This window comes from Pinus tabuliformis, chromosome Q, assembly GCF_031772625.1.
Source record: "Pinus tabuliformis cultivar Carrire ecotype Pingquan chromosome Q, CPIR1, whole genome shotgun sequence".
In the NCBI taxonomy this organism is placed as follows: Eukaryota; Viridiplantae; Streptophyta; class Pinopsida; order Pinales; family Pinaceae; genus Pinus; species Pinus tabuliformis.
The window spans coordinates 69,733,207-69,805,295 of NC_142296.1; the positions used below are offsets into that span (position 1 = coordinate 69,733,207).

The 72,089-nt window shown below is 38.8% G+C and overlaps 1 long non-coding RNA gene across 1 annotated transcript; it reads right to left on the bottom strand.

The window, feature by feature from the left end:
* Nucleotides 1-28,205: 28,205 nt before the first annotated feature.
* Nucleotides 28,206-31,657, bottom strand: LOC149218320 (uncharacterized). Its single transcript, XR_016248620.1, has 2 exons — nucleotides 31,110-31,657; nucleotides 28,206-28,856 (listed from the first exon to the last, which is right to left on the bottom strand). It is a non-coding gene; the product is annotated as an uncharacterized LOC149218320 (long non-coding RNA).
* Nucleotides 31,658-72,089: the final 40,432 nt, after the last annotated feature.

Sequence of the window (72,089 nt, forward strand, 5' to 3'; positions counted from 1 at the left end):
TCCAAAGGAATGTTTTCTTCTTCTTCTTCCCTATGGGTTCTTCAAATATGTCTTGTTGTTCACCTAAGGGTTCTTCTTGATCATAGTTGCCAAAGAAGAGAGAAGGCTGGCTGTGTGAAGCAGTGGGGGTGTTGGGGAAAAATTTTCCTGAGTTATCTCTATTCCTACGAGGCATGAAAAGAAATATTTTTGGTTGGTTTTTGTTTATTTTTCCCCACACTGATAGTACCTGCAAAACTGAAATTGATAGAACAAAACAAATTGCAGCTAACTGAAATGAACTTCTTGAAATGAAATTTTCAAAACTTGAAATGAAAGGAAATGACTAGTCTACGCTTGCTGAAATGAAATCTACAGAATTGAAAAGGAAAGCAAGGAAATGCGGAACTTGAAAGGAAAGGAAATGACTAGTCTACTCTTACTGAAATAAACTATTAGTATAATGTTGCAATAGAAACTAGAAGAAAGCAGTTATAATACTTTGAAGCTTCCCCAGAAACAACACCAAAAAGATGGTGAGAACCAGTATGCACCATTATTGTAGTAATAATGTTGCAACTCCCGGGCTGCCTTCTTTACTCTTATCAACCTGGTAGTTTGTAAAAAACTTGGGAACGACAATGTTGTATGCACAACTACTAGTTCTTACTGTACGTTGTCACTTGGTCAGCCAGGGAAAGATCACTAGGAGCTCAAGCCAAATTATATGGATTCCAGAAGAAGATCTATATGTGATGAAAGGAGAGAAAGATTACTCTACAGATGCTACTCTAACTGCAGAAAGGGGAAAGACTGAAATGTAAAGCAAACCTAGTAAATCCTAATTACCCAACTAATTCTACTTTTGTAGAAAGCACTATGAAAATCATGAAAAGAATTCCATTACCTACCCAAGGAAGTAAACAACATCTAACTAAGCTATTTCTGGAAATAAATGAGCAAAAAACATCTTTTTGGATTTTTATGTATTTATATGTGAATTTGGCATGCATGTAATTTATTGTTTGTGAATGCGACAGCGAATAGGTGGTGTTGGAGGGTGGTTTTGAGACTTGAGAGGATGTGGGATGGTGTGGATGGGTCCTAGGAGGTCTCAAGTGGCCTTCTGGAGGCTTTTCCCACACTTGGCCTTTGAATGAAAGACTACAAGAAAATCTATAGGAGGACACAGGAAATCTACAGGAGGCCTACAAGAGGAGGCCGAGAGGAGTTTTCACTGTTTTGAGGGTGTGAGAGTGGGTGAAAGAGGTCAATGAAGGTTGGAATGAGGTGTTAGGGCACCTAGGGCCTACCAAGAATCATCAGGAGAGAGAAATATGATTGGATTTTCTCGAGGAGAGAGGAAGAAATTCTATGGAAAGTGCAGGAAACTAAGGCAGAATTGATGGGAGACTTGGGCGACCTATAGGACATGGATCAGATGGGCGATGGGATGGATGATAAGCTGGTCTACTACAAGAAGGGATCTATTGCAAAGGAATTGACTGTCAACCAATAAGATCAAGCAAGCAATGAAATAAGTGTATCTAGGAAAATAGAGTTTTGCATCAAAATAGTCTAAACTATGATCTATGGAAGGAAACGTTGATAAATGCTACAAGAAAGGAAACATGAAAGAAGACTATTGTAAATAAATAAGTGAGCATGATGAAGAAGATCTGAAGCAAGGCAAAACTAGACTATTAACCTACCAAAAAACTGCAAACACTAGAAGTCCTATGAATGAGGAAAATTTGTGTTTTTGGGGCAGCAAGAGGGTCTTTGCCTCAAATCGTGGTCCCAAAGGGAGGAAGAGAGGTGAAGGAACTATTGCTAGCCTTTTGAATTTTCTTTATCACTACTTAACCTGCTATAGAAAGCGCAAATGGAAGCAAACTACTAAATCATCAAAAGAAGCCTATTCTTAACCATAAAAGAAATACATTTAACAACAACCTAATCTACAAACTGAAATGAAACATAAAAATACAAGTAAAGAGGAGCTTGGCTGCTTGGATTGGGCCCTAGCCTAAGATCTTGAGCCCTATGAGGTAACTTACTGCTAGCTCAAAAGGGATTCGATCTTTATTATCAAAAAAATAACAAGATTACATGAAACTATATCAAAAATAATGAGCTTGAAGTTGGAGAAGAGTTTACATAAGAAAAAATACAACAAAAATCTGAAAAAACTCTGACCCTAGTGAGGTCATAGGCCTCTCTACTTATAAAAATGAAGCTACCAACAACTTCCTCAAAATCAGGGAGGCTTGGCTCCCAAAATTTGAGATAATCATCAATCATCCTTCACTTGCTCGGCTGCCTTCTAGTGCATGACTTGGCTGCTTGTACTCCGAGCTGAATGAATGGGAATTCAAAGTGAGGAGTACTAAATGAGGCGGATTCCCTCCTATAATTCCTCTCCTTTGTCCACTTTGAGTTATTGTTGCCATTTGTCCAGTGGATCCTTGACTTTGACCTCAAAATTCATCGATAATTTGCATTAAACACATGTTAGACCACATGGCATCATAACTAACTCAACTCACTGCATAAGCATAAATATAATTAGAAAATCATACAATAAGCTAAGAGAATGGTTGATTTGACTAGGTTAGGAGGTAAAATGAGCCCATATAATTACCCATTTATGAGGCTCATCAAATATTCCCTTGGAATAGACTCACCTCAAAATATGTGCCCAATTGGGCACAGTTCCTTTTGCACCTAGTTACACTCTCTCTCTGCGTGGCACTCCATTTTCCCCCTAGTCGAATGAGAAAAGAAGGTTTAAATACATTTGTATGGGCAAATTTTATAACACCACCGCTCTGGCAGAATGGTATGTTCAATAGTTTGTTGATCAGAGGTCCCAAGGTCAAACCTGTGGGCCTCCCCTCTCACTGTAACAATTGGCATTTTATTATTTCAAATGTTCGATGGTTATGTGAATTGTGTTTGGTAGTTTATGTTTGGCCTTAATGTTTGTTGTTATGGTATGGGCCACCATAGCGGGCCGGCCGACCTCCTGGCTGGCGTGGGTTCAAACCCCACCGACCCATTATAATACAGTAATGGTCCAACAATTATTTATTTATGGTATGTATGTATATATATATATATATATATATATATATATATATATATATATATATATATATATATATATATATATATATATATATATATATATATATATATATATATATATATATATATATATATATATATATATATATATATATATATATATATATATATATATATTGGAAAAAAACCACCAACCAAAAATTAGGGGTCATCAGAAAAATTAAGGAGGCAACAAATTCACCCTTTCTGACCACCATTTTCCATGGGTCATCCCTTTGCCAAATTGTTTCCTCATTAATGATTGCCACTTGGCCTAGTTTGACCAGAACTTTGACCAGCTATACCTTGAGCATTCGAACTTGGATTTGAGTGTCATTCATATTATTGGAATCAGGGTGATGAGAACTACGATCTCGTCCTTGTTTCAATTCAATACAAGGACCTTTATTTTTGAGCTATTCTGAGCCACTTCTGAATTCTAATCATTACTGGAGCCACCTGGATCACTAAGTCTGGGTCAGAGCTTCTCATTGAGCAGAGAGATAGGTTATTCACTTGCAAGTTGAGCTGAAAGTGAGAAAGCAATTGTAATACATTCTTTATTAATCTGATTAATGAAAAGAGGCTTGAGGGTTTTTTCCTAGTTGGGCTCCCCTAGAAAAATATTGTGCATGTGTGGTTTTTCTTATTGGATGTTTGTGACTATTTTTCTAAATTGTGAATTAAATTTTTTAGAGCAGTAGATTATAATTGTGTCTCTTGATTTTAGATTAAATTTCTTGAGTAGTTCCAATTCTATCACCATATTTCTACATGGTATCATAGCTAGGTTTAGATTAGAACAAGAATTTCAAAGTTGTTCCTTGGGAGGTTCAAATTTGGAACTTCAGTGTAGCAGGATTTCCTCATGATCGGGAAAATTACCTTCAATGGACTAAGATTAGAGTATGCCTTGCAAGGAATCTTGAATTTCATTGCATGGAAGGATGACATGGATGTAGTGGTTGATGACAATGGATTGTTGGATCGTGTGAAGACATATATTCCAAAACTAGGATCAACTGATGCCCAACACCTAGCCTAATGCAATAAATATGTAGCCAAGGAGAGGAGAATAATATTGGAGGGAGTACGAGATCAACTTTTCTCCAATCTCCATGAGAAAGAAACTCCTTACGCAATGTGGTAGGCACTGACAAAGATATTCCATAATAGCAGTGATCATAGAAAACTGACCCTCAAAGACAAACTTCTAAATAGTAAGATGCAGAAGAATGATACATTTCCATAGTATCTCACCATATTTAACCAATTTGGGGATGATCTTGGAAGGGTTGGTGCGAACGTTGTAGAAGATGACCTACTTAGCATATCTCTTCTAGTCCTTTCCAAAAGCTAGCATAACTACTAGGACTCGATGAATAGAAGGGTTCTACCATTGGCCAAACTTGAAGGAAGAGGTGGTTTATTGCAGCCGATTCTAATTCCAGAGTGGAAATGGGAGGTCATTTCCATGGGTTTCATGACAGGTTTACTGAGGACATCTAGATAACATGATTCTATTATGGTTGTGGTTGAAAAATTGACTAAGGTGGCTCACTTAATTCCAGTGAAGTCTAAAAATTTAGCTAGTGAGGTAGCTCAAGTCTTCATCATGGAGATAGTGAAGTTACATGGTATTGCTAGGAAAATTGTGTCAAACAAATATTCCAAGTTCAGTTCTAGGTTTTGGAAGAAGTTGTTTGGAGGTTTGGGGACAAAGTTAGCCTTCAGTACAACTTATCATTTGCATACATATGGACATACAGAGAGGTTCAATAGGATTCTTGAGTACATGTTGAGGATGCATGTCATGCATCAAAATCAAAAGTGGGAATAGTATCATCCACTAGTAGAGTTTGCATTAAATAATGGGTATCAAGAGTCCTTGAAGATGAGTCCATTTATGACAATTTATGGGTGGAGTTTTAATACTCATGTCAGTTGGAGTCATCGAGTGATTCTCTGATGAATCTCATACTTATAGTATCATATATGAATTCATGACCTATAGCTTACATGTTTACCATGTCTTTGACAAAATGTTTGTTATGTTCTAGGTAGTCTAGGTCAAGTTATGCCTCAAAGTTTGTATTTTTAACCTTGTTGTCATGCCATTAATTATTCTTAGAAGTCTCAAGAAGTTTTGGATAGTTGTCTAGAGGTTGACCTAGAATTAAGGCTCATATATTGGGATCACACCCTATGAATTGGACAATTTGGGTCACAACCGAACCCAAGCAATGTTGTGCATGTGGTTGGAGGCATATATCCACATGGATACCTTGTCATGCATGTGGCTGGGGGTTAAATTGTGACAAATGAAAATCTAACTTAGGGCTTGGTCACTTGGGGTGGTGCTTTGGCCCTTGAGTGTCTTGTAGCCCTAAGGGATGAGGTGAGTTGTCATTTTGTCGTTACCTGTCATCCCCACTTTCATAGTCGAAGCTTGGAGGTTGGGTCATGTCATAGTAACTCTTCGTTTCATGTTTACCTAATAGGCCAGCAAAGCTAGGTAAATATGTGAGGGGTGGTTACACACCATGAAAGATCAAAACATATTGAGGCACATTATTATTTTGTCAGGGAAAACATGTAGTTTAAGAAAATTGATTTAGTTTATTGTAACACCAATGAAAATTGGGTAGACATCATTATAAAGCATCACAAAAAGGTCAAATTTGAAGAATATAGGAGTAAATTGGGCTGGTGGAAAATACATTTATCCATTAAGGGGGAGTGTTATAATAATAATGGAGAAATCTAGAGGATTCTCCTAACAATAGTGTTTGTTATATGTTGTTAGAAATTTGTTTAGACTGATTCTCTCATTAGTTTTTGTTAATTGTCAAGTCTTATATCTTAGGAATCTATTCAACCATATTGCAATACTATATATGTAAGATATTGCTAGCATGGTGAATGGAAGTGTGTTGTGTGGTGCAGTCTCCTATGTCAGTGATTGTCACTAGTGAGCTACAACTCTTCTTCATATTTTGTCTTCAATTTTTTGAGTATTTTCTGATTTGTATTTGTAGATTTAATGCACAAGCATGAAGTATAAATGCTTGAGTCTTACATGTAGCTATTCATTAAACTAATCAATTTATTTATTTTTTAATTTTCAATGTAAAAATGTTAGGATATTCTGACACATAGGAAATAGTTAAGTATAACTTGGTTTAGTGTAGAGTTAGGTAAAGTGTGTTTCTTTACTATGTAGTTTTGTAACTTAGAGTCTGATGGTCATGATATGTAGTGATCCAACGGTTCATTCTCTCCTCGGTATTACCAACACTAGATCTGTGGCTTAACACCCAATTGGTCCATGACCTTTATTTAAAGAGCATGGAGGGTCATTTGTAGGGTAACCGTTCACGAGAGAAGCTTATGTAAATTTTCATTCTTTTACCAATAAACATCCTGAAGTGGCCGCATTGGCTGAGGCCGTGGACTGCTTCCCATTTTGAGGGTTTTAACGACGTCAAGAATACTGGTGTATTGATCTGTGATCTGTTTGTGAGTAGTTTCCTTTGGTGTTTTGTCTATGGAACTTACCCTATAAATTCTTACATGGTATCAAAGGCAAGTTGAGGGCTGCATCTATTGCTGATCCAAATCTGAAGGCGGTAGAACTGCATCCGACTGTCGTTTCCTAGATCTATTGTTTCTGACTACCTTTCAGGCCGAGAGGACTATTGTATTATGTTAGGAGCATCTGTTCCAGTGAGGAACCTCTTTTGTTTCATGCGAAAAGGTTTTTGGTAGCTCTAGCTACGTCATTTTTAAGATCTGGAGGTATACAATGTTTATTGCAGTTTCTAATTATTTTCTCTTTGTTTATTTCGGTTTATTTATCTCTTTGTTTTTTATTACCAGATCTACACCTTCCATTTCTGTGTATGTTGTTTTCCCCATGACTCTGAGCGATATAGGAAAATAAGAAGCAGAAAGGAAGTTGTTTTTCTCATGCGTATGCTCTTTTCTACCGCGCCTTAGTGTGATCTCGGAAAATCAGAAACATTGAGGAAAATTGAAAGCTAACTTCAAAGCATAAGGTTTGATTTTTTCTGTATGTCCATTTTGGATTTTGTGGTTTTTGTTTTGTAGAAAAAAATAGATTTCTCAAGTAAGCACGCACCCCAAAAAAAAATCCCACCTTCCTCTTTTCCAAAAATTACTAACTTTTTAAACTAGCTCACTTGGTCCAAAATTACTTTATGAGAATAGAGGTCTTGAGTTCAAGTCTTTCTTTTTGTTGAGTTACTTTTTCAAAAAGAACATGTAGCTTATGTTTTAAAGTTACTTTATGTAAAATTATTCTCACCCATTATAAAAAGTGAGTCACTTATAATTCTAAAGTCTCTTTATCTTTTATTTAAGTTACAATTTAGTGGGTAGCTCATAAAGTACTACTGTAAAAGCGACTTTCACTTATTTATAAAAGTGAGTCATAGAATTTTTTTTTTAAAAGTGATATAATTAGATTAAGTATGGAAAGTGGGTGGATTTTTTTAAATATAACATTATCATTCATTTCTGCACATTCCCACACTTCGTCGGCATCTTCAACAATTTTTCTTCAAAAATCCATAACTTCTTCATCCGAAAGCTATTTTCAAAGCTATTTTTTTTTAACCGGTTCTAATCTTTCGAGATCTTTCCATTGGAACACTTAGTTTCAACATCTATAGCTTCAGTTTCTGTTAAAATGGAAAGTCCATGCCAAGTTATTCTTGACAACACCAACTACTTTCAATGGTGGTCCTACATTGTGGATTTACTTAGAAGTAAAGGTCTTTACAGAATAGCCTCAGGCCAAGAAACCAAACTGAAAGATGAAGATAAGGCAACCAAATTGGAAAATAGGCAAGATCAAGAACGTGGGTTAATATAGATGTCTATCTCTCCAGACCTTAGTTTCCATATCGCAAAACTTGATACTCCTAATGAAGCAATGAAATATATCACTAAAGTTTTTGGAATTAAAAATGAACTTAGAGCCCATCAACTCGAAAATGAGTTGCTTACATTGGACCGCAATAACTTTTCTTCCATTTAAGATTTTTTTTCCAGTTCAAGACCCTTATACTTCTCTTGGAAAGTGTTAAGGTTAAGAAAGAAGATGTTAACCTTATCTATTCCATTCTTACTAAGTTGGGACCAGCCTACTCTGTGTTTGTTTCCACCTTCCATTCCACAAGAAAAGTATTCATTTCTCAAGGACAAGACTACAAGTCCCCTTCCTTTGATGCCTTTTGTGATTATTTAATAAGAGAACAAGAAAAACTCTTACACCTTGTTGTTGGGAAAAGTATCCAATACAGAATGACCCTATCCCACTCTAAGGGTGATAGTACCTCAACAACAATCGAAGCAAAGCTATCTAAGATTTCTTCTTTATGAAAGTAAAATAGGGGAGAAAGAGATCCACTAACCGATGTCTTTCGCTAATGGTTGATCCAATCTTCTCTCCTTGCTGCTTGCTCCCAGCTTCTTGCTCTTTCACTGGCCCAGCTACACCAAGATCCTGCAAAATGGCAAGAGATGGAAACTACAAGAAGCATACATTCATAATTGATTCAAGGATTAGAATAAATCAAATACACAAGCATAACAACACATCATTGAGACACATGTATATAGAAGAACCTCAAATGCTTTATTAATGGAAGAAGTAAAGTTCAGGAAGTGATACAACCATAAAAGGCCCAATCCAGCATCACCTCCCAGCAGAAAGAAATCTCCTCTTCACCTCCTTCAAAGCAAATCACCCAATAGTTCTAAACTCAAACCAACAGCACTTCCTTACATTCACAAGATTCCAGCCTCCCTAGACCTCATGAGAGAGATCTATATATAGGAGTTTTGGAGAAAGGATGAGTCAGCTTGAGGCTGGCATGAAGCTGACTAGTGTCCTCTCCCACTTTAGTTATTCTTCAGTTCTTGAATCCACTTGGAGGTTCTTGCTTCCACTTGGAGATCTAGACCCTCTTACTCATCACCAGTCGAATTCCTTAATCCAAGTGTCATTTTGGAAGCTTCCTGGGCATTGACACCTTGAGGAATGACTGTGCCACATGTCCCAACTCGCCCAGCGCAGGTAGCCTTCTTTGCAGTTGACATTCAACGCAGGTAGACAGTGGAGCAATTGACATTCAGTGCAGATGCTCAGTGGAGCAGTTGACATGATCCAGAATTAGCTTGTTTTTGAGTGTTTTCAGGTGGAGAACTGTTATTTAGTGCTGTGGTTTGCTGACCTTGTTCCTCTAGGGGTAGGAACAACATGTTTAGGGACTTTGGATCCCTTAGATTATGGAAATTTCGTGCTTCATGCTGTAAGGCACAAAAATGTCTATAACAGTTGCCCCCTAAAGTATGAGGTCGTTTATCGGGTGAAATGCTTTATCAGGAGGATCCGAAGTTCATTCAATCGTTGAGAGGTGACCTGTAATAAAATACAATACAATACATTATTTTTCATTCTGCTTTCATGATCTAGCTAAGGCGGGCATTCCCATGCTCAACTTTATAAATTCATTTTAGTACATAGAACAGACGATCGTCTGATGGTAGACTGATAATTCTCTGCTGAAATTATCATCCTTTGAGTAGGATGATCATCTGCTGTAATGATGTACATGTCAAATGTCTTTATATTTCCTGAATATATATCGCAGCCCGGATGGATGAAACTAGATCCAGGGTCTTCAAACTCGTTCGATCTTCACTCTAAGTACAAGTCGATCCATGTGAGAATTGCGCTGAAGTCGAACATGGAAAGACATCGCTTGATTACCGGTCAATGATGTAAACCGTTAACAAGCGCGAGAGGAATCACCGATAATGATAATGACCCTCAAGGTACTGCAGTACAATTCACGTGGTGTGAATATAGGACTTGGCGTCGAACACCACGCAAAGTCTTCTGGTCGAAGGTCATTGATATATACCTGTCGCCAGAAGTGAGAAACTTGCCATTGAGGCATGCAAGCTTCAAAGTACTGAGGGGGTTGTTCCTAAATCAACTTCTTAGATAACGAGCTGAAGTCGACAAGAAGTGATCCGTCAAAGGAGGGCCTTAATGAATCCCACATCAGTGACACGGAACGGAGCTAATGATTTTAATGGAGGTGAAAACAATCTGTGAAATATGATTCAGGGTGGCGGTCATGAATGGATGAAGGATAATGTATGGCAGTGGATGGGACACGGTTGACTCTTTCTGAACAACATCTCTTGAACATATAACGACACTGATGTGATGGATCGGTATCATTACCCCAAATGTGGATGGTTTAGCGAGACCATGGTGATGGGACCGGTGAATGAAACAACCCAACCCGATGTGATACGGAGGAAAAGTGTCATGTTCAAGAGCGACTTGCTACCATTAAAGCTTTGAGGTTCTCCCAATTTTTCCCCAGTCATTTATGACCAGTACCTCTTTATTTTTGTCAAGCTTGAGGAGGATAACATATGCTTGTTCTATAACCTGCCCTTCGGGCAAGCCCATCGCTATGTTTTAACGAGCCTAGCGATAGGGAAACTCGTTCTCGTCTAAAGACAAGTTTGTCGCTATTTAATCATTTTAACGAGTCTAACGACAAGGAAAACTCGGTCCTTTTCATTTTTAGAGAGTCTGAAAAGGTACAGAAAGTTAACTCCAAAATTCCTTTTTCGTCATCTAATCCCTTAAGTCCGAAAAAGTATAAAACAATACAGAAGGGATGAGTTTTCGATAACTTTAACGAGCCGAATAAAACAACCGCTCGACCTTTTTGTGTAATAATCCCTCAGGTCCAAAAAGATTAAAATCTAGAGGAGGGATAGCTCTTCTGGTCACTTTAACGAGCTGGAAGGCCAAAACTCGGCAAACTTTTGATATTTTACGAGTCAGATGAAAAGAGCTCAAAGAAGACTCGTCTTTTGAGGAACGAGTGATAAACAGGGATAACAGCAGATTCCAGGGACAGGTTGGAATTTTCCAATCACGGCAGTGTCACAAGGATGGCTAGGTGAAATCGCTCTTCGCAGCTATTCCTCAAAATGGGTAAACAATCATATGGAGGTGAACGATCGGCCAAATGGAATGGAGGTGGTAGGTGCAAACACGACCAAGGCTTTTTATGGCTAATAAATTTACGATCACAGCGGTTATTTACCGGGATAGGTTCATTTTTTAATGAGCTTGAACTCTGGAGGAAACTCTTGCTCACAATCGCTTTTCTATTTTTTAACGAGCATAAATTCCGCGTTAAAACTGCTCGATATCGCTTTTCTATTTTTTAACGAGCATAAATTCCACGTTAAAACTGCTCGAATCTTATGTTTATTTTTTAACGAGCATGAACTATGTGCTAAAACTGCTCGATATACCAGTCATAAGATAAGAAATGTCTCCTGTGAGATCTCTATTTTTTAAGGAGTTTCATCTTCACTAAGCTTTACTCCATCTCATCCTTTCTTTATACAAGTTCGGAAACGACTAATCCAAAAAACAGATAAATAACCGCTCTTTGCTTGCACTCCAAAAGGTTTGCATGCCCCCAGGTATAAAATACAATTTCAAGGCTGCCCCTACTTATCCATCAAAACATTTGTTTTAAAGGGTGAGGCTTGCCTCTTTCTGGTTACCCAAAGATTGTTTCGTTAATCTTTCAAACAAAACATTTCCTCGACACTGTCTACCGAAATAGACAAGGGTGAATGACTATTGTCAAACACGTAACCTTGACAAAAGAATCCTATTCCAGAACAACCCCTCTTCCATCCACGGACGGGGTACGAACTAGTCATATTCTCTCGCAGAAATTCTATCTTATACCCAAAGTTTTCTCTGGCCTAAGCAGACCAGGATGCATGCCCCCTGGGTTCCAGTCCCATCTTTCCGAATCACTCGCACTCATCGGGAAGAAGGACTGGGGGTGGAGACATTTCTTGATTGAATAGACCATTCAGGGTTGGTATGTGACTATTTGCGATGCGTGATCCCGGAAATGAAAGTTGGTCTACGAGCTTGACCATTCTTCCTTCGTGTGGAAAACACATTACTCTAAAGAGTGAGGAGACTATTGCTCCCATGCAATATATATAGTCTCATCCAAGGAGTACGTTATAATCCAAGGGTCCTTGAACGACCATCACGTTCATTTGAACGGTCTTCCCTTTCAATGTAATAGGCACATTGGGGAGGATCCCTAATGGTCGACTGGTTCCTTTATCGAAACCCGAGAGATTTCTTATCTCAGGCAAAAGCGCTGGGGAACCCAGTGCTTTCCAAGCAACAGAGGAAAGGATACTCACAGATGCCCCCTCATCAATGATAGTGCCAACCATTACCATTCTATATATTTGGACTATGATTCTGAATGGTATACTGGCTGGTAACCGGGGCCTCCCTAGTTGGTTCCAATCAAAGGATACAACCAGGTTTCTTGGTGGTGGGACCGAATATACGGCCAGATACGACCCTGACGATGTTCCTTCCTGCGATAAAGGAATGGGCGCATTGCCCTGATGCTCATCAGAGTCTGTGTTGATGAAAAGAATCTGGATGGTGTCATCCTTATTCTCTTCAGTGAGGGTGTCATTTGAAGATTAATCTTCAGTGACGGTGTCATTTGACGATGAAACTTCTGAAGGAAGAACCGGGTCAACTGCCGTTTCGACCTTTGGACTTTCGTCCGGTCTGGATTTAGTAGGTTTATTTTCAATGACTGACGCTTCAGCTAACCACTTGAGCGGGCCAGCTGTATTCTCAACCAACGAAGGACTTGGCATGAGTTTTTTGTATCCAGGCGGAAGTCTCAACGGTGAAACCGGACGATCTTCCAAAACTCTCTTCGCTTCGTCTAAGAAGGGACAACGGTGGATGGCGTGATCGCCTTCACACAGTCTGCAGGGGAATCTTGCTCCCCCTCTTTGTCTTGAACCTTCACTTTCGCTGGTTGACGGTAAGCATTCAACATGGCTATCAGAGGTTGATGCTCCCGAATTGTGCAAACGAGGGGACCAGTCCCTTAGTATCCGGGGAATACAGGGACAATCTCTATGGAAGTGGTCTCCTCTACATATGACACATGGCGATTTAGGCCCGGTCTGTGCTGTGTGTGGATTTTTGTTAGATGTCTTTTGCTTTCCCCCAGTCGCCTTAGGCTCCTTCTTCTTCTTCTCTCTCTTCTTCTTCTCCTTCCTCTCCATGGGAGCTTGGCTTTTTCCAGCTCTACCTTGCGAAAATGAAGGATCGGAGGAAGAGTTATAGGAAGTAGAAGGCTGGTGGGCAACTCTAGACTGATCTAACTGTTGACTCGACTGTTCAGGAACCATGGTTTTCTCAACTACATTGGTTGAGAATAGCCAAATTGGCAGGCCAATTGTCAGTCCTGGAAGCGACAATGTGGCCATGTGGGGCGCACCAACTTCTCCCCAAGAGGAGAAAGGACTAGGATTTCCATCATGTGGAATTCCTTGGTTGGTGCATTCCATGTTCTCAACCTACAGATCAACGCAGGAATAGGAGGTGATTCTATTCCGTTTAAAATAAATTTTATAACGATGCTTTAGACACAACTTGCTTTTTCACTTTTTAAGAGTCGAGAAAAAGCTAAAGATGACTCTAGTCTCCTTCGATGTTTTAACGAGCCCGAAGTGACAAATGCTCGGATGGACTTTTTCAGTTATAGAGTTTGAAAAAGGCCAAAAGAAACTGCTCTGGAGATCTAGGCAGAGGGTGTGCCAAACTTTTCGCAAAACCACATAATATGTTTTACGGTACGAGTGGTCGATCTTCGTGAATGCTGTGTTCACTGCATTGCGATCAGTAGGGCGGCTGACACGGCTTCCTATGGATAAAGGCTTTGTTCCTATAGGGGTCTCCCAATATATACGCGACGGTACGTGGGAGCACAAGTCCGTATTGATACTTATCGCTTCACCGTGGAGGAATCACCCAACCACTCAACGGTAAGATATCACGTTTAACGACGCCAGAACACGTCTCTGGCTTAGACCTCTATATGTTTGCGTTATGTTTCAATGCGTTGTTATGTAAATTCAATTTATTTTAAGTTGATCTTGTTTAGCAGTTTGCCTTTATGGATCACCACGAGATGTATAATACAACTTCCTAAATGCAATCTAAGATGATAAGCAATCTTTTCAATCTTTCAACTTTGAAAATCTTAACTACTGAGGGAAAAGAAAGACATCATCTTTTCACACAGATCATAGAGCACACACTAATGCACTTTTCCCTAAATCAACATGCAAGCTGTCAAAATGCACATGCACAATGCATGTATTTCTTTTCTCTTTCTTAATGTTGATGTACTACAAAAAGAAAGTTGTTGTATAACTTTGAATTCAATTTCAAGTGAAAGCAAACAAGCTTTGTCCAAAAATCAAAAGACACCTTAAGATTTACTTGTTTCGACACTAGAAATACATAAATTCAAACCATATGACGAAAGCAAAAGCTCAATCAGCTATGAACAGCAAACAAACTAACTATTAAGATCAAAACGACACTTATCACAGGTCTAGATCTAAGAGGCCACAGCAAGACTAGTTCACTTTTCGTTATGGGAAACTGCAAATGATGTAAGAAATACACAAAGAACAAATGCAGTTTCTTTATACAACTGAGGCGGAATAGTGGCAAAGAAAGGTGGTTTCAGATAGGTACATTGACTGATAACAGGCTACAAAAACAAGGATGAAAACAGGGCAACAAACAGCAGGGAACCCCAGTTGCACAAGGAAAAACTGGTTCAGCACAGGTAGTACACTGTCAGTTTGACATTCAGCGCAGGTAGCCCCTTCGGGACCTGCAATGAAATGCAGACTGCCTTCACAGTGCCTACAATGAAGAGAGAAACTCTCGTTTTTCTCAGTTTCCAGGTTACAGATTGCTCAAAAATTCACAGTTTTTGGCCAAATCAAAGGCTATCAATCAAGTACACACTAAAGGGTAATTAGGAGGATGAAAAGCTATCACTAAGATCTGTTCAGAGTCTTTGTGGATCAGCTCTTCAAATCATAAACATGCCCAGAAACTGAGCTAGAGTAGTTGCCCTCTACTTTGCATTTGAAAGATCCAAATGCAGTTCGATTCGGTACTCCCTGTGTTTAGGAAATGAATAGCAAAAACACAAGCAACCAACAAGATACGATCCCCAGTGGAGTCGCCAATTTTTTGTTGGGAAAAGTATCCAATACGAAATGACCCTATCCCACTCTAAGGGTGATAGTACCTCAGCAACAATCGAAGCAAAGCTATCTAAGATTTCTTCTTTATGAAAGTAAAATAGGGGAGAAAGAGATCCTCTAACCGATGTCTTTCGCTAATGGTTGATCCAATCTTCTCTCCTTGCTGCTTGCTCCCAGCTTCTTGCTCTTTCACTGGCCCAGCTACACCAAGATCCTGCAAAATGGCAAGAGAGGGAAACTACAAGAAGCATACATTCATAATTGATTCAAGGATTAGAATAAATCAAATACACAAGCATAACAACACATCATTGAGACACATGTATATAGAAGAACCTCAAATGCTTTATTAATGGAAGAAGTAAAGTTCATGAAGTGATACAACCATAAAAGGCCCAATCCAGCATCACCTCCTAGCAGAAAGAAATCTCCTCTTCACCTCCTTCAAAGCAAATCACCCAATAGTTCTAAACTCAAACCAACAACACTTCCTTACATTCACAAGATTCCAGCCTCCCTAGACCTCGTGAGAGAGATCTATATATAGGAGTTTTGGAGAAAGGATGAGTCAGCTTGAGGCTGGCATGAAGCTGACTAGTGTCCTCTCCCACTTTAGTTATTCTTCAGTTCTTAAATCCACTTGGAGGTTCTTGCTTCCACTTGAAGATCTAGACCCTCTTACTCATCACCAGTCGAATTCCTTGATCCAAGTGTCATTTTGGAAGCTTCTTGGGCATTGACACCTTGAGGAATGACTGTGCCACATGTCCCAACTCGCCCAGTGCAGGTAGCCTTCTTTGCAGTTGACATTCAGCACAGGTAGACAGTGGAGCAGTTGACATTCAGCGCAGATGCTCAGTGGAGCAGTTGACATGATCCAGAATTAGCTTTTTTTTTAGTGTTTTCAGGTGGAGAACTGCTATTCAGTGCTGTGGTTTGCTGACCTTGTTCCTCTAGGGGTAGGAACAACATGTTTAGGGACTTTGGATCCCTTAGATTATGGACATTTCGTGCTTCATGCTGTAAGGCACAAAAATGTCTATAACACACCTTGGTCTTCTTAATCTTGGAAATTCTTCTAAGAAAGCCTTAACTGCCTAGCAGCAACCAAATTCAAAGAATCCTAAGAAGTCATATCCTAAAAATAATAGTCCTAAACCAAACAAGGGTCCTAAGCAATTTCAATCTCAAAACGAAAAATCATTTCAACAAAATGATAAGGCAAATAAAAACAAAGGGAAGAATACTCATAGACAATGCCCCTTTTGTAATCGAGATGGCCACTTAGAATCCAAATTATTTAAGAAGATGGAAGCCTTGGAAGCAGCAATAAAGAACCATAACATCCATTTGGAGCACTCTTCAACTTCAACTTCATCTTCAGGAATAGCACTTTTTGCATGTGGTTGTCAAACATCTCGGTCTGGATATGCACCAAATGTAGCTTCTTCTTCTAACTCTCATGAGCAGCTCATTGATTCTGGAGCTTCTTATCACATGGCCAAAAAAAAAGCCATGTTTTCTTCTTGAAATGATTATAACACCAAAAATATATATGTTGGCGATGGTAAATCTCTTGGTGTTGTAGGGACTGGAACTGCTCATATAGACAATGGTCAATTTAATGATGTACTATGTGTTCCAACCTTATCCTGCAATCTTCTATTTGTATATCAGATAACTCATTCAGGTGAAGGTAAAATCGTTGAATTTTCACCTCATGATGTTTTAATTAAGGACCTAAGAGATCCTAGATAGATTTTAGCTACTGGCATTGCTGATGATTCTACAAGGTTGTATAAGTTTAACAACTTCGGGTCATCAAATCTTCCCTCGGTATTTGTTGCTCATAATGATGAAGTGATCAAACTTTGGCATGAGTGATTTGGTCACTTAAACTATTGCTCCCTTCTGAATCTATGGAAAGAAAACATGGTGATAGGTCTTCCAATGGTATCTTGCAGAGATGGTTTTTTTTCAGATGTGTACTCGGAAAACATCATTAGGATAGTTTTGAACAACGTGCCTCTTGGCACGCCTCAACCCCTTTACAGCTTGTGCATAGTCATTTATGTGGTCGACTTCCATTTGTTTCATTCTTTGGCTACAAGTATTTCTTAACTTTCATTGATGATTTCTCTATACACACTTGGGTATACTTCTTAAAACTCAAGAGTGAAGTGTTTAACATGTTCTTGGCCTTTAAGGCCTTTGTTGAAAAACAATTTGGACATCAAATTCTTAAGCTAAGATCTAATAATGGCGAAGAATATGTTAACAACAAATTCATCAACTTTTGCACTGAGAATGGAATTCAAATGCAACGTATTGTTCCATATACTTCACAACAAAATGGTGTAGCTGAAAGGAAGAATCGCACTTTAAAGGAAATGGCTCATTATATGCTTTAATGTAAAGGACTTAGTCCTAATTTTTGGGAAGAAGAAATTAACTGTGCAAATTACATAATAAATGGCACTCCTACTAAGGTTTTAAAGAATATCACTCCAGAAGATGTATGGAGCTCAATTAAACCAAATGTAAGTCATTTTCATGTTTTTGGAAGTGAAGCATGGGCCCATATTCTAGATGAGAAACATAAAGCTTTAGAACCTAATAGTGAAAAATGTATTTTTTTTGGATATTATGAAGATGTCAAAGGATACAAACTTATTCCACTTAAGTCCAAAAATGTTATCATTAAAAGAGATGTAAAGTTTGCTGAAAATATATTGGCCTACGAGCCCAGTTCGGATGATGTGAAACCTCTCTCTATCCCTTCTGCTTCTAAAAATATTTCTTCTTCAGATGATGATAGCGAGGATGAAAATCCTCCCCCACCTTCTCAAGATCCTCCTTTCGCTCCTCAGCTTCCAAAATGGGTCTGTGCTACTTGGGATGCAGCAGGTGCTCTTGCCGGTGATCCTACAGATCAGCGATGTACACGTTCTCAGTTTGATGGAGCCTCTTCTTTACTGGCTCAAGCTTCAGCTAATTATGATCCTGACACCTTTGCAGAAGCTTAAGGCCATCTAGATTGGGACACATCTATGAATGAAGAATATCGTTCATTATTGGAAAATGATACATGGGATCTTGTTCCCATTCCAAAGGGACAAAAACTTGTTATATGCAAATGGGTTTACAGAACCAAGTATGGACTAGATGGAAAAGTTGATAAGCATAAAGCTCGTCTTGTTGCTAAGGGTTTTTCACAAGTTGAAGGCATTGACTATACTGAAACCTTTTCCCCTGTTGCCAAAATGAACTCTATCCACCTTTTTCTTTCCCTTGCTACCTCTTTCAAATGGCAAGTCCATTAGATGGATGTTAAATTTGCCTTCTTGCATGGGGACCTGCATGAAGAAATCTATATGGAACAACTTACTAACTTTATAAAAACAGACTCTAGCCTTTTATGTCAGCTTAAGAAATCCCTTTATGGTCTCAAGCAAGCCCCACGAGCTTGGTATTCCAAAATGGATAGCTTTCTTTTAGAAACTGGATTTTCTAGGTGTCATTCTGACAATACTGTCTACACCAAGAAAGTGGGAAAGTCTCTTATCATTCTTGTTCTTTTTGTTGATGATCTTATCCTTACTAGTAGTGATCCCAACCTTATAAACCATGTGAAGTCTAGCCTTAAAAAAAGTTTGAAATGATAGACTTAGGAAACTTGCATTATTTTCTTGGTCTTCAAGTCTTGCAATCCAAGGAAGGTATTTCCCTTTCCCAGTCCAAGTATGCATGTGATCTTCTATGACATTTTCACATGGAAGATTGTAAGCCAGCCCCTTCTCCCTTTCAGTCTGGAGCCAAACTTTCAGTCACTTGTACTTCCCCTAAAGTTGATGCTACCTTATACCATCAACTTGTAGGAAAACTTTTGTATTTGACCCATACTCGTGCTAACATTTCCTTTATTGTTGGCCTTATTGCTCAGTTTATGAAAAACGCACATGAAAGTCATCAGAAAGTAGCTAAAAGAATACTTCATTATGTTCGAGGTACAGTTCAGTTTGGGATTCATTACAGTGCAAAAGCATCTCCTCTATTGATTGGTTTCACTGATTTTGATTGAGCTGGTAACCCTGATGATCAGAAGTCTACTACAGGTTATGTTTTCACTCTTGGTCAGGACCTATTACATGGGCTTGCAAGAAACAAAGTGTCAGTTCTCTTTCTTTAGCAGAAGTAGAGTATCGTGGTGTCGTAGAATCTAGTAAGGAAGCCCTGTGGCTTCATCAGATCCTGTAAGAGTTTGGCTTTCAGTAGCAGCAACCGACCACACTTTGGTGTGATAATCAAAGTGCCATTCAACTATGCAAAGATCCAGTCCAACATCAGCGCGACAAACATAATGAAATACACATGCACTTCATCAGAAAGCTCATTCACGACCATGTTCTTGAAGTGCGATAGTGTTCAACTTATGATCAAGTTGTAGACATCTTTAGAAAGGCTCTCATAGAGGTGAAGTTTACTAAACTTCGATTTATGATTGGAGTTCAGGAATTTCTCACTAAGGGGGGATAGGCTCTAGTGCCTCCTTCCTTATCATATTACGTCATATTTATACATCCTTCAATCCTATCCAAAGTTTTTCTTAAGGGGGGATGTTAGGATATTCTGACACATAGGAAATAGTTAAGTATAACTTGGTCTAATGTAGAGTTAGGTAAAGTGTGTTTCTTTACTACGTACTTTTGTAACTTACAATCCGACGGTCACAATATGTAGTGATCTAATGATTCATTCTCTCCTCGGCATTACCAACTCTTGATCCATGGCTTAACACCTGATTGTTCCATCATCTCTATTTAAAGAGCATGGAGCGTCATTTGTAGGGTAACCGTTCATGAGAGAAGCTTATGTAAATTTTCATTCCTTTATTAATAAATTGCCTAAAGTGGTCACGTTGGCTCAGGCTGTGGATTGTTTCCCTCTTTGAAGGTTTTAACCACATCAAGAATACTAGTGTATTGATCTGTGATCTATTTGTGAGCTTTGTCCTTTGGTGTTTTGTCTAAGGAATTGACCCTGTAAATTCCTACAAAAAATAATATTGTAAATGGGTACTTTATTTATAATATTTTTATGGAGTCACAGTTGAAAATGAATGTCTTTTAAATATAAAAACATATTTTATTAAATATAATATTAAATATAATATTAAATATAATATTTTTTAATATTATAAAAACAAAAAATTGACAATTATGGTATTTTCATATATAACTAATAACTTAAGTACTATTCATATAATCAGATAGACATTGTTACACCATGATGGTTAGAATCCTTAAACAAGGCAAATAATCTACGTTTTAATATCAATTTTAATTGGAAAGGGAAATTATTTATGTCCTATGTGAATGTCTCCACTTGAAATTATATATTAATGTAAAATAAATTTTTATATGTAAGAGTTTCTCAAAATTGACATTTGACAAATGACCCTCCATGCACTTTAGATAGAGAATATGGAATATTCATATAGGGCTCGCTAGCATTGAGAAAATAGGATGCACATATTGGTGATTTGGTGCTTGAAACCCCATTGGCGCATATAGTAGTTTGTACAATGAGCGTTGTAAGGAATAGTGTAGTAAGAGGCATGGAAACATTGATATAAACCTTGAAAATGAAACAAACATTTAAACAAAATATTTCTCAAGCCTTATAAAGGTTAGAACCAACAACCATGGTAGTTGTGGTGTGAGGCACTGAAGGAAAAGATACAAGCCAAATTTATGTAATGAACAATACTTTTTACCACAACATAGAATGTCAAAAAAGAGAAGAATGAATTGGCATAATATTGGAGAAGATAAATCAATTACAATAACAAGTGATCTAAGGAGTCAAGAAGAAAAGCTAATAATGATCTAGTAGGCCAATTATGAATTGGATTAACTAATTTAATCAACAAAGGAAGTTAAATATTAATTTTAATATCATTTGCCAATTGCACTTGGATAATGTAGTTCACTTTAAGAATTGCATATGTAAACTAAACTCAATAGGTAATATATCTCGGAAGGTTGGCCCTATATCGTAGACTTAAACCACAAAAATCTTTCTTTAGAAGTGAGAACATATTATTGGGAAAGTGGATCTCGAAATTAGATAAATTTCTTGATTTCAAAAGAAATGTTTTGAACATAATCATGAAGTTAGGCTCCTTATTCTTAGTGAAGACAATGGAAATTCACCTAAGTGTGACTACATAGATGTGGTGAGGGCTTCTTTACCCTTCCTTTTGATTTTTATAGAAAGCATATTGCAGTTATAACTAAGAACATGATAGCATAAACTCAATAGATAAAAAAGTTACAAGTCATGTCATGTAGAGTAAATATCACTAAGAAAATTAAAAAGCATAGACAATAAACAGAGGCAAGGAGGAGAAAAATAAGTAATACTATAGATGATTAAAGAACCAAGAGATATAATATTTTCGAGCATGGTTCTCTGCGTACACCCCTCTGAGAACCCCCTCCTCACATCCATGGCTTCAGAGGGAGGCTCTGAGCCTCCTTTCTCCCTCCCTTCTGAGCTTCTTGCCTTCAAGAAGCTAGTGGGCGACTACAGCAAGCATCCAATCTCAGCCACCCAGCAGAAGTTCGTCAAGAAGATGGAAGCAATCCCGACCGTCACTCTTCCAGCTGAAGAACCCTGTCGGGCTGCCCTGAACATTGCAGAGAGAGGACTCATCAGCCAGTTCACTGGGCTATGGCCATCACCAAGAGCCATCGAATTGTGGGTGCAACGCAATTGGCGATCGTTGTTTTCAGAAGGAATAAAATACCATTTCGTTGGTAAGGGTTATTTTGTTTTCATATTTGAATGCATCAAAGATAGGAACCTCATATTTAGAAGCGGACCATACTTCATGGGCCCCTAAGGTCCGTATCTGAATAAATGGACACCAGACTTTGACCCAGGCCAAGATGTGCCCTTGGCAGTCCCGGTTTGGGTGTGCCTTCCTCATTTACCACTGTACAGAGTAGACAGGAAGGGACAATACTCTTGTGCCAGAATATGTGTCGAGGTTGACTTGGAAGTGGAGCTTCCAGATGCCATAAAACTAATAGTAGCAGAATGGTCTCACATGCAAGAACTAGATTATGAGAAATTGCCTTTCAAGTGCAGGCACTGCCATGGATACGGACACTTTGCAAGAAACTGTAAAAAGAAAACTGAGGAAGAAGCAGAGAAAAGGAAAGGAGACCAATACAATGTAGAAAACGGCCTCATCAAAGTAGCCCAGCAAACCGACAGGGAAAGGGGCTCAGGAGGGACCCGTAGCACCATCCACAAAGCCACATCTGAAAGGGGTAGCATCCCCTAAAACAGACTTCCCCTCAAACTCCTTCGCAACCCTTAGCACACAGGAGGAAACCCCTATTACAGCAAGTGACACAGAATAGTAGGTTGATCCCCCATTAAACAAGGAAATGCAAATTCTTCCCTTGCCCAAACTGATTCCTCAGAAAGAATCTCTTCGTTAACCTCTTATGCAGAAATGATAAGAAAGAAGCCCTCGGAAACTACAGGCTCATCGGAAGAGGAGACATTTGAAAGACCACCGAAGCGAACAGGGAGGAAATCCCTCAAGGAAGTAAGAGAGGAAGAAACAGAGAGGCAAAAAATGCAAGGAAGTCAATCCACTCTAGAAATGTCTATAAGCCAAAATACCAGAACACGGCCACCAAAGGGAGGCCTCTCCTCCACTACCCCAATTAAATAATGTGTATAGTCTCTTGGAATTGTAGAGGCTTGGGGAACCCCATGAAGGCAACAACTGTTAAAGATCTTATGAAAATAGAAACCCCAGAGATCCTCATGCTCCAAGAGACAAAAATTGAAGGGGAAGCCCTTCTAGATTTAAGCAGAACGAACTAGAAGACCAAAGCTGGGATGGTCGTAAGCGCAAGGGGAACCTCAGGAGGAATTGCCACGGTCTGGATGGAGGAACTGTTCCAGCTGGAAAACTCTTTCGAAACTCAACATTGGATTTACACCGAGCTTCGACATAAAGCAAGTAAGCTCACTTTCGCCCTGTTTAATCTTTATGTTCCCACTCTTTACCTTGAGAAAAAAGAGTGTTGGAAAACACTCTTCAACTTTGTAGATAGCTATTCTCCTATGAACATTGTAATAGTAGGAGATCTAAACATCGTCCTAGATCCAAAAGAAAAAAGAGGGGGTAATAATAGCAGAGATCCTTTGTTACCCTTTGTGGAGGACATAATTAAGTAGTGGGATCCTCTTGATCTTAAACCCAAGAAGGGAAGATACACTTGGACCAACAACAGAATAGGGACAACACACATCTTAGCTCGACTAGATAGATTCCTAGTGTAGAGCACTCTTCTGATGGAAAAGAGAATAGTGTCATTGAGAATACTACCAAAGCTCACCTCAGACCATACACCCATCCTCTTACAACTGGATGAAGAAGAAATTCTAGGGCCTATACCGTTCGACTTCAACCTTTTGTGGATAAAGCAAGAAGGGTTTATGAAAGTTGTTACCAAGGCCTCGTCTATCATGGTTACCGGATCACCTAGTTATGTATGGGAGCAAAAATTGAAAGCAACCAAAATAGCTTTGAAAGAATGGGTCAAAACAACTCCGAACACTTTCACCACACATAGAAAAGAAATTGTCCAACAGTTAGCAGAATTACAACTGGAGATGGAGGGCAAAGATATAACCATGCAAGAATTGGAGAAGGAACAAGCTGCCCAACTTGCTTCTTTCAGCTCCTTTAGAAAAGAAGAAGAATTTTGGCAGCTTAAGTCCTGAAGCCTATGGTTGAAAGCAGGTGACCGTAACACAACCTTCTTCCACAGGCAGTTCAGAGCCCGCCTCTCTCGGAATCACATTTCAGAAATCACCTCAGCAGAAGGGACAGTCGTCAAAGGTTTTGCCCAAGTTAAAGAAGCTGTTGAAAATCGGTTCCAACAGTTATATACAGAGGATGGAAAAGGAGAGGAGGCAATCTCCAATGACTTCCTCTCCTAGATCCCTTCCTTGGTTAATTAGGAAAATAACTCAAATCTTATGAAGCCCTTCACAGAGGAAGAAATCAGTAATGTAATATGGGACATGGAGCCTGACAAAGCCCCAGGCCCAAATGGTTTCTCAACACATTTCTATAGAGCCTATTGGAGAATCATAAAAAATGACCTTCTAAAAATGGAAAAGGCTTTCCAGAAAAAGAAAAAAGTGGGAGGCAACACCAAATCCAACTTTCTTGCCTTAATACCCAAAGAAGTGAATCTAGCTACCTTTGACAGATTTAGACCCATTTTGTTATGTAACGTCTCTTACAAAATAATTTCTAAATTGCTTGCAAACAGAATGAAACCCCTGGTAAGTAAACTTATTTATTCCAGTCAAGGAGGGTTCTTAGAAGGAAGGCATATTTTGGACAATGTGATACTTGTATAGGAAACCATGCATTCCAGCCATCAGAGGAAGGAGCAAGGGATGCTGATCAAGTTGGACATGACCAATGCCTTTGATCAAGTAAAACTATCATTTCTCTACAAAGCCCTCATCTCCTTTGGATTTAGCCCAGCCTTTGTGAACCTGATCAAGGCCTGCACTGACAAACCTTGGATAGCCCTGCTGGTAAATGTTCGACCTGCCTCTTATTTCCAAGCTTCAAGGGGGATAAGGCAAGGATGCCCACTATCACCCTTTCTGTACATTATAATGGCAGACACCTTGAGTAGGAAACTGATAGCGGAAAGAAACAAAGGTTCTCTCCTGGGCATCTGACCGACGACCGGAATAGAATCAATCAACCATGCCTTGTTCGCAGATGATTCTCTTCTGTTGGGAGGAGCTTCCACATGAATAGCAAAAGAATTCAATGAGACCCTGCAAAGCTTCTATATCATTTCAGGAGCACTTATCAATAAAAGAAAAAGTGCAGTGTACAGTTGGAATACAGAGGAACAAACCATCCTTCGAATTGCTAGAATCCTGGACTTTCCGGGCTATGCCTCCTAGGACAAAATACAATACCTGGGACTACCTTTAACCCTGGGGACTAACCAAGCCTCACTCTGGACTGAAGTCATCAGCAAGATCAAAACCAAGATAGCTGCTTGGGGTGGGAAGTGGCTCAACTACGCTGGCAAGCTAATCCTCATAAAGTCTATCCTTTCCTCCCTCCCTACCTATCACGCCCCTTTCCTCCTGGCTCCAAAGACAATCACGGATCAGATTTCGCACCTACTCAGAAACTTTCTTTGGCAAGGAGGCAAAGGAAACGGGAGGAAATTCCACATAGTCAGTTGGGACACAGTGAAAAGGCCAAAGCTGGAAGGAGGTCTCCAGATTAGAGACCCTGGCGTGGCCAATATTGCCTTAGGTGGAAAAATCCTTTGGTAGATCTACTCCAACAAAAACCATCTAGTCAGCTAGTTACTTCGGAATAAATACTTCAAAGGAGTCTCATTGGGAAACCTCCAAGTAGATAGTATTCCCAAAGGCACGCCGTCATGGAACCTATGTAGAAAAGGGCTTGCCACTTTCCAAAATGAGCTTTACAGAGTACCTGGAAAAGGAGAAAATACTTTGATACGGCAAGACAAAATCATGGGAAATCCCCCTCTAAAACATTCAATGGAATTAGTCGACCTCCGTGACTAGCTCTCCTAGAACCGCCTACTCAGTCTTGCTGAAATTTCTGCCTGGGACAAACAAGGAAAATGGGAGGACTGGGTCCTCCCCAATCTGCTAACACATTTACTTCACCAAAAGAACCTTCTCTTGGACAAGTTGAAGGGCTTAGCACCTGTTAACATACATGCCTCAGATCTTTGGAGGTGGGGGAAGACTGGAGTCTACACCTCTACGCTTGGTTTTGCAACCTTGCTTCCCACACAAAATCAAGTTCACAACCCTTCCATCTGGCAGCGTACATGGGACACATACGGAATCCCCAAGGTGAATTTTTTCACTTGGCTTCTCATTCACAGGAAAGTGTTGACAGGTGAGAATCTTGCCCACAGAGGCATAATAGGGCCGCATTGGTGCACCATGTGTAGATCCGCACCTGAAAACGTGGACCACCTCTTTGTAAGCTATGCCTTTGCCCAAACGATATGGGCCCTTGTCCTTCACAGCCTAAACGCACCTTCCCCTCTCCAAGGTACAGTCGTGGACCTCTTCTCCACCTGGACCGCAAGGTATCCTAGGACTCTTAGCGCATAATCACTGTGGAACCGGATCTGGCACTCCATTCCCAAGTTCATTTGCTGGAAAATCAGGCTTGCCCGAAATAATTGGATATTCAAAAATGTAAAGTTTTCACCCTTGACAGTGGTGGCCAGGTGTCCTTGATGGAAGCTCTTGGAAACTACCCGAGAAAGTTAAATGACAATCTCATAACTGAGGAATGAAACTGGCTAGGAACCCTTCTCATTCGGGACAGTAAAAAAGCACCTACCCGCCCCACATTCAACCCTAACTGGCACATCAAAACAATAGATGCACCTGGTGGAGGAAACAGGAAAAGGTAACAGTTTTCTTCGATGGTGCCTCTAAAGGCAATCCAGGGATCTCTGGTGCAGGAGGTGTGTCTGCTCTCAGGATGGCTCCTAAATAGACAGCTACAATTGGGGACTAGGGCAGAGCACCAACCAGGAAGAAATTATCCGGCTTCTTGAAGGCTGCCAGATCGCACAAGAACAGGGACACAAAGCTCTTCAGGTCTTCGGGGACTCAGAACTCTTGATAAAAACATTAAACTTAGAGGAGAATTGTAGAAATCCAGCTCTCAACAATACTCTCCAAAGGCTGCGGGGCCTACTAGTTCATTTTACCTCCTTTTTTCACATCCTCTACAGCTCAAACAAGGAAGCATACATCAAAGCCAATGACGGATGTAGGCTGGCTCAAGGTTTGTTTTTAAAAAACTCAGAAGAATCAGTGTGGACAGCCATACCATAGCTCAATTAGCGCTGTGTAGACCAAACTTCGTAGATATTGAATACTCTGACTTCACACTCTGGGTCATTTTGGTTCAAAACAAAGAAGGGAAGGCTGCTTGGCGTATTATGGGTTTGTGTATTCATGCCTCCATGTAATGTCGGTTGATTAGGCTGCAGCCCAACCGTTGATCTATCAATACATTAATCGTTTTAGCTAAAAGAAAAATAAAAGAACCAAGTGAAAAAATGATTAAAAAACTTCATTCACAGTTAAAAAATTGAATTTAGGCTAATAACTTTCTGAGTTTTAAATATACTTTAAAATTTTTAAAGAGATAAATATAAATATAAGCCCTCAACTAGTATAATGGTATGGTTGTTGTCGAATTACCCATTTATCCTATATATTATTCATGTTTTCTTGTTTGTTACGTAAGTTATGAGCCATGTTATTGTTGAGATCTAATCACTTAAGACTCCTTATGAACAATTTATTGGATTATAAGCGAAAAGTGAATGATATACCCTTTTTTTATTTATTCTTAATATTTTCTTATTCGTGAAGACGTCTTTTACTACTTTTCATTGCCTTAAATGTAAAATAACCATAATTTGATGGAATCGATATGATGTAATGGTTCTTATTATGATAATGCTCAATTGTTGAATAAATAGAAATTGGATCCAACCTAAAATTATGTTCACGAAAAATACTTAAAGTAAAGGATGACTATCATGGTGGATATTTGTTTTCTGTCATCATATTGTATGATCACTATACAATTTTAATTCTCAACCCAAGACTTTCTAAGAGGCTTCTTTCTTCATCGGGATTGAAGATACTTGTGCATAGATTATAGTAAACGCCTGTCGCTGGACATTAATGTGGACACAAGTATAAAATTTTGCCAGCACTCGTTTTGTTGGAGCTAACCTTTTTTTGGAGTATTAATCACGCTTCTTCATTTTGTTGACTATATTGTTCTTATATTGAGGTGTCCTTGGAATCTAAGAATTGTCGAGGAATTTTTGTTTTATAATGGAAATGACTATTATCATCAAGAGCAACTGCGTAAGCGGTAGTCCCTGCCGACATGCCCAGGTTATAAGATCGCATAACCAAGTAACATAAGAAACATAATTCAATGCAGCCCGTCGAATATGTTCTGCGACCTCTATGTTCCATGTTTCTCTGTATAGATAAGAAAGATAATTCAATGCAGCTGGTCGAATATGTTCTGCGACCTCTATGTTCCATGTTTCTCTGTGTTTTTCTGTATAGATGAGTATCATCTTTGATTTGTCAGTCCTATTTTCTGGAATATGCGTCCATGCTTCATCTTTATTGATCCTGTACTATGGGTCCTCTTCAGATGTATTTTTATATCTCTCATATAATACAATATCCAGCTTTTTCGTCCTGAAAAAAAAGATAATTCAATGCCATCCAAATTATATAGCAGCAGCAAAAATGAAGTTTCCTTCAGATGCAGATGCAGGGAAGTAGCTCTTGAGCGAAGTAGCTCTTGCGGGTGATCCCCGTTGTTGTGACCCGTATTGATCGAGGGGCTGATGTATGATCTGCGTTTCATAAAACATTTCCAGTACTTTAGAATCACTTTGCCAAAAGTAGAACGACAATATGGAAAATTTCGTAAGAAGAAACAGAAGGATGATGCCATGGTTTAGTACACCAAGTGAAAGTGGGGAAGAAGTAATTGAGTTTATCATTTCCAGTTCAAAAGGTACCGTGGAGACTTGACCAATTATGGATTAACATAAGGTACAAGCCTATGTCAAAAAGATTTTAGAAATATTTCCATTATAAGTTACATTTCTATTTCAAAAGATTTTGAAAATATTTTCCTACTGGGTATGATTACACTTTTCCAATCTTTTATTCTTTCTAAGGAGCACAGATATTAATAAAAAGACCGAAACAAAAACGCACACAATAAAAATACAAGAATTTAATTTATCTCGGTAGGGGCAATTTATCGTTGAATATTCAAATACTAATGACAAACAGTTAGTTTATTCATGGCTCGTAAGACTGTAGAAGAAATGGCAGATTATGGAAATAACTTTCTCCCTCTTTTTTTAAAATCTTTATTTTACAACCAGCATGCTTTTGCTATTTTCTCTTTGAGTTTTTTTTATAGGGAATGTAAATTGGCATGTAAGATAGGAAAAAAAAATCAGTAAATAAATTATGAGTGAGAATATTTATTTTTAAATATGGTAGAGTTTAAATATTTTATATTTTGATTTTTTAATTAAAAGTTAATATAAAAAATCACATAATTTTATTGTTTAAAATTCTTTTTTAAATGTAAATTCAATGAAAAATATATAAAACACATTTTAACCTAGATATTAAACAAAATCAATAAAAAAAATGTCAATAACAAAATCAAAATATAAAATGCCTAAACTAAGTTTCTAAAAACTCTCTACAACTTCTACGAGTGTAGAACTAGAATAAGAAACCTCATTTCTTAGCACTACAAATTAGCATCACTTAGTAATGGTAACAACACCATATTTGTTGAAACAACGTCTAGTATAAACAAGGTGAATTGCAAGGACGTGTATTATATATTACTCACAGTCAATCTTGGAAATCAAGTCAGGAAGGTATAAAACGAAGTGAAAATGGATTAAACAGAACTGAATGAATAAATTAATAAAATGCGCCAGAGGAGGTACTTGTCTTTCAAGCTTCCTATAATATCTGGGTTACACGTGTTGAATCGTTATTTTTTTTATGAGTATTTCTTAAATGAATTAAACCGTATAATATGAAATAACATGCCAATCAAGTAATAGAACACTTGGCACCGTGCATGCATTCTTGCTGGATATGAGTCGATAGCGAGGATGTTTTCTAGACCCTCACCTTGATCAGGTGATATGGGATGATAGCAAGAATGACCAAGGTTTGATATGGGCTGATAGCAAGAATGACCAAGGTTTAGGTCCCCAAAATTGGAATGTTGCTTATTTATCTAGTAGAAGTAGAACAATCTCATGAAATTTTGATGAATTTATTTTGAGATGGTAGATTTCAGAATCTTCTGATCATTTGGAAGAAATTAAGAAAAACATATTTGCAATGATACGACAATTTGGACCTCCCAGCGTTTTCCCATTTTATGCAGTTAGCAGAATTGTGAGCTAAGGCTGGTTTGTCAAGAATCAGAGTCTGGAATTTTATTCACAGTGTTCATTTTTAGTAGATTTTTAAATCAGAACTGGAACATCATCAATTGGAGACCCAGATGCCAAAGTCTCCAGAAAGCACTACTTCTACTATTTAGTCCAAATGTCTCAATCTAGTATCAAGTTCGGTCTCGTCTGATCTGTGATGCCATACATGAGCAGCTCCAGAATCAAGAGATTGTTAAATGCACAGATTCCTGTTTGCTGTTTATGACAAGTATCCCAAGTTCCGCAGGCATGAGATAAATCAAAATCAAAACTTACAGTGCACAAAATATGAAACAGAACTGCTGCCATCTTGAAAGAAGACAACCTTCGAAGCTTACCAGGTTTCCCTCATGGAAAATACTAAAAGCTCACTGTAAATGTTTTTCTACCATTCAAAATTTCAAGCCAAAAAAAAAACATAACATAATAAAGAAACAAGGAGAAGTAATATCAGATTTTAAAGCAACAAGGGATCATTTCAGCACTTTCTAAGCATACCCAAAGAACTAAATATACTATAAAAGCAAGAACCTGCTTCATTTTCCAAACAGCCTCTCCATCTCTACATAAATTTGCTACACAGTTCCTACCACGAATGGATGGAGAAGGAATTATGATGCTTACTTAGGTTGATATGCAATTCGAGCTCTGAAATTCCAGCAGCAAACAGAGCGCAAATGATGAGAAGTTTCTGAGCCGTTTGTTGTTCTTCCAATACTGCTGCGTGGTCTCCTGTGCTTCTGGACTTCAACTCACAAATGTTGTTCGACGGGGAATACATATAAAAACAATGTTCTTTCATGGGCTTCAGCTTATTAAAAAATTCAATTCTCCTCCTTGGGCTTCCAGCAGTGAATGAAAAGGAACCACTTAAATGCAAAGGATTTGCTTAAACTCAGAAACCAGGCGAGGGAAGCTATCAAACTGGAATAAATTATAAATTATGCTAGATAAAATTATGCTAGCTTCCCTTCTGCAAAAGTTTTCCAGTATAAATTATAAATTATGCTAGATAAAATTATGCTAGCTTCCCTTCTGCAAAAGTTTTCCAGTAGTGAATGAAAAGGAGCCGCTTAGATGCAAAGGATCTGCTTAAACACGGAAACCACGCGAGGGAAGCTATCAAACTGGAATAAATTATGCTAGCTTCCCTTCTGCAAATGTTTACCTTTCGTATTGTTTGCAGCACAAGGTTTTATTTGAGTTTCTTTAGCTTACACATGTTCGTTATACCAAAAAATCAAGGTACACGTGGAAGGAGAAGTCTCCAACATTTAGCATGCGGCAACACCAGTGCTAAAAAGGACATTGGATATAACAAAATCTTTGTGCAAGTGAATATAACCGGGACTTTGGATAAAAGATAGATTGTCACCAGATTTTCATTACATAAGCTAACCCTGCAATAAGAGGACCGTTTTTTCTAAGCCTAAAACTGCCGAAACCTTTCGTTAATATTTCGATGAGAGAAGTCTACAACATTTAGCATGAATAGCATGCGGCAGCACCAGTGCTAAAGGGGACTTTGGATAAGATGAGATTGTCTTAATATTTTTGCATTGGGCAACGTGAAGGCTGCAATAAGACCTCAATCATTTGTCCAACCAAAAACTTTGGGTAAAATTTTGTTGAATAAAATTGGGAGCATCAAACTTAGGTTAAAATGTGAAAACACCGAAAAAAACCAGTCAAAATATCAAGTAATGGTAGGTCAACGATCAATCGATCGCTATTAGTCCCAAGCAGGGACTAATAACCAAAGAAATGTTATGACAATCAAATTCAAAAAGTTCATTTATATTAATTTTGTATATGGCAATAATTTAAAGAAAGATATTTAACAGTATACTCGATACTTATATGTTATGATATACATATACTCGATACTTATATGTTATGATATACATATATATTATGATAGAACTTTATCACAGGAAGTTTATTTAGAGTTATGGCATTCAATAATGATTATGTATTATAGAAAATCTGTTTTGATTTTGAAAATAATTGTAACAAGATAAAATATACAAAATCTTAGTTGTTCAACAAAAAAATTCATCTTTAAGACTTTTATCACTTACGTGATTTTAAATATGGATGTGAAGTTTGTAACTATAACATCTATAAATAATTATGAATATGTATTCAACAAATCAAAAAGACTTTTCTAATTTATAATTTTTCTAGATTTAAAAGAAATACACACTATCTTATTTTCCATGTCAAAATGGGGGTGCTAAGAATATGGTTATGATTAGGAACCTAATGTACAAACACAACATAGTTGACATGAGATACAAGAGGATTCTTGAGATTGCTTAAATTCCACTCAAAACTATACATGGCTTAAGAGGGTTAGCATAAAAATGTGAAGTCCTAGCCAAATCCTAATGTACAAACACAACATACCTGACATGAGACACAAGAGGATTCTTGAGATTGCTTAAATTCCACTCAAAACTACACATGGCTTAAGAGGGTAGCATAAAAATGTGAAGTCTTAGCTAAATCATTGGAAAATATAAAAGGAGGTCAATCCACTGATTATTGATACCATTGAACTATTATTACATCTAAGTTTTATGTGAGATTATGGTGCCCTAAAAAACCAAAGGATAAGAGAAAATTTCAATATATTATGAAGAGTTCATAGCACTTAATTTAGAATACCAAAATTAGTTTTCTATTATAATTAGGATAAAGAATAAAATTAGCATCCCTAAAATAGAATAAACTCTTTGAGCTCCATAGTGAAAGAGGTAGTTGAAAAATTCCTAACTAAGGAGCTCAATCCCGTTGGGAATAAAGAAAGAGGTCAATTTATCTAGAGACATGCATGAAACTGCTACGCGACAACAAGGCTATAAAAGGACTACAAGAACTTATCACTAGGTGCGCGGGGTTAGGATAACCACGTGTAGTCTGGAAACTTGGCAAGCATGCATTGCGAATAGGAAGGGAAATGAGATTGACTGCGCAAATCAGAGAGTAAGAAAGGGATCAGGTAATTCTGGATCTCGGATCGGACGCAAATGTATTGCTGCAATAAACCTGGGAATGCATGGGTAGACCCATGCTACAATGGTCTCCTATTCAATTGCAAATGGCAAACCAACAGAAGATCTTACCCATGGAGAGATTGCAAGGGGTAACGGTGGATATTGAAGGTGCGATCACACTGGTACATTTCAAAGTGATAGAGATTGTTGACGATAGCAATCCTTATCCCATGCTACTGGGCATAGATTGGGCCACTGATATGAACGGAGTCATAAATCTGAAGAAGCGTAAAATGATTTCTGAGAAAAAGTCACTACATGTAGTAGTACCACTAGATCCTACCGAAGGAGTGTGACACACTGAACTGGTGCTCGATGATGGTAGTGATGATGATCTCGATTGCATTTATAAGATAACCGTTCGAGAACAGGATTAGGTGAATCCAATGACAGATGGTAGGATTTCGTGGGAGCGTGAAAACTCTTGTACTTCGAATTCAGACGAAGAAATAGAACAATGGTAGAATCGACTGCATGAAGTAACCACACTCAATTGCAACATGATGGTTAGATCACTGCATTGCATGACAACAGAGGTAAGTGATCTACCTATGTGTGACGGGTTTACAGCGGTGGATGAATTCCTGAACAAATTTGAAAGTGCAGTGCTGGAACAACAATGGTTCAATGCTCTAGAATGGGCAGTGCGCACAACGCCAGCAAGGTGGTGGGGTACGCATCAGAGAAGCTTTGAGGACTGGCACGGATGCAGAAGGATGATGTGCCTACAATTTGGCAAACCGCAGATGTGGCTAGTAGACAAGTATGACGGACGAGATTATCCACATACACACCTCGCGAAATGGACCAAGGTATACAGGGAAGAGCCACAACCTGAATGGGTACATTTGTTCTATAATACCCTGGGTGTCATACCCATGAAATGGTATACTGAGACGAAGCTCTGCCATGGTACGAACGAATGGGATATATTCCACGAGGGCTTTCTGCTAACTTTCACGTTTGAAGATCGTTTGTGGGATACTATTGACGATGCGCTACAGGAAATAAAAGCAGCTATCTTCAAAATACCACAGGAGCCAATGGAAGTACTTCAGCCAGAATGGGCGACACAACTGAGCTACGCGCTAAAGTGTTACGACGTAAATGTTGACGAGGATGATGATCCACGAAATATTAACATTCTAGAAACGGAAGTTTGTTGCGACATTCGAGGACCATGTATTCAGGATCCTGACATCACCGTGCCGCTAAAAATAAAGCAGGTAAACATTGGAATGGAGGCAGAGCCGAAGTATGCAACACTTTGGGATTATTGGGATGATGCCACGGTGGTTAAGGTCGCTGAGTTACTCTGCGAAGACCAAGACTTGTTCCCAACCAAAATTATGAACTTAAAAGGGATCGTTGGTGACTTAGGGATGATGAAGATCACCCTGAAACCCAGCGCGAAGCTGGTTAAGTAGCGGCCATACGCTTGAATCCGAAATATAAGGAAAAGTTCCACAAAGAATTAAACAAAATGCTTGTAGCTAGAATTATTGAGCCAGTGGAAGAATCCAATTTGGTGAGTCCTATGGTAGTGCAGGAGAAAAAGAAGAAGGGCAAAATAATAATATGCATGGACCTCAGGAAGCTGAACGCCGCTTGTGTACACAATCCATTCTCGACACCGTTCACAGATGAAGTACTGGAGAATGTTGGCGACCAGGAAGCATACTCATTCACGAATGGGTTCTCAGGGTACCATCAGATCAAGATCGCACTAGAAGATAGGAGAAAAATGACCTTTGCAACGGAATGGGGCTGCTTTTAATACACCGTTATGCCGTTTGGACTGAAGAACGCGCCAACCATCTTTTCGCGCATCGTTGTGGCTGCGTTCAAGGAATACATCCACAAGTTCTTGGAGGTCTATCTGGATGATTGGACTATCTTTGGATTAGTTAAGCACCATGTAGCAAGCTTACACTTGATGCTAGATACTTATTGCCAACACCAAATTGCACTGAACCTTAAGAAGTGCACATTCCTCATACCCTTTGGAAACATGCTGGGACATGTGGTCTGCAAACAAGGAATGATGGTGGACCATGCGAAGATTGCCGTTATTCTAAATTTGGAAGCACCGCGAAGTGTTAAACAATTGCATGCTACGTTGGGACACATCGAATACTATAGAAAGTTTATCAAAAGCTATGCCCAAATCACTACACCGATGGAAAAATTATTGAAAAAGAATGTTACATTTTGCTGGAATGATGATTCTATGAAAATTTTGGATGTCCTGAAGGGGAAATTGGCCTCCGCTCCAATCCTGGTCTTCCCAAAATGAGATGTGGAGTTTCATGTCCATGTTGATGTGTCGTGTATCGCACAGGGAGCAGTGCTCACACAGGATGGCAGGTAAGGTTTGGATCACCCTATCGTGTTTGCAAGTCAGAGGTTGTCCAAAGCGGAGAAGAACTATTCCACCACCGAGCGCGAAGGGCTAGCGATGGTGTACGCGCTTTGAAAGTACTGACACTATTTGCTAGGAGGACATTTCAAGATGTATACCAACCATTCTGTGCTGAAATACCTGGTCAATAAACCTGTGTTGGGGGGGGCATATGCAGGTGGCTCTTATTGTTCCAGGAATATAATTTTAAGGTCATATTCAAGCCGGGATTCCTGAACGCAGGACCGGATCACTTGTCGCGAATTGAGATGGGTGAGGAACCCAGTAATTTGGAGGAGGGACTACCTGATACACAGATCTTTGCAGTGCACGTCGCAAATGGGCACTTCGAAGATATAATCCATTTTTGACAACAGGGACTGCACCAAATGAATACTCCATCCAACAGAAGAAGGAATTGGTGGTGCGCACGATGGATTTTTCTGTCATCGCAAGGCACCTATACAAAATGGGAAATTATGAGATATTGCGAAGATACATACCTGAATTCGAATGAAGCTAGATCCTCACGTAAGCACATAGGGGCATTGTAGGAGGACACTACGTAGGACGTGCGACTGCACAAAATATTCTTCGCATAGGGTTATGGTGGCCAACCCTACACCACGATTCAAAAGCACACTATGAGGCCTATGATATATGTTAAAGGACTAAAAAAACCATCGTAGAGGGACGAGATTCCATTGAATCCAAAATGACACTGCATCTGTTTGAGAAATGGTCAATCGACTTTGTGGGACTGATCAAACCTCAGGGAAAGATGGGCGCATGCTACATCATCACCGCGACAGAGTATCTGACACAATGGGCAAAAATGCAACCAATCAAAGATTGCACAGCCGCCACCGCTGTGAAGTTTTTGTTCAAAATCGTGTTCACCCAATTTGGTTGTCCAAAAATCTTAATGAGTGATCACATAACACATTTCCTTAATGAAACCATCAGTGTGCTCACAAAAAAGTTCTAGGTGTATCATCAGAAAAGTACACCGTACCACCCACAAGCTAATGGGACAATAAAGGCATTCAACAAAATACTAGAGACTACAATGACCAAAGTATGCAATGCACAACGAAGCAATTGGGACCTTTGCGTACCTACTGTGCTATGGGCTTACAGAACAACATGCAAGAAATTAACGAGACAGACACCTTTTCGGTTAGTTTATGTCATGGAAGCCATCATGCCCATGGAATATATCGTACCTAGTGTGTGAATAGCAGTGTTTATAGGCATGATGGACCACGAAGCTCGGGAGGAAAGGCTCGCACAATTAGAAGAACTTGAGGAAGAACTGGATTTTGCTAGATTTCATCAGCAGGTAGAAAAGCAGCGTGAAAAATCCTGGCATGACCGCCATATCAAGTTGCGCACCTTCAAGTTAAACGACTAAGTCCTATTGTATGAAAATAAGTTTGAAAAATTTTTGGGAAAATTCAAAATGCACTGGCTGGGACTATATGCAGTTAAGGAGGTCACAGATGGAGGCACGGTCCAGCTAGTCAAACTAAATGGAGAACCCTCCCTAGGCAAAGTAAATAGCAGCCGCTTGAAGCCCTACACAGGTGGGCCGGTTATCTAACTAACGGGTTGAAGTACAGTCTTCATGACCTGAGGAGCTGGACAAGGGCATGGGTCTATAAAAATATGCAGTGGATATTAGTACAAATGTAAGGACACAATTTAGACATGGAGCAACGAATGCAGCAGGTTGAACAAGCAGTAGCTCAGTTCGCAACAGACAATAGCACCATACGGGAATAGTTGGAGGGACTCTGCACCAAGATCGTCGCACCGATAGAGTGACTCTAGGGTGAGTCATGATGTTTGTGTTGGGGGCGTGATGGGCATGAAATCTCCCCAAAATATGGTCTCGACTCAAAGCCCAAGTTTTGAGTAATATTGTTGTAAAAACTCCGCGAATTGCAAGCGCAGAGCATGAATTGTATGTTAGAGTCATAGGGTTGTCCGCCCTAAGTTTTGAATGTAGCCTCGGCCTACCCATGGTGCGCGAACCATGGGATTGTATAAAGAAAGTGAGGCTCTAAGTTGTAAAGGAAGGAAGTTAACAAACGGATGGAGTCTAGAAGATAGCAAGCATAGAGTAAGATTCTAAGTACCTTGGGTCATAGTAGTAGGAAGAGGCTCTACAGTTGAGTACAAAAAGGCCTAGTAGAATCCGCAGCTAAGTGCATGGACCCCTGCAACTGAGTGCGCAGGTCGGAGTTGAGTCTGTAACAAAGGAAGAAGAATAATAAAGAGAAGTTTTATCTGAATTCCGTGCATCTGTTCTTGTGTTATTTCCTATTTGATATCAATTGCAATTATATTGTTTATTTGCTATGCGTACATATATATGAATGGTGAATATATTTAAGTACAACTAAAAGCATATAGATAAGCTAAAATGATTAACTAATACTGGGCTACTAATAAGGATTTGGGTAATAACACTATTTGGGCCCTGAGTAGGGCTGCACGAGGGCATCATTGCAGGCTGCGAGGTACTGATAAGTGCGTGTAGCAACATGCACGCAGGGTCAAACCGCAGAACACTTGAAATCATCAGACATCTCTAGGGTGCAGAAACCTGGTTCTAGCACCCTCCCATACTACTTCAAGTGAGGCCTCACTCCGTGCTCTACGGACTATTACCGAAAGGGCCAGTAGTACCAAGATTTGTTTGGCTAAATCACCTCTGAGCCTAGGTCAGGCCCCTACAAGCCAACAACTATCAAATTGGCACCCATTTTGTTACGTCACTAAAGCAAGACATAGTGACCCACATCTCTAATCATATCCATGAATGGAGACGTCAGCGTCACCTCATCAAGTTTGAGATTTTTAATGAGTTGTTGACAGAATGGTTCACAAAATCATTTTTTAGCAAAATTTCTAAGGACATACCCATGGGTGGATGTGTTACTAAAGAGAAAGCTATCACCCGTGCTCAGTATTTAGACCTAGTCTATTCACAATCTAGCATATTGTATGAGATGTTACTTGATGCTCCGAGACCATCATCAGATATGAAGACATTGAATTTTTCAGATACACCACCTATTGATAGTGTGATTGGTTACATGTATCAGACTTCGAAATCTTATTTGATGCAGAAATCAGTCTCGAACACTGGTTCCAATAATCCCTCTAAAAATTCATCCAGTCTTGGTAAAACCTCTAAGGTTCATGTTGTCCAGTCTACCACAACAAGTAAATCCTCTAAAGGTAAAAATAAAGGCAAAGGTAAAGCCAAAGCCGATGCCCCAAAACAAGACCCTCCTAAATCTTCTATTAATGATGCTTCTTGATGAAAACCAAAATATCCTTGCCTCATCTTTGAGGAGGATCATTACGCTAAAGATTGTCCCCAACGATATGAAGTTAGTCGCTTTGCTAAAAGGGACTCCGGTTGTCTCAACAAAAACCTTTCCATCACAACATATTTAATTGGTAGACGAGCCTCAGTCTTTTGCTTCCTCAAGTCCCCAAGTGTTCATGATAAAAGGTTCATCACCTATCTCGATCGCTACTCATACCAAGGACTATCAAGCTACATCTAAACAGACCACGGAGAAAGAAGACCATGATGTTCCTTCTACTTCTACTCCATATTCTTCTCGTCCACTCCATATAAAGTGCCCTAATAGTGAGTTCTTCATCCAACCACCCTCTAAAGGTGCTTTTCGGAAGTCATCTTTCAATCTATGTGCCAGAGTTGCAATATTGTTGAGGATTTATCTCAGGCGCCTTCGACGATGTCTGCCTTGGAGGTTCTTCAATCCTATCGAACGCAGTGGAAGTCAGTGCTATCTATTATATGTGCTATCGATCCATCTGATTCGAGTCTGATTACTTCCGATCTAGAGAATCATGTACTTCGCCTTCCTCATCATATCGCATTTATGATCTGGGTCCTTATCAAAGGAAATATAATTCATCGCACAGTTATTGATGAAGGTGCCCCGACCTGCATCATGTAAATTTCATGTTGGAAATCCATTGGCTTTCCTCCTCTTAACAAATCTCCAAACACCTTGGAATCCTTTGATGGTAGAGGTTGATGACCATACGGTATTCTCACGAACTTACCAATTACATTAGAAGGCAAGACTGTTGAATTTGAAGTAGAAGTTGTAGATGCCAATCTCAACTACAACCTTCTTCTCGGGCGAAGCTCAACTCATGCCATGTTTTCTATGGTGTCTTCTTTGTTCTGAGTACTTTGTTTTCCTCATGATGGAAAAATAGTCATGTTTGATCAACTATCTTTCTTTTCTTCTGGTTCGTCCAATATTAACATTCCTTATGTGGGCAATAGTGAGATTTGTTACGAGAGCGTGGGCACGGGTCTCTTCAAGGACTCTACTTTGATGGTTACTTTTACCCTTCCACCTCCACATGTTCATTCAGTAAATATGATCTTGGATTCCACAAATCCTTGGGTTATCCCTCCCAATAATCAAATTGACTCATTTGGCAATGCTATGCCTTTAAGTCCACTCGAGATAAATTGTCAAGAAATTGTTTTAGCTTCGATGGCCGCTTCAGAAAGTCATACTCTCTTCAGTTTGAACCTGGACACTTATGTGCCATCCCCTTGGCTTGGTTCTTGGGACTCCCTGGATCCCTTGAACAAGACATTCCCCATTGGTGAGAGTATCCTAGAATTCATGTCTCTAGAAGAAGTTCCATGCAACGATCTACATCATCATTTTTCCTTTCTCACTTGCCTTTGATGAGATGCCTTCTTATCTTGAAGCATCTGTTTCTCATCCTTTTACGCCTTCGTTTCAAACACCTATTTGGGTACATGAAATTTTTTCAGAGGTTAATATGGGAAACATCAGTGTGACGATGCCAATTAACATTTTTGTTTAACTGGGAGTTGTCAAGAACATCCATATAGGGGTTTCTTGTTCTCCAGATGAGATCAAGCTCTATACTCAACTTTTTAAATAATTTTGAGATGTTTTTGCTCGGTCATATGAGGAGATGCCTAGTATTGATCCAACCATAATGGTGTTTGAGATCCCAACATATCCTGGTGCTAAGCCTATTCGACAACATTTGTCCTGTGCACCCTCGCAAGGTTGTTTCTATCAAAGAAGAAGTAGAAAAGCTTTTAAAAGAAGGTTTCATTTATCATATTCCATTGATGGATTGGGTACCCAATATCATCCCTGTTGCCAAAAAGCAAGGCATGATACATGTTTGTGTTGATTACCACAATATCAATCACGCGTGTCCTAAAGATAATTATCCTACTCCCTTTATTGACCAGATCATTGACGAATGCACAGGGAGTGAGATTTTTTCTTTCATGGATGGATTTTCTAGCTATAGCCAAATTAACATTTCACAGACTGATCAACGTAAAAGATCCTTTATCTATCCTTGGGGTACATTCTCTTATGAAAAGCTTCCTTTTGACCTGAAGAATGCTGGTGCCACTTTTCAGCGAGCAGTGTACTATGCATTCCATGACATTCGACATATTGTTCAGTCATACCTCGACGATTTTCGTACTCATTCGGTTGAACGTCATGACCATCCAGATCACTTGAGAGCTGTCTTTTTACGATGTTGGAACTATAATATCCATCTCAATCCACACAAGTGTGTGTTTTACATTTATTCTGGCCGATTCTTAGGTCTTTTTTTTTTATCTCATGAAGGATCATAATTGATCCTTTGAAAGTTGAGGCCATAATCAATCTGCCCCCTCCAACATCGTTGCTACAATTGTAGAGATTGTAGGGAAACGATAATTTCCTCTATCGATTTGTCCCGAATTTCGCCGAAATTGCAAAAGGTCATACTTGGTTCCTTAAGAAGGGGATCCCTTTTATTTGGGACAAATTTTCTCAAGAATCCTTCGATGCTTTAAAGAAATCCCTAGTTAGTACTCCTATACTTCCTTCCCCCAATTACTACCGTGACTATTTCCTGTATTTTCCTGCAACTGATAAAACCATTTCTATGGTGTTAGTTCAAGACGATGATGATGGCAGAGAGCATGTGGTTTATTATTTGAGCTAAAATCTTCTTGATATTGATTCTCGCTATGTTCATGACGAGAATCTTACTTTGGTGGCGGTTCATGCCGTCCAAATATTTCGACACTATATCCTTTTAAGGAAAACCACCCTAATTTTTTATTATAACCCCATGACATATATACTGACTCATCAGTTTCTGGGGGTAAATACTCCAAATAGATTGTCATCCTACAGGAGTTTTATTTAGAATTCACTGCTGCCAAGTCAAAGAAATCACTTGTATTTGCTGAGTTAATCTATGCTCTTCTATCTGCAAGCACCCCAACTGATTTTACTGAGTAGATACCCGATGAAACACTATTTCTAATCAGCACTCTTGACCCCCAATATGGAGACATTATTGGTTATCTCCAAACCCAGACCTTCTAATCTGAGTTGTCCTTATTAGACCGATGTCGAATCCAGTATCAATTCCAACCCTATAGGATCCTCGGTGATACTTCGTATCAGGTCAGTGTTGACTCTGTCCTTCACAGATGTCTCACCCTTGAAGAAGCTGAGAGGGTCCTAAATGAATGCTACTCTGGTGTCTATGGTGGTCATATGTATGGATATGCCACTGCTCAGAAGATCCTTCGTGCTAGTTGTTTATGGCCTTCTATATTCATAGATTACATTATATTTGTTCAAAAATGCCATGAATTCCAGATTTTCAATCGCAAACAACGCGCCCACCCGCACCCCTACACCCAGTAATTACCGTTGACCCCTTTTCCAAATGGGGCATTGATTTCATGGCATGTAACCCTCACTCAACTGGGGGGCATGGTTATAACATTGTTGCAGTCAACTATTTTACGAAATGGGCCGAGGCTATGCCTACATACAAGGTTGATAGTATTACAACTGTGCATTTCCTTTTTAACCACATTATAGCACATTTTGGTGTCCCTTAAGCTATTGTGACTGACCATGGATCACATTTTTGTTAGCATGTGATGGAAGAGTTAACTTCTCAGTTGGGCCTTCACCATGATAGCTTGACTCCATATTATCCACAGGCAATGCTAGAGTTGACGAATTCAATAAGGTTTTGATTACTATACTTTAGCATACCATTGGGAAGCGCATACAATATTGGAATTTAACATTTTTCTCAGCTCTTTGGGCTTACCTAACCTCTACTAATACATCCATTGGATTCGATCCATTCCAACTAGTGTACGGTTTAGAGGCAACTCTTCCAATCGAATGTGAAATACCTTCGCTTAAGCTAGCTATCAAACTGCTTCCGAATACCTCACCTGAAGAGGATCGACTACTATATCTTGAGAGACTCGATGAGACTCGTCACAACACTATGATGATTATCGAATATCAAAAGAAATAATTCAAAGCTCATTTTGACCAAATAGTTTCTCCTCGTTTTTTTGCTGAAGGTGACTCGGTCCTTTTTTACGATGAAGACAACAATAACTTGGGGGAAGGCAATTTCGAACCTATGTGGCATGGGCCCTACATTGTCAAGTGTGTCTTACAGAAAGGTGCCTAGGAGCTATCTGATTATGAGGGGAATGCATTGTCACAGCCCCATAATGGGTTTTATCTCAAAAAGTATTATGCATGAAATTTGTATGATAACTTTTGTACACTAGTGTTTTAAGCCATTAGTGTGCGTTTTGATTTTTGGTGTGTTTGTTTGCTTTACAGGAATATGTTTTTATACTTAACCTATGTTCCACTTGGTTTGACGATGTCATCTCGTCATTACATTGGTTTTGCTGATGGTGCTTGTCATAGCAAACAAAACCTCCCTTTCGTAGCATGGGTGCTCTACGACCCTAATGGTGAGTTGATTAACTTACAAGATATCTACCTTGGTTGAACAACCAATAATATCGCTGAGTATAATGCAGTTATTGAACTCTTGCCAGAAGCAATTGCTCATGGCATTAGAGAATTAGTTGTTAAGTTGGATTCCCAACTCATTGTGTTACAACTAAACAATCATTATTCAATAAGAAATCCACAAATATTGCGTATGTATCTATGTGTTAGACTTATGGAAAGAAATTTTGATTACATTACATATCATCATATTCCATGTAATTTAAATACATTAACTGATGCATTAGCAAAATTTGTTCTTGATAGACATTTGCGTCATTTGTAACACTGAATCATGTTATGAACACATAAGTAGAAATAAAACATATATATATATATATATATATATATATATATCGCATCTATCGGAGTGTTTACATCAAAATGTCAAAAAATAAAGTGTTCTGAGACACTTGGCTTTAAAAGCCTACAAAATGTGTAAAAGACTAAAAGGACTATCAAAATACATGTGCTCATGGTAGCATGTGACTGCTCTAATCACTCGGCCTAATAGCCGACGTAGTCTCGCAGAGACTCCCACTGTATGTCTCTGCCAATGTAGTGGAACATCGTCGATGGTGGCATAATCTGGAACCCCTCGGGTGATTTCCTCCAAGTTGCGTTCCATCTCGGCTAAGGGGTCAACCCCTTCTTCGTAGTCTGCAACCACTATCAGATGGGCAACTCGCCATGCTATTAGCGACATTCCTAGTTGTCTCTCTGATCCCACATCTACACATTTATCATAAGTTGAGTCTTGGATTACATTCTCATAAAAATCATAAAAACTTGAGAAAATTCAAAACACAAGTTTTTACCTGCATCAGTCAACTGTTCACCTGGTGGCAAAGGTAGATCTAGATCCCCTCTAAAATTTGCACCAGTATATGCATAGTCATCTACCATCAGCTACTAGTGTTCAAGCCAAGTGAAGAACTATGGTGGATAGTGCATGTGTTGGCTTGTGCTTCCTCGAGGCATGAGTTGGCTCCATCTCATGAGCGTCAGATATCGTGAGGCAGGATTTGTTACTTCTGCCCATTGATACCAAAAAAGTGATATTCGCTCCAAGAAGAAGGTCACTAGTTTGGAACAAAACCCAAACTGCTTCAGGTGTCTGTGATTACCTTTGGTTAGTTGGCATTTGAAGTATAAAAAAAGATATCTTGTTGACTTAATATGTTCAAAATACACAACAAGTATTTTAAATAATAATTTATTATATATAAAAATGTACAAGTGATGAATGTTACAATGAGGACCCACATATATATACCTAAGCAGTTTTCCTTTCATGACTGGGCATGTCTTTTAGACATACCCATTCACTTAACTTAATGACTATTTAACATAACCATTATTTGATTATTTAATATTTACATTTATTTTATTTATTTACCTGTTATGAATTATATTCATAACATAGCCCCTTCCTTCGGAAGCTTTGTCCTCAAAGCTTTAATGATGTGGATTTTCTTCACCTAGTGTTTGTCATCTCGATGTGTATAATCTGGCCATCCTTTGGCCATCCTCTCGTCTTGTAGCTCATTAGTAATATTCCCTTAGAATTATTTATTTATTTTTTTATAACTCTAATTTTTCTTTTATAACTCTAAATTTTATTTTTTTTTAACTCCAATTTTTTTTTAATGTTGTTTTTTTCTTTACTATTTTTTTTAAATACTATTTTTTTAATTAATATTTTTTTTAAAACTATATATATTATAATTATATAATGAAAATTTATTAGTTTAATGTTTATCTAATTAATCTTATATAATTAAAAGTTATATAGTTTTTCTTCGAGACACGACTGTTCAAAATTATGCAAGCATTGACGTTGACAGGCTCAATAGACCACACAACAGAGGCAGTGAGGGTAATGGTGATGAGAGCGACAGGAGAAAGGATGGCATAAGGGTGTGCAATAGGGACGCAACCAACTTGGTAAGATGCATGGGGAATATGTCCCCGTAATGGGCATGTCACCGAGTAACCTTGCCATTTTCAAATCGCCCATTTGATGTCCCTGTCCTTGTTTTGGAGAATCCCAGGTCGAGGCAGCAACGCAGGCTGTCCTGGCCCATTCCACCTTTTTTGTCTACCGGCCGACGAACTCACTGCTCCACCCACAAACATTGTGTAGCTTCTTTGTTTTGAGCAACAACACTGTGTGGTTGAGTTAGTGCCAATGCTTCTAGACTTCGGTCATGGCGGTGACTGCAAGAAGCAGTAGTCATTGTTTACTTTTTTATTATTAATAGCGGTGATGGTGTTCGTTCCTTCTATTGGTTGTACATCGTTGCTACCTATATTGAATGATGACTGCAGAGGAGGTTCATGCCATTGTTGAATGAGGCGATTGTTACTTTTGTTTGTTGGTGGGCACCAAGATTTCCTAGAATTGGCGGAAACATTTTCGGTGTTCGTTGGCGGCTGCTATCGTTGCCAGGTGCTATTGTTGTAATTCGTATTTTTATTTTTGAAGGAAGCAATTGTGGCGGTGATTATTCTTGTTAGTTGTACATTTTTGTTGCTATCACAAGTATTGGAGGATGATGGAAGAGGTTGTTTGAGAATAACTTTGTACTTTAACATTGCTATTGAATGTAGATGTCTGTCAACATGTTTATCATTTGTCAGGTACAATTTTGATTTAATTTTTCTACAACTCAATTTTTCATGGCCATTAAATAGTAACAATATCATTTCTTTATAAGTTCATACTATCATTTCTATTTCCATTTTGTTGTCAAAGTTGTCGTTGATGTTACAGGTTCTAAGAGAATATATCCATGTAAGATTACGATGTTGATTTTGTGTAGAATAATATGCTTTGAATACTTGAACACAGTTGGCAATATTCGAAGGTAGATTGGGTTGGGAATATAATTGGAATGTTGGCCAAAATGGATTGGTCAAGACCTTCACTCTGAATTCTATTCCAAGGTTGATATTTCCACTTCGAAGATATTCCTCAAACGTAGATTTCCTCTCCCTTGCTACAACCAAATGGAATGCCCCATATCTAAAAAAAACATTGGCCACCTTACTCCTATACATTTTAGGGCATTTTATAAACTCAAAAGGCTAGATTAGGGCACCAGTTTCTCGAACCAATGATAAATGGAATTGTTTACGAGCATGGTCACTGAGATCCTAGTTAATGCTTCCATATTTTTGATATCCCTTCTCTGAAATATTCAAATTCTTCTCACAATTAACTATAGTATCATCCTGGATATGTGTATCCATAGCCATCTTCTTTGGAGATATAAGACATTTTGAGTTAGATATTTCAGGCCTCCAACTACGTTTTTTTTATCCTAGGTCCCTTAAGGATTGCTCCTTGACTTTAGCTAGATTTTCCAAATTCAGGGAACGATTCTTATCCCCTAAAAATTTTGAATCCTTTTGAACTTTGCCACTAGTATTTATGGGCAATGAACCCCATAATGCTCATGTTGTAGCTAGGTCATCTCTAGTTTGATAGGATACCAACCATTTAAGTAGTTCAATTATTTCATTATCTGAATCCTTCAATTCAGTACTTTGTTCCATTTGAGACCTTACAACATTCTCATCATTTTGATCTTGGTTTTCTTCGTCCTCTTTCCCATAATCCACTTTTCCCTCTGTATCATCCTTAATGTCTTCTCCATTATTATGAAACTGTTCATCTTCTTGTTTCCCAAGATAGTCTTCTTCCACATTATCTTCATCTATTTCAAATTCCAAATTAACTTCAGCAGTCTCCACAGTGGGGAGTTTTGAATCCAAACATTTTTTAGTGACTCCTGCTTTAAGTTGACTTCTAGTATCTACATAAACCTCTTCTTCTGCTTCACCTTGTTTCATTTATTCATTGTCCCTATTCTCTTCCTTATTATTGATTTCCTTTTCACATGCTTTAACTTTTGCAAATTATTTTTCTAAACGCTGAAATGATTCTTAAATTTTACTAAACTATTCAATGCATTTAGGATGTCAACGTAATGACACATTGTGCAGTGAACAACATTCAAAGACTCGCATCATTATATTGTGCGCAATGTCTCGGATACCACTGAAGCATAAAAATTGATAGGTTGTTGATTTAATATGTTCAAAATACACAAGAGGTATTTTAAATAATAATTTATTATATATAAAAATGTACAAGCGACGAATGTTACAATGAGGACTCGCATATATATACCTAAGCACGTGTCCTTTTGAGACTAGGCATGTCTTTTAGACATGCCATTTCACATAATTTAATGACTATTTAACATAACCAATATCCAATTATTTAATATTTATATTTATTTTATTTATTTACTTATTATGAATTATATTCATAACAACGTGTTTTACTACGAAACAACCCCCTCATTTATAAAAAACAGTAGTGAAGGTTAGAGTTATAAATGGGGGTCCTTTTAAATTTTTAGGTTTAGGATAATAATACCTAACTCTAAGAAAATACCTAGAAATACCTTGCAAAATGAACTAAGGATGAAATCCACATTGCAAATCATAAATCGCAAATCACACTTTTTTTCATGACTAGTTTAAAACACCTTCAAAAAATTGCGATATGCGATCAAGTCTCCCATTGCGATAACATCACCTTGTAATTTCGCAATCGCATTTCGCACTTCACATAGTTCGCAAGAAACATAACCATGCCTTTAGAATGATCATTAGCGATTTGCGAAATGCAATATTGCGATATCCGCAATCGCATTTCGTTAGCGATTTGCGATACTAAAATATCCACATTGTGCGATTAGGAAGTGGGAAAACATGTGGAACAATTACATTTTAAATACCAAAACAAATGAGTTGACAAGTTAAATAATATTTAGCAGCCCGAGGAAGGATAATCATTTTCCAGGTTGTGGGTAGTTAAAATCGAGTATCTCATTAAACCTTTCTCACGATCCAAAGTCATTTCATAAAAGCTTTCAGTCTTAATTACCTTATATTTTTTGCACTAATATATCTTGTCTATTTCAGGCAAGTGACACAAGACATGTCACTAAGAAAGGTGATGCAGAAATAGAGCAAATAGTCCATTGTTGAATCTAAGTTTATAGAGATGGCTCCTATCTTCACTGATAGAATTTGTGATGTTGTCAGAGCCACAACATCTTGGGAAGTAATTTACAATAGACTGAAGGATGAGCATCCTAAAATCACTCTTATGAGAGCAACAATTGACTCAACAAGGCCTTCAGGACTTCAATGCAAAGATGCTTCTTGTTCTTTCCTTCATAGGATAGGAGCAAGAGCTAAAATCCTCCCATACATAGATATGATCAGGTGGGTGATCGAAAACCTTATCACTGAAGATAGGCAGTTCAAGAATTCAAGGATGGAGCTCATAGGGTCATTCAGAGTAGAGGACTTGAATAAGATGTACCACATACCTGATCCACAAGATATCTACAACAACACATTTGTGGCTAAATTCACAAAGAGGAACCCAGACCCCTTCAAGCTAATTCCGGGTTGGAGAGTGTTGGACAGCAAATTCAAATATGAAAAATCAGGTATGTATGCTATAGCCTCTTTGGCAAACCCCTACAACTATGTAGCAGCCATGTTATGTAGATTATATGGGCTACCTAATAATACTAAGTTTTCAATAGAATGGATTCCTCTGATTGATTCCTTTGTTAATTCCTATATCATGAATTGGCCTTCCATCCTATCTGACAACCTAGCCACCACCATTACCGAATATCGATAGAAGAAAGCCTCCTCTTCAGAAGAAAGAATCCTATATTATGGATGTTATCTATTTTTGCACGACATTTCCAACCATGGGCTGGAAATGGACCTTACAAGATCCTTACCCAATCCATCTCAATGATAAACAAATATGGGAATTGAATTACATACCTCACTTCTATAAGATATTTCATGTTGTTGTGTTGCCCCTACATCAAATAATTTTCAATAAGAAAGCCCCTAGGTTTTCTCAAGAAGCCACAGTAGACCTGCTTACTGTTAGCAAGTCTTTCATTGAAGAATGGTTCACCTACATTAGGGTTTTTGGTGGCAAAATTGATCCACACGTCCTTCCTTTATGTGTTTCTGATAAGTTATTAGCAAGAGAGATTTCCTACCAGACTGTGGGAAGGGGCTTGACTAAAATTCTCAAAGACGGCAAGAAGTCATTATGGCCCACTTTCCCTGTCAAATGCGGTTCTTTACTTTAGCAAATTTTGTTCATGCTACTAAGGAATCAGCAGATATGGAAGCCCTCAGCTTCATACGTTGCCTAAGAGGAAATTTGATCCAAACAAAGTGGCATATAATGTCACTATTGGAGTAAAGCTCAAGCCATAAAATCATGAAGATAATTATCTTGAGGATTTGTTATAGTGGCCATATCCTTCGAACAAGCATTCCAATGGGCAAAGGAAAATCTCAAACCTAAAGATTTTCAAATATTTCAGGAATTCAGAGATGAGAGGCTCCAGGTGATTCCAATGCATCTGTTAAAGCCCAAGGATAAGTCTACACCAAGTGGCACTGTTGATAGTGGAGGTCCTAACTCTCAAGTAGACTCTGAGGTAAACATTGAGAAGACACCAGACATAGGGAAGCATGAAGACGCTAACAACACAGCTGAGTCCAGTAAGAAGTTAGCTGAGAAACAAGTGATGAGCACCCCAACTACAAAGATCAGTTCAGAGGCCAAAGGTAGTAGTTTGGAACAAGAGTGGGATTAGTTTAATTAGAAACTACAAGGCACTCCCAAAGCCTCAAATACCCAAGAAATAAAGGAATGTAAAACTCCTCTGCATATTTATAAGGATACAGAGCCCAATTCTATCGACGAACAATCTACACCTATGGAGGAACAAGCGACAATGTCCTAGCATACTAAAATTATCCCTACTTTGCCAACATCAAAAATTGTTTTAAACATAACAAAAATACCTCCACTTGATGTGTTCTATAGCCCTCTCCATAAGGCTGTAGTTAGAAGGCAGAGAAAAAGGAGAAGGGTAGATACACCTGAGTTCCCACCTAGAAACAAGTCAATGGACATTGTTTGGAAGGACATTCCTTTCAATCCGGATGAAAATTTGACTAGATTATCACAGTTCACGGGAGCATACGCATCAACCACTATGGACAAGGCTATTGAGGTCTCTACTTTACTAAGGGAGAAAGAGGAGAGAATTGTGCAACTCAAACAAGAGCTCAAGGTAGAGAAAGTAAGCGCAAACAGGCAAGTGGCTAAGCAGCTCACACAATTGCAGAAAGACATGGAGGTCCTGAACATAAGCCATGAAGCTGATATATCGGCCAAAAATATGCCACTCCAAGAAATGTAGAAGTCCATGGAAAAATACAAGGATGTTCCAACTATTGAGGAGTTCATTAAAAAGGCACTGGAATTAAATTCCCTTCTAGTGGAACAGGAGGAGTATTTCTGCCATAAGATGTCACACATTACTGCCTATCTGACCACTAGTGACCAGCTGATAGATAAGGCAATTGACCAGAGAATGGAGTTTAATTATTTAAACACTAGAATATGTGAGTTTATCAAATGGAAGGAAACAAAATATGGAAGGAAAACCATTCTACCCGAGATTGAGGAAACTCATAAAGACATTCTCTTCATAGATTGGGATATGAGAATAAAACAAGTTGAGCTAGTAGTCGCAAGGGAAGCCAGAGTATCAAATAATATCATTAAGGCACTGAATCACATCTTGTTCACCACCAATATCATTGAAGAGGACAATATGAAATAAATTATTGATTTAACTGCTCTGTATAAAGGCTAGCAAGAAAAAGCGGGAAGTCAAAGAGAGGCAATTATAAAACTGCCCACGACCAACTAGGAGTCGTATTGGTAGTATCTTGTTAAGCCACATAGTCAGATTATGACTCTCAACTGTTCCCTTAATACAACTCAAAGGATGATTCCACCGCTCACCGATGCGATCTTCACAGGACAACTCAGGACTCATTTTGGGGCACCTCCTCAAATTCAATCGATGATCGATATTTGTGATTTAAAGGAAAAGTTGGAAGACAAAAATTCATCCGCTTAGCTCTATTTATTTAGCCTCTATTTAGTTTTGGAGTTAGTTACCTAGTTAGGAGGAAGGTTGTTTAAACCCTCCTCAAATTTTGTATAATCTATTCTTCACATTTAGTTAGAATAGTATTTATACCCTTCTTATGCATTTAGAGAAGGGTCCAAGATTTTATCAGAAACATTTGCAACGAATGCACTATTGTAAGTTTGTGAATTCTTTTTTGAAATTATGGAACATGATCATTTCTTTTATATATCAGACTACTTTCCTTTGTTGATGCACTTTTGTATTCTTGGGAGACAATTTGATTTGAAGAAAGAAGTTGGTCTATGTCATTTTTCAATTGAGCAGGACTTCAAACATATGTTACTAATTATCGTGTAAGCTTGATTATGTTTCCATTTAATTATTGGCAAAACTTTATTTTGAAGAATTATATGTGATATTCATTGTTTCTGTTAAAGTGTTAATTGCAATTTTGTACGATGCCTAGCTGAAATTGTGATCTTCATATATAACTCATCATATATGCGATATATTTTATAAATTCCTTTGACTAACTATTTAGTCAAAGGAATTATCTTTTACGTTATCATCTCTATTTAGTTTCGTTCAATCTTTATTATCACATGTTAAACATATATCTTTGTAAATCGCATACAATACAGGAATACCCATGTTTATATTAGAATAAGTTAACTAGAGAAATTGCATTATACAATAGGTCACTTAGATTATCATTATTCTATTGAAAAAAATCATGAACCACCACATTGGGAAATTGGTCCCATTATCCTGAGTCGGAGCCACCACTTTAAATGGAAAAGGAGTTGTCTTAAGGTCTGGACCAGGTGGTTATCCCCCATGTTTCGGCAATAGAATTTGGAGGCTGCAACATTTTCATGCTAGAAGGAGGGAATTAAATTGTGAATGGAATATAAACCAAAAGATCTTTCGGAAAGCATTCATAAGAGTCAAAACCCCTCCACCATTTCTACACATTCTAAAACTCATTCAGAATATCCTAATCAGAAGTCCGAAATTGTAGAAATATCTCCCTCATCTCTTGAAGTAGTAAGGAAATCACCCTCTCCAAATTACACTCCCGAGTCTCTAGAAGTTCATTCTTTGATACAAAAATTGGAACATATATCCATTTCTGTCAAGAAACCAGAGAGACTTGAAGTGTCTAAAGAAAGTGTTATGTCCTTATTACAACAAATTGGTATATTGACTAGATTGCAAAGTGAAAGACTTGGGGTCACCCCTTTCGAGTTCCCCATTCCTCCACAATGTAGGAAAGTCATTTCATCAATATTTGAATCAAATGCCAATGAGATCACATCACCTTTCCATCAATTTTATAACTCATCCAGTTCTACTCAATCCATGACTTCTCAAATATCCACTTCTCCAATTATTACTACCATTAATAATACTAATCCAATAGTAAGTTCTTCGCCCTCTATACCTACTTCTGGACTGACCTTCCCATCTTCTTTGTTCCCAACTCAAGTTATGGCCAATCAACCTTGGACAAATCTTGGTGTTGTCCTAGTTCTAAATCCAAATTCACTCCTAGAAAACCTAGAAAAATGGCTACCTAAGTATAATCCTGATGATGCTCTCTCGACCGAAGAACATCTAAATAATTTTGTGTTAGCCATGAATCTCAATGGGGTTGCACATGAAGATGTTGTAATAAGACTGTTTCTTTATACTTTCGAAGGATCTACTGGGTCTTGGTATTTTTCCCTCCTAGCAGGTTCAATTAGAGATTGGGATACTTTTGAAGAAGTGTTTCTTGCAAAATTTGGTGATGATAGGTCCAAAGCATCCTTGATCAATGATATTTCTAATTTGAAAGCTAATCCAAATGAAAAGATCAAAGATTTCAACTCTAGATATAACAAATTGCTAAACAAAATCCCAGTTGCCTATAAACTGGTTGTAGATGTACAAATAGAATGGTATATATCATCTCTTCCTTCTAATATTGCAATTTTTGTAGATAGAGCCAATAAGGCTACCCTTGTGGAAAACATGAAAGAAGCCCTGTTTGTAGAAAGAAGAATCATATCTTCAGAAAAGAGATCACAAACAGATGAAACAAAGTTCAAGAAAGTAAAATTTAAGGATGTTTCTAAGAAGAAAGCTTCAAAGGACCCTTTTGATCTTGAAGGCCTTCAGAAAGTGTTAAAAACAATGTCTAACGAAATGGTAAAAATTAAAAAACAATTCGTAGAATCCTCTACTCCCAAGAAACCTTTTTCGATCATTCAAATAGAACCCTTCTTCTACATCACAACTACCAAAGATCATTTCAAATGTTAAGTCTGACCAAGAAGCAGAAGAATATTCACCAAAAGAAGAGGAAGATGAAACGGAAGAAGAAAGGAACTAAACGGGATGTGGGCATGTTATGTAGATTGTATGGGCTACCCAATAATACTACATTTTCAATAGAATGGATTCCTCTGATTGATGCCTGTGTTAATTCCCATATCATGAATTGTCCTTCCATCCTATCTGACAACCTAGGCCACCATTACCAAATATCGACAGAAGAAAGCCTCCTCTTTAATAACCTCCCTCCCTTCTATTTTAGTGCCTATATTATGGATGTTATCTGTTTTTGCACGGCATTTCCAACCGTGGGTTGGAAATGGACCTTACAAGATCCTTAACCAATCCATATCCCTATATTTCATGTTGTTGTGTTGCCCCTACATCAAATAATTTTCAATAAGAAAGCCCCTACGTTTTCCCAAGAAGCCGCAACAAACCTTCTTATTGTCAGCAAGTATTTCATTGAAGAAAGGTTCACCTACATTAGGGTTTTTGGTAGCACATCTAATCCACATGTCCTTCCTTTATATGCTTCTGATAAGTTATTAGCAAGAGAGATTGCCTACCAGACTATGGGAAGGGGCCTGATTAAAGTTCTCAAAGATACGAAGAAGTCATTATGGCCCACTCCTTTAGCAAATTTTGTTCATGCTACTAAGGAATGAACACATATAGAAGCCCTTAGGCTTCATACATTTCCTAAGAGGCAATTTGATCCAAACAAAGTGGCATATAATGTCACTTCTGGAGTAAAGCTCAAGCCATACAATCATGAAGATAATTATTTTGAGGATTTGTTACAATTGGTCGTATCCTTCGAATAAGTGTTCAAATGGGCAAAGGAAAATCTCAAACCTGAAGATTTTCAAATATTTCAGGAATTCAGAGATGAGAGGCTCTGGGTGATCCTAGTGCATCTATTAAAGCCCGAGGATAAGTCTACACCAAGTGTCACCTTTGATAGTGGAGGTCCTAGCTCTCAAGTAGACTCTAAGGTAAACATTGAGAAAACACTAGAAACAGGGAAGCCCCAAGATGTAGACAACACAGATGAGTCCAATAGGAAGTCAGATGAGAATTAAGTGATGAGCACCCCGACTATAGAGATCAATTCAGAGGCCATAAGCAGTAGCTTGGAACAAGACTGAGATTAGTTTAATTAGAAATTGCAAGGCACTCCCAAAGCCTCAAATACCCAAGAAACAGAGGAATGTAAAACTCCTCTACATATTAATAAGGATACAGATCCCAAGTCTATCGCCGAACAGTCCACACCTATGGAGGAACAAGAAACAACATCCCAGCATACTGAAATTATCCCTACTCTGCCAACATCAAAAATTATTCTGAAAATAATAGAAATACCTCCACTTGATGTGTTCTATAGCCCTCTTCACAAGGCTATATTTAGAAGGCGGAGAAAAGGGAGAAGGGTAGATACACCCGAATTCCCACCTGGAAACAAGCCGATGGGCATTGTTTGGAAGGAAATTCCTTTCAATCCGAATGAGAATTTGACTAGATTATCACAGTTCACAAGACCATATGCATCGGCCACTATGGAAAAGGCTACTAAGGCCTCTACTTTATTAAGGTTGAAAGAGGAGAGAATTGTGCAGCTTGAACAAGTGCTCGAGGCAAAGAAAGCAAGCACAAATAGGCAAGTGGCTGAGCATCTCACACAATTGCAGCAAGACATGGAGGTCCTGAAAATAAGCCATGAAGATGATATATCGGCAAAAAATATGCAACTCCAAGAAATGTAGCAATCCATGGAGAAATACAAGGATGTTCCCACTATTGAGGAGTTCATTAAAGAGGCCCTGGAATTAAATTCCCTTCTAGTGAAACAACAAGAGTATTTCTGCCAGAAGATGTCACACCTTACTCCATATCTGACCACTAGTGACCAGTTTACAGATAAGGCAGTCGACCAGATAACGGAGCTTAACTTTTTAAACACCAGAATCTCTGAGTTCATCGAATGGCAAGAAACAGAAGATGGAAGGAAATCCACTCTACTAGAGATTGAGGAAACTCATAAAGGCATTCTCTTCACAGATTGGGATGTGAAAATAAAATAGGTTGAGCTAGCAGTCGGAAGGGCAGCTAGAGTATCAAAGAATATCATTAAGGCAGTGAATCGCATCCTGTTCACCACCAATCTCATTAAAGAAGGAAATACAAAAGAAATTCCCGATTTATCCGCTCTGTATAAAGGCTAGCAAGAAAAGCAGGGAGTTAAAGAGAGGAAATTACAAAACTGACCACGACCAACTGGGAGTCGTAATTGTAGTATCTTACTAAGCCACATAACCAGATTATGACTCTCAATTGTTCCCTTCATACGACTCAAAGGATGCTACCACCACTCACCGATGCGATCTCCATAGGATAGCTCAGGACTCATTTCAGGGCACCTCCTCAAATTCGACCGATGACTGATATTCATGATTTAAAGGACAATCTGGCAGACAACAAGTCATCCTCTAGTTCTGTTTATTTAGGGTCTATTTATTTTTCGAGTTAGTTACCTAGTTAGGAGGAAGGTTGTTTGAAACCTCCTCAAATTTTGTATAATCTATTTTTGCACATTTAGTTAGAATAGTATTCATACCCTTCTCATGCATTTACAGAAGGTTCCATAATTTTATTAAAAACATTTTCGAAAAATGCACTATTTTAAGTTTGTGAATGCTTTTCTGAATTATGGAACATGATTGTTTGTTTTAGATATCAGACTACTTTCCTTTGTTCATGCACTTTTGTATTCTTGGGAGACAATTTGATTTGAAGAAAGAAGTTGGTCTATGTCATTTGTCAAATGAGCACGACTTCACACATATGGTACTATTATTGTGTATGCTTGATTATGTTTCCATTTAATTAGTGGCAAAACTTTACTTTCATGAATTATATGTGAGATTCATTGTTTTTGTTAAAGTGTTAATTGCACTTTTGTACAATGGCTAGCCGAAATTGTGATTTTCATATATAATTCATCATATCTGTGATATATTTTATAAATTCCTTTGACTAACTATTTAGTCAAAGGAACTATCTTTTACATTATCATCTCTGTTTATTTGTCCTCAATCTTTATTATCACATGTTAAATAGATATCTTTGTAGATCACATACAATACAAGAATACCCAGGTTTATATTAGAATAAGTTAATTAGAGAAATTGCATTATAGAATAGGTAACTTAGATTATAATTATTCTATTGCAAACACTCATGAACCACCCACTCTCATCTTAAAACCCACACTAGGAAACTGGTCCCATTATCCCGACTCGGAGCTACCACTCTAAATGGAAAAGGAGTTGTGTTAAGGTCTGGACTAGGTGGTTATCCCCCATGTTTTAGCAGCAGAATTCTAAGGACACAACACAACGTTTCATGTTCGCCAAAAGACCTCCACACCAGTTGAAGATGGTGGGGGTCAAACAAGAAATGGCATACTGAAACTAAGACTTGGAAGCCTCGTGAAGAGCTTGCTTGCCGGATACACGTGCCACGGTGAACAATATTGTTCTCAAAATGAGTTTATTGATGATTGTTGCAATCTTCACCTTACCTCTGTTAGTTATCTCAGTTCCAAGATAGTATCTATGGACTAGACTCTTGGTGCTCTCACCTCCTTGGCGAGATCCAAAGAGTTGAATGGGTTCTCCTCGATGGGATAATCCCATGATGAAGTAAATGTCCATTTCCTCTAGTTCCAGTTCCTGCCCTTTGATGATGAAGATCTCCCAATCTACATCCCAAAGGCTAATCAGATAAGGTAGCAGCTCCACTTATGCCCTCAACCCTGTGGTCTGGAAGAATTTTAGCAGGCCACAATCCCTCAAATCATTTATGCATGCCGAATCTTGAGATGCTTGGTGATCCTTGGCCTCATGGCCTCTTTCCTTCCACTCTATGACCATATTTCTCCTACAAACAACATTTACAAACTTTTTAGTGCTTTTTCCATGGATAAAAATCATCATTTTTCTTTATATGAATTTTTAATCTCTAAATGTCGCTCCTAGCACCATCACACCTATTTTTCAAAATAGTGCGATGGCATTGCGTGAGCCTTTTGGGCTCGAGTGCGACCATCGTGATCCGATGACCATACCTGGGATGGTCATCGACGACCTAAATTTTAAAAATCCTCTTTGCTAGCTTAAAATTCACCAATAGAATTTCATAAAAAGGTAATGAAATGCAAGAGTGGGGATGAGGCTCTTACCTATCGCAGATGGATCATGAAATGGTCCCCCGGTTCTCCCGCAACAGCCACTAAAAAATCAAGGAAATTAGGGAACAAAAACACTTTCAGAGCTCAGTTTGGTAAAATGGTGAAAAATGAAATTACTTTTTCCTATTTATAAGTTTTGAAAGTCTTTTTGTCAAATATTTTGTAATATTTTAATATTTTCTCAATATCAATGATGGGTGCATTTCTTGTGCAGTTACAAGTGTCTTCAATGTGAAGAGTGATCATTATTGACCAATTCTAGGAGTTTTATTTTATCTCTTTTTCGTACTCCTTAAATAAACAAAAAAGGAATGCCCCCGGAGTCATCTTTCAACTCTTTGCTGACTCTTGAAAATTAAAAAGATTGTCGAGTACTTTTCTTTTCGAACTCATTAAAGTAAATGAATAGACGTCACCTCAGTATACATTTACCCATTTTTTCTGGTTGAGGCTAACTATTTTTGAAAAAGGTACACCTTGGTCCACATGGTCAAGAGGTTCCCTCAGATATTGTTTTCTACCTTTTCAGGTTAGAGGGACAAATTATGAAAAGGGACATGGTGGAGTTTTCTTTTTCATTACTTTTTCAAACTCTCTAAACATGAAAAAGATGTTGAGTTATTCTTACACCAGGTTTGTTAAAATTTTACGATGAAAGGCTCATCACCATTACAGGACTGAGCTTCTCCTTTCTAGGGCTCAAAAAACTTACTAGGATGGATTCATTCGAAGAGTGAACTTACATAACAAGCATATGATATCCCCTTCAAGCTTGTGATTAAATATAATTGGGGTACTCACTAGAAATAGTGGGGGGAAATGAAGATGAAACATTCTTTGTATAAGCAGCATTTCGCTCTTGAACATGACACTCTTCTGCTCTTGTATCGGGTTTGGGATATCCTCACTTAGTCACTTGTCCTCCCGGGTTTGGGTGATCCATATTGCCTCTCATTTGACTATCCCACACTATCATCATGACCTTTAGTCCCATGTTGACTCAGATGTTGCCATGCTATAGAGCCATGTCACCAATATGTTCAAGAGAAGTCCAATCTACAGTTATTTACTTATACATTGTTTGAGTCATTGCTATAGTCCTGAATATCATTCCACTTAATTCCTTGTTTCGTGTCGATGATGGGGGATTCATCATTTCCCTCCTTCAACAAGTCACTTCCTGTCGAATTCAGCTCACTATCCCGGAAGATGACTTAGTAACTCCCTTTCAATACCTTAGAGATGGCCTGCCTTAATTGTCAATTCTTCGCATTCGAGGATAGGCCTTTGTTATTGGCTTTCGATCGGGTGATTCTATGAGTGTTCAACCTCAACTTCATTATCACATTCACGGATTCTACTTTTGTACCTTGGGGGCCATTTTCGTTATTGGTGGTTTCTCTCATACCTATTGACGGTCCACCTCATTGGATGGTAATCAGGTGGATTTGTAGCATGTTCGACTTCAACAGGTTTATTCGCATGCTGGGATTTGTACATTGCTCAGGTCAAGATGGAGCATAAGAGTCTAAGTCCTGTATTTTATGGCTTATGCTGCATGGAGTCTTATGTTATTCATGATTGTACACATGTTTCTACTATATGGATGGTTGTGACGATATCGTGAGACTTAATATTTATACTGATCCCTATTATCTGGATGGTTGCGCCCATACCATGGATCTTTTTATATAGCCTTCATCATCCAGATGGCTGCGTCGATGCCATGGATTCATGTCTTAATATAAAATATGTATATGCATATGCATCCTTGGTTTGCAAGTCTCCTAACAATGTGCGTCCTTGTCCTTGCCAAAATCTCGTAAAGCATTTAATCCATCACTCCCTATTCTTCATTCATGCTTTAGGGGTCATCTGTTACACAGTATTTTGTTACACCTCCTGAAATTCCCTGTGACATACCCTAAAATTCCTGAAACATGACCATTATATAGTATACTCATCCATGTCTGCAGCTCAGATCCCTCCTTTAACTTAGCCCAGAAAATATCTAAAGCTTTCCCTGAAGAAATAGCTCATGAAACCCTAAAATGAGAATCATCACCCTTACGAAGCTCAAAACCATGATGATTTCCTATTGCACCTTGTTAAGCCAGCGATGGCATTGCTCTTTTCTCTCTCATACTTGTGATGGTATCTAAGAGGAAGTTTTCCCAAAGATGATGAGAAGCTTTGTGATCTAGAATCTTCTAGATCGGTGCACTAGAGGTGGTTTCGCATAGATGAGGTCGAATCCTCCTAATTTTACCTCTTGGTTTCATACCTATGAGCTACCTCGTTAATATGTCGGCCTAATGCTATCTTTGGAGGAGGTCTAACTCCCTCTCCCAGCCTATAAATTTCCCCTCTACCATTCCCAAATGGTTTATCTATGTCCATTTGCACTCCTATGATGAGCTTGTGCTTAGAGGTTATTCATTAGACTTGGAGAAGGAGTGTTGGATATTTTCTTGGCTTTGACTTGGATTACCACTCAAGGAGAGCCTTTTAACATGAAGGCTATGGTTGTAAGCTTCCCCTTTATTCTTTAAATAATAGTACAACTATTGGTTCATCTTCCCAATATATATGTTCATGTATACATTTTTTTGGAATTCCTTGATCAGCTAAATAGATTACTATTGGATCTTCTATTGGTATTGGCATGCTTTGTTGTCTCTTGGTTGTTTGTGCAAGTACATAAGCACTGGAACAAGTAGGAACAAGACTTGACATAAGAACTTTGAGGATTTCAACAAAGGAAATCAGATTAGCATCAGGACAAGGTAGGCCTTCCCTCTTGTTCTATCTTTCAATCATAATCTAGGAATATGTCTAGTTGATTGTCCACTAAAGTTCTTAGACACACTCATTGGGATAGAGGGATTGTTTCTTTCGACAGAGATGATTAACCTTGTCAACACTAAGTTTCGGCTAAGGCATATATAACGGTTCACAGATACTTGGTAAGCCCTCTTGCCTAGTACACCCTTTTTTATTTATTTATTGTTTTTAAGTTCTAAACTTTAACTGCCCACAAGAACATGACTTACCTATGCAATTATCCTTGGCCTCATATTACCTAATTAATAGTAAATTTTAATTGTAGGCTCAAATTGACCACCCCCTTTTGTTTTTTAGAGAAGGTCATCATCACTGAACCACCGAGTTCACCTTACATTTCCCCTTCATCATCTGACATTGAAGGGTCATCACAAGGAGTCCATCTTGATATCTCATAGCCACTTGAAGACCAAGGTCTTGAACTTGGAATTATACCCAGTATTCAACCCCTTTCTTCTTATCCTCCACCTTGAGACTCATCATCTCAGGAATCTAACCTAGAAACTCCTGAGAGTCCATAGTGGTTTTTATTATTCCCTCTAAATCCAATTTTTTATCCATTGGTCATATCTCCTCAATGGTCCTATAGTCCATATGATAATATTGGTGTTCCTTTGGAGCTTTCTCCACCATAATCCTAGATTCCCCCTCGCCAACTGTTTCCACCCATGGCATCAGAAGGTGAGTTTCCAACCTCTCCTCAAGGTCCTCCTCTAGAAGTCTCAACCACTCACACTCCTAGTGTTGGTGATGATTCTAAATATAAATTTCCACATGAAGGCTTTCCATATGTGGGAAGTGTGCCACCTCCACCACCGCCTAAAAGTAGTGAGCCTTTCTTTCCACCTAGTTATACCTCTTTGGCTCAATTGGATTCAGGGAATCCAAGTGTGTCTTCATTTTATCACAATCTTATTTGGTTTTCGGGCACCACGCCTACTTCTAGTATGATTGTTTCAAGCGTGGCCTCTCAAATTCCTGTACGAACTATAGTTTCTTCATTTCCTGTACAACTGAGAGTTACGGTTGGGAAGGTTAATGTCCCTATAGGTTCATGAGGTCCTCCATTAAGTGGACAATATGTGCCACCACCTATCCCACCGCATGGGGGGAAACAACCACCTCCTCCATATGTACCTCATGTTTCGAGTGGAACTTATGTGAGTGGATCTCAAAATCACATTACTGGAGTTACTCAAAATGTTGGAAGTGTGCCTTATCCATGTGGATCATCTATTCCATCTAGATCAAGCCAAATCCCGTATCAACAACCTCTTTCAGCCTATATATCCTATCAGCAACCTTACCCTATGTATGGCTCACAATAGCCTCAAAATCCACCCTTCACTCAACATGAAAGACCCCAAATGCATCTTGGTTCAAATCCTTCATTTGGGGCATCTAGTCAATTTCAAACTGCAACCTATCAGCACCAACTTGGAACTCAACAAAATACACAAGGAAATTTCCAACAAAAGAATCCTTATGTACAACAAGGGATTTATCAATGGCCATTGCAGCAACAAGGTCAACCCTTGCATGTTATGCAACCAACTCACAAAATAGAAGAAAATATAGATAAACGCCTTCAAAATCAGCCTCTTCGAGGGGGAAACCTCCTTTACATTGCACAAATAAACAATTTTTGGATGATTCAAATGACACAACCTCCTTTCTATATATAGGAATTTAAGGGGTCACAATTTAATCAGAACCAACATAAAAATAATAATGGAAGGGCACCACAATAACAATAGTTGGCTTCTATAAGGCACAATAATAACAATAATGGGGCTACATTAATAACAATTAGGGAAGAGTGGGCTTCTATGGGGCATAACAATAACAATAGGGGGGCTACACTAATAACAATGAGGTAATACACTAGTATTATAGGAACCTAACATGCCCCTCTCCTTCAAAAAAAACATTGTCCTCAATGCTTGAGTAGTTTTGGATTCTTTTATATAAAATTCTCATCCTCCCATGTGGAAGATTCCATGGGTAAGTTCTTCCACTTGATCAGATAATCTGAAATTGATCAATTTCGTAACTGTCGAGTTCTAGTTTCTGTGACTGCTTCAGGTTCCAATATGATTTTTCCTTCATCGTCAAGTTCTGGAAATATCGTTTGAACTGGGAGCTTGTCACCTATAACCTTCTTTAAGCATGAAACATGGAAAACTAGGTGCACTCAGGAAGATGTGAAAAGCTCCAATTTGTATTCCGTAGTACCAATTTTTTGCAACACGTTGTGAGGACCATTATGTTTTGGTGATAATTTATTATCCTACTTAGCTTGTGATGAGCCCCAAAAATCGATAATTATTTGGGCTCATTCAACCTCCTAATTCGACTTAATCCACCATTATCATTAGTTTATTGCATGTTTTTTATTATATTTATGCTAATAGAGTGAATTGGGTTAGTCATTATGCCAACAAGTCTAATGTGTGCTTTGTGTAGCCTTTTTGGTCAATTTGGAGACAAAATTGAAGGTTTTAATGAGCACTTGGCAGCCAAATTCGTGGGAGAACAAGGGAGAGGATTTGTAGGAAGGTGTCCCCTTCATTTATGGGCCCTTACCTCGAATTCTCCACCATCAGCTTGGATTTCAAGGGCCACCAAATCAATTAGCACAAGGGAAGCCAAGCAAGTCAAGTAGGACTGCTGTTACCTACAAGTTTTGGGCAGCCGAGTCCCTAAAGTTTAGGAGGACTGTTGGGGTCCTCAATTTGTATAAATAAGAAGGCTTAGGGCCTCATTTTGGTTAGCTAGTGGTTAGTCATTTTGTAGCCAATGGTTAGTCATTTTGTAGGCAGAAGTTAGCTAGTTTGTATTTCGATTTTTAGGCAATAGATTAGCTTTTCTTTCAGCTCATTTTCAAGTTCTCCTTGTGGACAGTTTTGATGTAACTCTTCTTTTCTTGCTCAATAAAGATGAATCCAGCTTTGCACCAGCTCTAAATATCTCTTAGGAGGTTGTAGCTCTTGGGGTTGGGCCCATCTCAAGCACCCAGTACCTCCTTTGTTTACTTTCATGTGTCTTTGCTGCATTCTTAGAATAAAATCTGCCATTTAGATCTAAATCTTGTTTTGTTATTTAGGTTACTTTTGATGATTAAATTAGATTTTCATATTCATATTGATTTGATAGGTTAATAACATAAAGGATCCTTGGAAAAAGGGCTCAAGCACCTCTGATCTTACCTCTCCCTCAGTGGGATCGTGAGTTGGGACAAAGGTGACCTTGCTGCCCAACAAAAGCACTAGTTTGCTTGTCCATGCAATATTTGGTGTAATTTTTTCATTTGTAGGAGTTAATCATGCGTTCAAGCCTTTTGAGATGCTTCTTTACTTAAGTGCTATACATGGTTCTCTTTATGAATAAAGCTGTTGTTCATTTGTTTCATTGACAGTTAGAATAGATTAGCTAAGATTTTGATTGTGTGCAGGACTTAGTTGATTCAGTTAAGTGTACACCGTGCAGGGCATCTCCATCTCTCTCTCATTCACCCAAGATTCGTCTAGGCCAGCTGCTCCATCTCCTAGTTAGGTTCCTCATCTCACAACTATCTTTCTTCCCATGTAACCCTACCTTATTGCTCCTCCATTGTCTTAAGCCTTCTTTAAGTCAAGCCAGCTTTCCACACCCTCTCACCACTCCAACTATCAGTCCTTGGGTCATTTCAGGCCCCTACTCTGCCTCCCTATCCATTCATGCACCTTACCTCACTCACCCATCCTCCAAAATCCAATTTTTAAACATCCTGTAGAAAATCGCAGAACATCCTGTAGAAATTTCAGAACATCCTGTAGAACCCCTGCAGACTTCCTGTAGAAGCTCACGAATGAGGTTTCTTGATAGAAAAACTCTGTGAAACTCTCTGGAAGGGTGTTAGGGACTCCTTAGACTCTCTCTGAACCTTCCCAACCTTTTCAAAGCATTTTTCCTCCTTGATCCACCCCTGCACAGTAAAAAACCATTTAAAAGCACATGCATGATAATTCTAATAACTTATTCAAAAATATAAAAAGATGTTTTCTTCAGATAGAGGTAGTCTAGACACATGTATTTTACCTTCATAGAAGTAAGGGCATCTCTTCCAATAGTTTGCATTCCCTCCTTTGCATCAGTAGGACTAGCCAGTAGAATTAGGGTTTGCTAGGGTTTGCGTTTCTTTTTGGCTTTCAGTTTCTTTCCGCATGTAGATTAGCTTCCTTTGATTTAGCTTTCATCCATCAGTTAAAAAGCTTCTTCTAAGAGCTCATAGAAGTTGGCTTAAGCCCCTAGCGGACTTGTGCCAGCTGACGAAGTGACAGCTGTAGCAAGAGCTAGTACTTGTGCATACAGCACAGTCGCTTCCAATTTTGTTACGAACTACCGGGTTGATAAAATTAAAGAAGGGAGTTCCAGGATTTGTATCACTATTGTTGCAATACTGGAGCCCACCATCTTTTTGGCGCCGTTGCCGGGGAAGCGTCAGAGTATTGGTGATTGGTGCTTTTCTTCTATTTTCCACTACAATCTTCTGCTAAGTAGTTTATTTCATTTCCATTATGAAATTTCGTTTATGAAAAAGTAGATTAGCATTTCCCGCTTTCATAGATTAGCATTTCAATTCTGCAATTTCATTTCTACAAGCATAGATTAGAATTTCAATTCCGCAAGCGTAGACTAGCATTTCATTCCTGCAATTTCATTTGAGCAAGATAGAATAGTCCTTTCCTGCTTTCATTTCAATTCCGCATTTTCATTTTAGCAAGATAGTTAGTTGCAGTTCAATCTATTTCAGTTTTGCAGGTAGAAGTAGAAAAAAACAAAAATCAACCAAAAAGATTTCATTTCATGCCTTGTAGGAGTAGAGATAAGTTAGAAAAATGATTGCACAACACCCCCACTACTTCACACAGCCAACATTCTCTCTTCTTCGATGGCTGTGATTAAAGAACCTTTAGGTGGACAGCAAGACATATTTGAAGAACCTCAAGGGAAGAAGAAGAAGAAACTATTCCTCTGGAGCAAATGGCTACAAGAAAAAATGTTGGGAGCAGCACCTTGTCCAAAGACGAATTTGAAAATCAGATCGAAGATTTCAAGAGTGATATGAGGCAGTTTCTTGCCATGCAACTGGATACCTTGCGGATCCAAAAGAAGCAAGAAGAAGCCAAGAGGGCTTTGGCCATTTTTTGTCCTAGGTGCACTAGAAATCATCCTAGGAACGAATGTCCATTGTACTCCATAGAAGTGTGTTTTGTATCTGAAGAATACCATCCTACAGATCAGTGCCCTTCCTTACCCAGAATCAAAGCTGAATATCAGAGAGCCAAAGGAGCCACTGAATCACTCTATTATATGAACCAAAGGAGGCCACATGAACCTAGATCTTATCAGCAGGAACTGCAAGGGACATCCGAGACCTATTATGACCCCTATCAAGCCACTTTCATGCCTTCTTGGGGTCCCCCTGCTCATCCTTCCTGGTTCACACCTCCTCCTTGTTCCTTCATAGATCCATATTATGCCCAACCAGCTGCTCATTCGTTCCACTCTTATGCTCAGCCACAACCTCAGTGGAATGCACCTCATCAGGGGTGGAGGCCCCAGTACAACACTCCTCCCACTTCTTTTCCTCCACCACCTGCTCATCCACAACCATCGCCTCCTGCTCCACCAAGGCAACCCAAAATGACTACCCAACCACAACCCCATCCACATCCATCTCAAATATACACCCCCACTCAGCTACCCATACCACCATTTCCAAACTTGTCCATTGGAGTAGCTCAACAAAATTGCAATGTTGAGACACAACATGTCCAAATGACTCCTCTTGAGCTCGATGATCTTCACCATAGCTCAGGAAGAGTGTTGCAAAGCAGAGATTATCTTGAAAGCATTGAAGGACCACATACGGCAAAAGAAGATTCAAAAGAGGAGATCAAAGAACCATGGGCTGCACTTGATGAAGAGAAGAGATCAGAATCAGAGATCGAGAGAGCTCCCTCATGGTTACCATCAAATCTTCCATGTATTCAAGAGAAAGATCATCAAACAGAGGGAGATGAGAAAGTCATGATAGAAGGTGACATGAAGAATGATCCAGATCAGCAAAAGGACCAAGGATATCAAAGCTATATTGAGACATGGTTCCAGACAGTCACTAAGTTGCAACAGTACTCTCTTCCTCAGCTATGTTTGATCCCTTCAAAGTCAGATCATTTGGTCTCTGAAATCTAGATACCTGTCAAAGCATGCATTTCAAGCCTTCACATCATTTTGTCTCTAATCTCGATGTGCACATGGCTCCATTGGAAGTATTCTTATACTTGAGAATGATTTTGTTTTTCAAGTAGGGTAGGGTAAAAAAAAGAAAAAAGAAAAAAAGAGAAAAAAAAAATGAAAATAAGAAGAGAATAAAAATCTAAGGAGAAAACCTCCTCGGAGGCGCCTTAGATTGGCTCATTGATTGAAAACCTCCATGAGGCGGTCAATGGGTTGGGAAAAAAGAGAAAAGAGAATAAGATCTCTGGGTGAAAACCTCCCTTGGAGGCGCCCAGGGCAGGCAATTAGGGTGAAAACCTCCATGAGGCACCCTAGTTGTTTTTCAAAAAAAAATAGAAAAATAAAAAGAAAAATAAATCTAATTTCCATTGAATAATTTCAGGTTGTAGCAATGACATTGCAGGTCAGGAGGATCACTCAAAGCAAAGACAAAGGAGTTTTTGTGTCTTCTAGAGGAAGTTCTATATTTCTACAGGAAACATCCTGTAGAACCTTCAAGCGAGCCAGATTCGATTTTGGAAGGGGATCTAAAGCTTGGAATCCATTGGTTATGCCTGCAAGCATCCATGTTCCCATTCCTCATCCTTTTCCATCATCTTTTCCACCTCGTTGTGCTTCTTCATTGTGCTTCTACAGGAAGTTCCTGTAGAAATTGTAGGAAGCTAGAAATGGAGTTCAAAAAGGTGGTTTGGTGAACATGGTAGCTTCCTCGAGGGTTTAGAAGTCCTCCTGCACTTTTCCAACTCCTCCTCCATCATCTCCATGCCTGCATCACAACCCAAGCTCAATTTTTCATACCATGCAACAAAACTCCAAAATCCCTTGAAGCAAAAATACCTAGAACATAATTTGTTTCTTCCATAACTTGAAAAACATGCATCCATTTGAAAAACCATTTTACGGGGAATTGTATCGGGGTGATGGCAACATGCCTGAGCAGCTTTAGCCAATTCCGGTGCACGGTTTCCAAGAAATCAGCTTCCATCACCATCAGCCATTTTTGAATTTTCTCTATATCCATGCATCCATTTTAAAACATGTTTCATGGGGAGATGCACATAGGTGGTAGTAGCCTACCCAAGCAGTTTCAGCCAATTCCGATGCACGGTTTCCGAGAAATTGATCTCTAAAATCTTCAGCCATTTTCCATTTTTCTCGAAATATGTGCATCCATTGACCACAATGTTGTTGTGGGAGGTGCATCATGATGATAGGAACATGCTCAGAAATTTTCAGATCGATCCGATCTATCGTTTGGGAGAAATGGCGAAAACAAGTTCTGGCCCTGTGAAAATTCAGCAGCAGCAGCTTGAAGGTGCAGATCTGAATGTGGAAATGAACTCCTGCAGCTTGGATCCGGCCAGAGGACACCTGCACAAGGAAAAAAAAAACCATGAATCATCAACCAAGTTGCCATGCAACCACATAAACAAATGCATGCAGCAAATGAAAGATCTCAACACTTCACAGCAACCACGCACGACTTGCAGGTACGTGACTAAACTCATTCCTCTAATTGCATGAATGTAATTTAGAAACTGCATGAGCAATGAGATGATCGGGATTAAAAAAATCGGTGGCCAGCTAACTGACCACCGTCATCCAGTTCAATAGCGCTCGGTGGGTGAATGAGACACGTGTGCTCAGCCATCTCAGGAGGGAATTAGAAAACAGGTAGTGATGGACAATTAAACTTCAGCGTGATTGATGGACGAAATTACAGCCAGAGAAAAAATAGTTAAGCACTGCAGGGGACCAACAGTTTGCATGGGCCAACGCACGTCTCTGCAACCTCACCACAAATCACGGCACAATTAAAAATGCTCGGCTGACTCTCACCATCCACCGATTAATTTGCACTTGCAACATTCTTAGCTGAAGTATGCGTCCTCTGCTCCCACAATTGATTAACCTATCGTCCTCCATTGAGCTTTGCGTCCTGGTTCGAATTTCTCTAGTGTATCGGGCTCACTCAAAGGCAGAATAACATTCTACAGGAAACGGGAGGGGTCTTCTACAGGAAGTACGTTATATCCTTCTGAAGCAGAAGAGCCTGAGTTTTTCTTCATCAAGTTTGGAGCTTGAAAAAAGGTAGGCTCAAAAACACCATTCCCATGCATGATATTTCGAAAGGTGGTGAACTAGCTTGGTTGAAGTGGGGAAAATTAAAACCAGTCTGCCTGTGGGTCAAGAATGGTGGTTTGCTTGTGGGATACACGAAATTTGTTGGGTGTGGAGCCTGATTATCTTCTATAGTACCGGCATATTGGATCCCAGTTCAAAATGGGGCAGCAACACCGCCCGTAAAATAATCGCTGCCGTGGGGGGTCCAGGGGGGTACAGCTGTAAAATTGCCTTGTAAAAGTATAGTAATTTCTAGTCAATCTGGGCCGTTCATTAGGCGGATGATCTGACGGTAGAACTTATGTTTAGTTTAGGGTTTTTTGCCCTAGAAGGCAACCCCTCTCTTTATATGAGGGCATTGTATTTGAGGCTGTGAGATAGATGTGTATTCGGTGAGCGAGAAACATAGAGGTGAGACTGTGAGAGAAAACAGAGGATATTACAGCGGTTTTGCTGTAGGTTGTATCTCTTCATTTTGCTGGATAATAGAAAGGAAGGACTGGCTATTCGGGGTGGACGTAGCCCAAACTGGGTGAACCACGTATATCTGTGTCTCTCTTGTTTTGTGCGCTTTTTGTGTTTATATTTCTGCAATATTTTATGTGTTCCATTGCTCCGTAATATATAATTTTCTAACAAAATTTCTTTCAAATAGCGCTGCATCACATTCTCTTCCAATGTTCCTGTTAACAAATGCTCCATATGATAATGATAAACCACTGTAACGCTCACCTGTGCACATATAAACTACTTTTTTTTGTGACTGTTATATGGTTAGTGTGAAAAGTAGCTCTGCACTCTGTCTGTGAGGGCTTAATTCCTTGTGAAAAGTTTATTTTTGGGCAGCAGCAGTATTGTAACCAGAGAATTGGTGAAAGGGGAGATACAAACAACAGAGAAATATTGTCCTGAGAACCAAGGAGGAAAGCCACATCTGAATTTCCATTCTAACCAGAGCTCAAGCCGAAAATAGGGTATTCTCACCATGCCTGGAGGGTCAGAAAGGAACCCTCGTATTCCAAGAAGTTGAGAGAAACTCCTGAGGTGGTAGACCTGTTTACCTGTGCAAAGTGGATGACCTTCTATGATAAAATTCAAGGTCATGATGATGAAATCACAAAGGAGTTCCTTAAGTTCCTGCAACCCAAATCAAAAACATTAGCAACTGTGGATTTCAGAGGGTTGACCCTAAAGCTTACCCCACCACTCATTAGAAGAGAAATCAAGTGGAAAAGAAACACAAGAAAGACCACCACAGAAGGAATAAGAAGAGGAATGAGGGAAAATGACAAGTTGTTGAGGCCAAAGCTGTGGGTGAAGTAAAAACACAAATGCCAAGGGAGAAGCGGTTGCAAGCATGGGCAGAGAGGACTGAAAAAGGCCAAACAAGTAGGGACACACCCAAGGCAACCACAACACAGGTCAAGGAGAAGGCACCCCCAACCAAGCAAGCCAAATTAGAGAAAATTGGTTCTACAGGAAGCCAGCAGAATGTTTCTACAGGAAGACAGAGAACTGTTTCTAGAGGAAGTTTGGGGAAAGGGCAGCAGAAGGAGAAATTGGCCGAGATTTTAGCTAGGGAAGCAGCACCTGTGCTGGCCACCCTAAGCACATCCATCCCCTCCATGAACACTCATTTTTTTCAGGGTTCCGACATAACCTTCTACAGGAAGCTACAGGAATTTCTACAGGAAGTTCTGTATTTCTACCAGAAACATCCTGTAGAAGCCTTTGGGCAGGCCAGAATCAATTATGGAGAGGGATTTGAAGCTTGAATTCTATTGAGGAGGCATGCAACCACTCTTTTCTTCCATCCTCCACTGGTTTCATCTCCTTTCACCACCATTGCCGCCATCAGATTGAATATACTTGCACAATCATACCAAAGCTGAGAATTCTCTAGGAAAAGGAGAAAGTAGTGGGAAGGAGCAGAGAGAAAAGCATGGTTTCATGACTGAGAAGAGGACATCACTTCAAAAGCTTGGCATGACAGGGAGGCCACTAGGGCCATCAAATATGAGGAGATAAATTGGTTGCTCAGAGGATGAGCAACACTTTCAGTAGGGGAGTGATGATGAGCCCCAAAAATGGATAATTATTTGGGCTCATTCAACCTCCTAATTCGACTTAATCCACCATTCTCATTAGTTTATTGCATGTTTTTGATTATATTTATGCTAATAGAGTGAATTGGGTTAGTCATTATGCCAACAAGTCTAATGTGTGCTTGTGTAGCCTTTTTGGTCAATTTGGAGACAAAATTGAAGGTTTTAATGAGCACTTGGCAGCCAAATTCGTGGGAGAACAAGGGAGAGGATTTGTAGGA